The following is a 67,252-nucleotide window of genomic DNA, read 5'->3' as shown; positions in this document are numbered from 1 at the left end:
CTGCAAAGAAAATCATAAACTATATTGTATAATAATGCAATATGTAGTTCTTCATAGCCGCTTCATTTTCTCTCAAAGTGCACGAAATTGATGCATTTTACAATAAAATGTAAAAAAAAAAAAAAAAAAATTCTCCCAGGGGGCATGCCCCCAGACCCCCCTAGAGGGTCTGTGTTTCCCTTCGTACAGCGATTCTTGTGAGCTGGGCTGAGTCAAAGTCCAGGGCTGCTTTTTGGTCCCAGTCCGCCCCTGAGTGCAGCTGTCACTTCCCTGTCTTCAGTTGTATTGCTACTATCCAGTTGTATTGCACCAGTGCATGTAACACCTTGTCCAATGTGAATTGTGCAAGATAGACAACCGGTCTGGGAGAGAGGCGATCATTAGTCAGAAGAGTGCGAGACCGACACGTTAACCACTGGCAGTCCAGTAGGAATGTCAATGAGGGAAGCCTTAGCAACCAGCTATGGGAGTGAAATTTCGTGTGCTCAATTCTTTTAGTAAGTGGAATACAATGAAGGGGTGTGCGAGTTCGAATATATATATGTAACGCTGTATTCTGGCCATCAACTTCTCCATTCCTGATTCAAAACCTGACCACATCTTTCGCACTGCCTCTCAGATGCAAAAGAATCTCCTCAGCTTGGTTTTCTATTTGAACATTACTTTTTCGGACATAGTCCTTCATTCCTTCCTCCCATTCATCAATTGACAAAGTGTCCGAATCTTCCACCCGAAAAACAGGTGTGTCTTTGACAGCTCTCTGAGTGACCAGCTGGACGTGGGACAAGTCCAGGGTGTGGCTGGGAGAATTGACTTTCTTCTCGTGCATGACTTCCTGCTTGGAAGGAACAGCAGCTGCCGGGGTTGACGCACTAATTTGTGACAAAATTCTATCAGCTATCTGTCGCCCCAACTGTTGAATAATTGTGCTCATCTGACTAACCAATTCAGCATCACCAGTAGCTGACACTGGGACGGATATGTCAGCAATATTAGGTGAGTGGTGTTCATCTACAAGGGGGCTACAGGTACAACTACATCATCACAGCCCACATGACTTTGAATGTTTTCATTATCACATACATCGTTACAATGCACACTCATTAAAAATGGGACCGGTGTACTGTGCAAACCTCTACCTCGACCAATTGGTGTCACATTAAAGGTCCCAAATTTGTCAAAACTCATTGTGCAAATAAATCCCACACAATATATGAAAGAGGAAAGAAAACAATTAAAGGCAGAGTAGCAAGCAATCAATTGGCCCAACTGTCGGCGTCACAGAAGAACATCAGCAGCTCCTCGACGCATTGGAGACATCCACCCGGTCCGGCGTAGTCATGATCCGGGTCACGGCACGAATGTAACGCTGTATTCTGGGATGCCTTCACGAAGGAACCGAGGAGACTTATAGGCTTTATTGGCTCCATGGAAAAAGTGCTTAGAAAATGGATTTCGTTCCACTGAAATGGATCTACATGACCGCTGCTTTATAATATACATATGTTGCTAATTAGTACCAAAAAAAAAAGTTCTATTCACGGTTTCCAGTCATTTTTTAGTAATTAGCGTTTTCGTGTCGGTCTTTTTTCCCCCCCGTGGCACAGTGATATTGAGACGGCGGAGTCGTTTCGTCAGTGTGTGAAGCCATTTTAGGTCACGTGCACCAATAGAAAACAAGGATTGTTGCTATGGGTTTCGAAAACAAACAACATGGCGGCGACCGTGTCAAGCTACGACACGAGCAAAGATGAACAAAAGATAAGAAAACCGCATTCGAAATTTAGTCAAAAGTCATCGAAACGATGCTATATGCATCTCTCATCTGTCCAAGGGCGAAAAAGGGCAGGAATTTGGCCGAAACGGCGGGCAACTTGCTAAGCCTTCGTGGCTACGTCAGACAATGGCTTTCTCTCCAGGCTCCGCCGAAGGATCTTGCTGAAAATGTGTCGACTGGGATTTTTAATGACATTGACTACAGGTAAGCCACACACACGCCTTTTGTTGTGAATAACTATGGGAGTTGGGGGGCTTCTGGTCAGATCACATATGAAGTTAAGTCTTGCAATGTGAGTTCTGGGCTGTAGCAGTCATTATTATGATGTTAGATTGTTAACTTTGAGCAAAAAGTTTAAATACTATGTTATTTATCTATCTAGTTTTTTTAACTGTAGTTCCAAAAACCTATTTGATAATTTTATTCAGGAAAAAATGGCAGAATAGACAAGCCTAGATAATTTGGATTGGAAGATTATGTAAATATGATATGGATGAAACAGTTCACACATGGTTTATGTGTGTGTGCGCGTGTATTTCAGAACTGAAACACCCTTCACTGACACCTACAACTTCTTCTGTGAGACCGTCATCCATTAAAAGATTAGAGTTGACCAGGAAATGCTGCATATGGACAAGCTTGTGGAAATATGGCTTTATTGGGACCATGGAAAAAGTGCTTAGAAAATGGATTTCATTCCACTACGCTGGATCTATGCGTTCAACGCATTTTTTCCAAAGCCAATACCCTCCTAACTTAAGTCACCGGCCAGAAATGTATCGATGTGAATACACAAAAATACAGATCTAGTGTTGCTGTTTTTGCTTGTTTAAGTGTTATATTAATTCTGGAAACACAAAATCTTTATCAAATGTCATAAACACATCCACCAAACATTTGAAACAAGTATTGGTGCCTTAGTATACACATAGGTGAATTCAGAATGAGAAATGTAGCTAATTTCTTGAAGGAAACACTTTAACATTAATGATTTGCACCCAGCACAATGAAATATATATTGAATTAGGCTAAAGGCTTATGTGTCATATATTAAAAAAATCACAACCTACTATGCAATGAAATATATAAAATAAAAAATGCACACCATGATCATAAATGGCTGAAAATCAACCGAATTTCTACCACACACCCTCCTAAATGTGAATCATGGCAAAAATGGAATAAGACAAAAAATTACAGGGTGATCAAAAAATGTGAATGTGAAGAATGTGCCAAAATCATAAGGTGATACTTAAAAAAATGAAAGACATCACAAAAGAAGTGATGGACACGTGTTGAAGGTAACTTCCAAGTTTTATTTCATGTTTCACAAGTGCTCAAATGTGAGCACACCCAGCAGCACGGACAAAATCAAGCCACGATGAAAATTCCTCTCGAACGTGTGCATGCCGCAGTTATTGTCTTGATTGCAACTGTTGTTCGATATTTCACATCATCAGTACTTGCTGGACATGTTGGTATGTTAAAGAAAGTTCATTATCCATCTTTATGGCACATAACGTATGTTATACACTAAGTGTATGTTCCACCACTTCCAGCAAATATTGATGACATGAAAGATCAAACAACAGACGCAATCAACGCGGGAGGGAGGAATTCTCATGTCAACTTGATGTTATCCATGCTGCTGGTGATAGCCATATTTGAATACTATGAAAACATGAAATTGAACTTAGTTACTTCCTACGTCTGTCCAAGGTAGTTTTTTTTTTTTTTTTTTTAATGTTTTTCGTTTTTAACATGGCATTATGATTTTGGCACAGCCTTTTTTAATCACACTGTATATACACAAAAGGTTGGAATCATTCAAGTATGTTACTGTTGGTACACAACATTTATTTATTAAACATGAAAGTGTCTCATACTATAAAAAATACACATTATTACACATACAAATATTGAAAAACGAATTAAAAAAAATATATATATATAGAAATAAAAAATAGTTAAACTGTACATGACAACATTACTCCTCAAAATCGCTTTCATCAAAGTCATCATCCCATCCAAGTGTCTTCTGTTTCTTTGGAAACATTCTCACATGCTTGGCACCGATATAAATCAGTACAAGAAAGTTTTGCAGACATACAGGAACATCTTCCCGTGTCTCAATTGGTTGCCTTTCAACTACGGTTGACTACTTGCAAAACAATATCATGGGCAGGATTTTTAGTCATCCACGTCACTGCCAACTGCCCATCCTCAATGTCCCACCCATTCACAATGGGTGAAGGGGCACACATTTTACCTGTCAGACAACGTTTAATAATTGCTGCTTGATAGTTTGCTGTCCTGCAATGTTGGTACAGAGCATCAGTTTTTGAGGGAATAGAATGTTCTGGCAAGACTGACGAGGCCATACAGAAAGATCTGCATTTGGCATCATTTTTGGCATATGACTGGCCAAACAGGTGGCACACGTATTTACACAACGTGTTAAATGTTTGTAGGTCAAGTTTAAAACTGCTGCCCAGCTTTGCAAACCCAGTCAGGTATTCTTTTTTATAACGTGCAAAAAAAAAAAAAAAAATGTTTTTTTGCCTTTGCAATGAAAGGCACAAGCAGAGTCACAACCTGTGAATGTATGGATGCCAATGAGTGCTGAACACACACTAGTGCCAGGAGCTGCAGAGACCTTAGAGACGTCAGTCCTCGTTCTGTTGCCTCCTCCTGTGAAAAAATGCAATTTACACAGTAAATCTATCTGCAGACTTACAGCAATCACTGCCACATCAGTATAAGGGCGTTTATTGACTACAGCTTGATGTTCTTGAGCCAAAAGGTTTATTTAACCATTGTCACCCATAACAGGTATGCAATAAAAAGTTCTACTGGATTCACTTTCTATACACAAAGTGGATATCTGGGCTAAAAAATGGTATCTTTACAACACTAGTTTAAATAAGAATTTTGTGAGCATAAGTTAATAACAATTAACATTGTAGTAAAGGCGTGCATGTGGTTTACCTGTAGTGAATGTCGTTAAAAATCCCAGTCGACGCATTTTCAGCAAGATCCTTCGACGGAGCCTGGGGTGAAAGCCATTGTCTGACGCAACCATGCGGGCCCTGCACGTTTTTTTTCCAAATTCCTGCCCTTTTTCGCCCTTGGACAGTTGAGAGATGAATATAGCATCGTTTCGATGCCTTTTGACTAAATGTCGAATGCGGTGTACTTATCTTTTGTTCATCTTCGCTCGTGTCGTAGCTTGACACGGTCGCCGCCACGTTGTTTTCAAAACCCATGGCAACAATCCTCGTCTCCTATTGGTGCACGTGACTTAAAATGGCTTCACACACTGACGATACGACTCCGCCATATCAATATCACTGCGCCACGGGGGAAAAAAAACTGACACGAAAACGCTAATTACTAAAAAATGACTGGAAACCGTGAGTAAAACTTTTTTTTGGTACTAATTAGCAACGTATGTAAATTACAATGCAGAGGTCATGTAGATCCACTTTAGTGGAACGAACCAACACAATTTTCGCTCAGCCAATACAGCCTATTAGTGACTTGTGTTGACAGCTTTTTTTTATTGTTGACCATTTCTATGCATTTGCAGCAAGGGGGAAAAGAAAAAGGCAACGTCACGTGGGCGACAGAACCATCTTGAGAACGAATCCCCGACGACTAACTTTCAATATTGTGATCGTATAGTGGTACATTTCTTTTATAATAAACAAAAATACACTGTAGTTTCCAACACATAAAGCCACAATTTTTTTCATATTACACTAAGCAATTGCAAATTGAATAAAAAATAATGTTTTCACAAAAATCTGCAACCTACCTATGCATTTGCAGCAAGGGGGAAAAGAAAAAGGCAACGTCACGTGGGCGACAGAACCATCTAGAAAAATAGCATTGCGTTAACATTTAGCAACTCAATACTTGTGAATGGCTTTGCTCATTGAGTGGATAAAATAAGCAAAATACACAAAAAACAATGAACACTGATATCACTTAGAAACTCACATACTCTAACTAAACGAAACCAGCCACTTAAATTTATTTATTTCTCAATTTAATTATGAAACTTTGCCCACTGACTTCAGCAACAGGTTACCTTGAGAACGAATCCACGACGACTGACGTGGATATGTTCCCACAACCACTTGCAGCAAGTGGACCTGCAATTACGCGGTTCCACCACAAAATGACGCATTTCTCAATTTAACTGGACTTTATAAAACTCTTTTAAATTATATATATATATATATATGTATATATATATATATATATATATATATATATGTATATATATATATATCACCCTGATCGTAAAAAAGAAATAACAAGACAGCCACTACACTGGCTTCTTCACTAAACAAAACGGGTTGAACGAAAACAGCAGTTTATATTGACTGCTGCGGTGCTCTTTATTTACAGTGGTGAACAAAAACAATCCAATAAAGAATGAACACAAAATACCTCACCGAAAAAGCGGGAGTGTAACAAAATAGCGATCAAATGCACAGGTGAATTAATGGCGAGCAAACAGCTACCCGGCACGTATGCTGTCAAATGCGACGTTGCGAACTCTTGAGTGTTGACTGTAAAATGACGAGCGGTCAGATGACTTGTTAACGCTGCCTTTATTTGGTTAACAAGACTCAAGCACAATACAACACAACGCGGGTATGCAAGCTCAAACAACGGCCTAATAGTATTACCCAGAGCCGTATTACCGTGTATCGGATGCCGTAAAGCAAGTGTCGTTATTGCCGCAAATGTAAACAAAGTGCTGCATTAAAAAAAAAAAAAAGGTGTTATACTTATGTAGGCTAGTGATTTAAATGCGCCACCAGATGTCATTGGCGAGTTTTTGATTAACTGGGAGATAAAGACAATTTGTGCATTTTGACCCTTCACTGACGCCGTAGCTTCCTCTGCCTTCCAGTGCTGGCGTCATTGGGCCTTATGCCCCATTGTATTTCATGAAGGTAAGACGTTTGTTAATGGCTCCCAGCATCAAAGTTGGTATATAGTGACGAAATATTGCCATCCAGTCTTTTTGTTAAGCTAAACGGGCTGCTAACATGTTTACAAAGAGTTCGAGCAAAGTTTAATTGAGTTTAATGTGCATTTTGAATGTTTATTTTGACTGTGAATTTGTGAATGCCAGTTTACTTTTCATGGTTGTTCAGCTGTGAATATATTGTCTTCTATTATGCAGACTGAAGCACTTTTCTTTTCCTAACATTATTTTTCGAACATGTGAATATTATTTTTGTTTTATTTGCAATACTGTATATGACAATGATGCCCCATTGTATTTCATGAAGGTTGGTGAAGAAGAAGTTGCCGAGTTTCTTGTGCCAATAAACGGCGTGGTCCAATCTGCAAATCAGAACGCCCGTGCCCACTCGTCCTTTCTGCCATACACCCCGTCATCACCGATCCAATAAAAATACACAACGCAGAGCATCGTCGTGGTGTAAAGAGAGGGGTCGCACGGGTCGGGTTACACTTATATAGCACTTCTCCACCTTTCAAGGTGCTCAAAGCGCTTTACACTATCTCTTCATTCACCTACTGGTGACACAGCACCAGGAGCAACGTGGGGTTCAGTATCTTGTTCAAGGATACTTAGACGAGTTCATCAGGGCGAAGAATCGAACCCACAACCTTTGGGTTGGGGGACAACTACTCTACCACTGAGCCACGCCACCCCACAGATACGGATACATGTCAGACAGCGGCTAGTTCGGGTTAGTGTTGTATCGGTCGCGAACGATTCGTTCTTTTTGAACGAATTGTTTGGGTGAACGAGACCGAACTAATCATCATCTGCACTGATTCGTTCTATAAAGTTGGTGCTTGTTCACTGCGTGGGAGGGCGTTGAGCAAGCGGCAGCGTCTTCTGACATCGCACACGACCAATCAGACGCCAGCCTCATCGCGGGCAGGGGCGGGACCGGAAACAGAATCAGGGCGTATGTCACTCACTTCCACGTGTGGCCAATAAGCAGCCAAAGTGCAGGCAAGGGGGCAAGACTGAGTTTTGTCACTTCCCGTTCAGTGACTCGGTCCTCCGGTTCCTGACCTAGCTTGCCGCTAACGTGACTTTCCAGTAATGACTATGCGGTGAACGAATCAAAAAATGAAAGGAAAGGACTTTGTCACATATTTGTTAACGTGGAGCCTATCAAATGCAGCACAAAAAGACAAAAACACCACACAAATCTAGCGAGCATGGTTTAGTGTACTACTTTTCTCAACAGACTCGGGACTACCTATTACGACATACTATCAAATTTACAGTAATTTAAAACACGGGTAGCTACGAGGCAAGCAAAAGCTGAGCTGCGGTCGCGTGACAGCAATGAAGGGGGCAAAGAACTGTCACTATATGGAGGCTTCATGGCAGCGATATTTACCTCATATGTGCACAGAAAAAAAGAATAGTATGATCACCATAATACTGATTTGCAATGAAACGGTATATACATGTCCATTTTTTCCAAGTGTTTTATTTTTTTTTTCCGTGTCAGGTGTTGGTCGGTTTGACAAATTATGTCAATCCGTCCATCATGTGCTACTCAAGCGCCCCACAACAACGCACGTGGACACGGGAGATGTCGCAATATGTCTACATTTTTCTTAACAGACGAATGAGAGTAGAAAGGCGATATCGTAAAGAGCAAACAATTATTTCTCGTCAGCATTTGACGATCTGAGATGCGGGGACGACAGGGGAGCTGACCGGATTATTTTATTTATTAATACCAGTGCAAAACGTCAATACGATCACCATAATACTGATTTGCAATGAAACTGTATATACATGTCAATTTTTTCCGAGTGTTTTATTTTTTTTTCCGTATCAGGTGTTGGTTGGTTTGACAAATTATGTCAATCCGTCCATCATGCGCTACTCAAGCGCCCCAAAACAACGCACGCGGACACGGGAGATGTCGCAATATGTCTACATTTTTCTTAACAGACTAATGAGGGTAGAAAGGCGACAACGTAAAGAGCAAACAATCATTTCTCGTCAGCATTTGACGATCTGAGATGCGGGGACGACAGGGGAGCTGACCGGATGATTTTATTTATTAATACCAGTGCAAAAATTCAATACGATCATCTTAATACTGATTTGCAATTAAACTGTCAAATATAAAAATGCAGTATTGTCTTCATTTCAGAGCAGCACATTCGACAACTAGCTATTTACACTTATAGTTTTAACAATAGTGACTAAAAATAATAGTGATGAGCATAAAAACAAAAATACAACAGAGCGAGAGGTAAATATGATGTGTTGGTCGTTCCATATTTAGAAATTAAACTTTCGATTTATTTTTATTTTCGTGACAGCAAGCATGCTGCGTTGGCTGGTAGCAGGCTAGCAGCAGCATTGTATATGTGATCGAGAACATGCTAAAGAAAGTCCGTGCGCCCCCGACCCCAAACCCCCACTCCTCCCACAAAAGGAAAATGTTTAACCGTGTCCTAAATCGAAATGCAAGCACGAGCCATCATTTTGAGCCCATAGAACTAGGGCAGACGACGCGGAAGTTCTCCCTCGCTTTTGCAGCAGCGGGAGGGAGGGAGACGAGGCTGTCTGTGAAAGCAGAATGATATTGCCTGTCACTCATTACTGAAACTACGACGAGCGGTCAATGAGGAGCCTGTCTGCAAGCGAGAGGGAGGGACCAAGAATGTCACTTCCCGTTCAGTTATACTACGAAGCGGTCTTTGGTGATTCGTTCGGCAACGTCACTTCCCGTTCAGTAACCGAACGATTCATTTGGGCGGGGAGGGAGATGAGGGGGGCGAACGATTCGTTGAACGATTCGTTTGAACGAATCTTTTTACTGAACGATCCGGAATGGATTCGTTTACTCAAGTGAACGACAGATCCTGTCACTAGTTCGGGTGGCCCGTCAGCGGCAGTGACGTCGTCTGCCCGTCCGGCGTCAATCAAAGTACGCCACGTTGAGAGGGGAGGCAGCCAGCTGGCGGACGCGGCGACCAGATGACTGGCAGTCTCAAAAAAGATAGCAATTAAACGGCCAGGGCCGTCGCACCACTCAGAAGTGCAGTGAGCAGCATGGGTAACGGTTAAATGTTAACATGGAAGACGGTTGGCCCTCTGGGTGGGGAATTCAAATTAAAAAAATATGGAACAACTCTTCACTTCAGTGTTGCAGCTGTTCAATTTTGCACATCAGATATTTATTTTAAAGAAAAAGCCAAAGTTATTTTTATTTTGTTTTTCAAAATATCTACATTTCAGAATATAACACTTTACTAGGACCTTCACAATGCATTTCAGACTAGCTAGCAGCAGCCAAGTAGCAGCATTATATTAGAGCTGGGATCTAACTTTTAAACACAAAACAAAAAAGGTAAAACATGCGCAGAGACCGACTGTGAAAAAAATGTAGACTGCTAGCAATGTTACAGGGGAAACACGGACTAGATTTTCAAAGATGTGAGCATTCTCTATATCAGGGGTCAGCAACCTTTTTGGTGTGGCGTGCCACTTTCAAATTTTCTTGTCAATCAGTGTGTCACACCAAGATTAATGACGAACATCCGAATTTTTATATCCAACAGAGCTGTAATTTTACTCCAAAGAAAACAACATGAACATACGTTGAAATCTTACAACTACCATTCTTCTTTATCAAATAACTAAAAAATAAAAGTATATTGTACAAAATATCAAAACTTGAGCATCATCTTATATAAACATATCACACACACACAACCCAGCAAGAAAAGGGGAACAAGCGTGATTCTCAGTGCAGGTCTCTCACAGTACAGAGCGGCCTGTTTTAACCTTCAAAGTCAGAACAGGCGACTACTTTGTCTTTTTCACTAACAGTGAATTCTATGCACAATTTTAGATTTTATATGACAAATACAAAAGATGCCTACCTTAATGTGATCCCTGGCCCTGTTTTCCATGAATTTCATGTTTTGTCTCGTAGTGGCGTTTGACACTTGTTGTGCGACACACACACAACGCTCTCGAGGCATAATGCACAGAGCAAGCGGAAGTAACCAGCCAACCAGTTGTTACCGGCACCCCCAAGGTTTACTAGTTAAGCGTAAGAAAAAGAGAGGCAAGGAGTAAGGAGTTGAGAGAGAGTTGTGCGAAGAGCGCCATGAAAAGTGGCTGTGTCCCATGCTGGTTTTAGTTTTGTTAATAAAAGTCTCCAGCAAAATACCATCCAACGTGTCACTGTGTTTTTATACACATCACCACCTCTCTGAAGTAAGCACCGGGCGAATCAACGACAACAAGCCACGTTAATCGCCTGTCCACTACACACTACGGTGCAGAGTTGCAATTATCAAAAAGTGCAATTGGTAACACAGTGTACTTCCGCCAGCTTTCTGATTGGTCGGCTTCGTGACATGTTAGTAGCGTGGGCTGAATTAAACGCGCAGAGAAAAAAATCCGACAAGCGCAAGAGTCGAGAAATTGGGGAAGAGCTGGAGGTGTGCTCAAAATCCATTATTGCTCGCATTAGGGCTGGGCGATATGGCCTTAAACATGTACACGATAAATTGAGCAGATTTATCTCGATAACGATAAATGACGATAAATTCGCCCAAGCGGACTGTTATATAATTTGAAAATCTGAATCAATGCATGAAATACAGATTAACTATTTCTTGTTGATTTATTTAACAGCATTCAATTTGATATACTGTATTTAACAATTGTACATGCAGTCTAAACATTAAGTTTATAAAAATGTATTGTAAGCAATAAGAATTCAAGTATGAACATTTATAACAGCGTGTATGACTTGAACAATGTACATTGTCAAAATCAATATGCCTGTGCAAACATGTAATTGTAACATAAATGACTTGCAGCTTGAACAGTACACTTCAAAAAGACAACTTATTGTTAATGGCTGCTGTGACATAATTATTAAATACAAGTGTTTTATGGTTTAAGGGTTTTTTTCGCCCCAGTGCATTTTTTTATAAATGCACGTACAATAAAAATAGCTGGGGCCATTTCTCGGTCATTATAAGTTTCGCCATTGGATTGTACTTTATGCTGAATGCTTTACCATCACAAAAGCTATCAGAGGAATCACACACAGACAGATACAAAATAACGCCACATAGTAATTGCTAGACGCAGTCCGTGCCCAATCCACTCATTATGTTCAGCCGTTTCAACAAGGTAAGAGCCGCTATCCGACTCCATAACGTTCATTTGTAGCATTAGCCGCTAGCTAGCGTTAGCTTGGCTACCAGTAGAAAGCACTGAAAGCACCATCTCCGGAAATCGTGAGAACAAAGGAGGACAGCGGGTGAAAGCCCGTCTGGATGCCACCAAGAGTCTACTAAATGTCGGTTGAAAGTAGGCATGTGCCGGTATGAGATTTTAACGGTACGATAACCGTGAGCAAAACTACCGCGGTTTCACGGTATCACGGTATTGCAATTATAGCTCCAAAATTTTGAGACGTATGGGTTAAAAAAATAATAATAAAAATAATCCATTGAACAGGATTTTTTCAAAACATATTTGCAAATTGGAACATGAATATAATGTGAAAATAAATAAATTAACAAAAAATAACATATTATATAAAATTAAAATAAATAGAACCTAGACTATACCCACAGCCACAGCTCAAGTTGCTCAATATTAGAGTAATAACAAAATAATTGCTATAAAAAGTAAAAACACTTCTAAATAAAATTAAAAATATATACTGTATGACTTTTTTTTTAGGGGGGGAAGCTCAAGTGAAGTTTCGCCATTTTCAGCCACTGTGTCAACTCTAGTCTACATGATGCCATGCCTTTGTGTTAAAAAGAACAAAGAATTCATAAGTTAATAAGTTAATTAAAAATGTATAAGTTAGTTTTATAAATTAGTTAAAATGAAAATATTGTTGAGGAAAGGTTGCATCTTAAAAAAAAAAAAAACATTCGTCTTTGTAAGTTTTGGTTAGTTTGTATATTGAATTTGAAAGGAAAATGTGTGTTTTGTTTTTGGCGAACTTTTTAATGGAGCTACTCCTATCCTGTTGAACCTAATCACACGTGGAAAAATACAATTGTACAGCGTTTTAAATGTATTTATTTGTATATTTCACCACGATTTGAGAGCTCAATAAATTGAAGAAAAGTACGCCTTGTGTTTGGAGGATTTGTTTTTGGGTTTGCTGGCTGTTTAGTGACACTCACGGCAACAAACGGGAAGGGGTGAGCGGTGCCGCACCAAGCCACTTCGGCTGCATTTTGGCACGTGAAAAATAGCGAATACCGTATTAAGGTATGACGGAACATTTTAGTGGTTTTGAAACCGCAACGTTTTCACACCACGGTAAACCGTGAAACCGGTAACCGGCACATGTCTAGTTGAAAGTTTGGTGAACCTCCCTTAAGCCACACTCCATCACGTGACTCCCTACGTAAGCACATTCACTGCTTTCTTAAAGGGGAATGAACATAGACTAACAACACTGAATCAAAGCGGGATGAAAAGACTTATTTTCTTGTTTTATTAATTTACCGAATTTACCGACATGGTCAAAATTACGTCGGTCATCGTTAAGAATTTCGGTGACGGTAAATTTTCGGTTTACCGCCCTGCTCTAGCTCGCATATAACGCCACAGGCAGAGTGGGTGAGAGGGGCGGTCCCGTAAAGCCTCTAAATAACAGGGCACACAACTGAAAATGCCTTAATTTCCGGTAAAAAGGTGCATTGTAAATGGGCTCGCTTCCGCTATCCAAACAGCTAAACATGAAAAGGTTCACACTCCGGATGTTTTCAGTAATCCTTTATGTGTCTCTTTTCTTTTTTATGAAACTAAATGAAAAAATACATGCAATCAGCAACAATGCTGCAAATAACAAAAATGCCATCCATATATTCAAACACAATTAGCCTGTATTCAGTAGTTCTTAATTAGAAATATCAAACACATTTCCCCTCAAACATGCAACCTAAAGACAATATAAAGAGTGTAATTCTCAATTTGACCACAAAATACTCACAGACGTTGCTCTAAAGAACACAAATGCCACTCAAGTTGTGAGAGTGGAGCTGCCATGATGTAACACTAGTGTTGTATCGGTCGCGAACGATTCGTTCTTTTTGAACGAATTGTTTTGGTGAACGAGACCGAACTAATCATCATCTGCACTGATTCGTTCTATGAAGGTGGTGCTTGTTCGCTGCGTGGGAGGGCGTTGAGCAAGCGGCAGCGTCTTCTGACATCGCACACGACCAATCAGACGCCAGCCTCATCGCGGGCAGGGGAGGGACCGGAAACAGAATCAGGGCGTTTGTCACTCACGTCCACGTGTGGCCAATAAGCAGCCAGCGTGCAGGCAGGGGGGCAAGACTGAGTTTTGTCACTTCCCGTTCAGTGACTCGGTCCTCCGGTTCCTGACCTAGCTTGCTGCTAACTTGATTTTCCAGTAATGACTATGCGGTGAATGAATCAGAAAATGAAAGGAAATGACTTTGTCACATATTTGTTAACGTGGAGCCTATGAAATGCTGCTCAAACAGACAAAAACACCACACAAATCTAGCGAGCACTGTTTAGAGTAGTACTTTTCTCAACAAACTCGTGACTGCCTATGACGACATACTATCAAATTTACAGTAATTTAAAACACGGGTAGCTACGAGGCAAGCAAAAGCTGAGCTGCGGTCGCGTGACGGCAGTGAAGCGGGCAGAGAACTGTCACTATATGGAGGCTTCATGGCAGCGATATTTACCTCATATGTGCACAGAAAAAAATATTTAGTATGATCACCATAATACTGATTTGCAATGAAACTGTATATACATGTCAATTTTTTCCCGAGTATTTTATTTTTTTTTTCGTGTCAGCGTGTCGGGTGTTGGTTGGTTTGACAAATTATGTCAATCCGTCCATCATGTGCTACTCAAGCGCCCAAAACAACGCACGCAGACACGGGAGATGTCGCAATATGTCTACATTTTTCTTAACAGACTAATGAGAGTAGAAAGGCGACATCGTAAAGAGCTGACAATTATTTCTCGTCAGCATTTGACGATCTGAGATGCGGGGACGACAGGGGAGCTGACCGGATTATTTTATTTATTAATACCAGTGCAAAAAAACAATATGATCACCATAATACTGATTTGCAATGAAACTGTATATACATGTAATTTTTTTCCGAGTGTTTTTTTTCTTTTCTTCGTGTCAGGTGTTGGTTGGTTTGACAAATTATGTCAATCCGTCCATCATGTGCTACTGAAGCGCCCAAAAAACAAAGCACGCGGACACGGGAGATGTCGCAATATGTCTACATTTTTCTTAACAGACTAATGAGAGTAGAAAGGCGACATCGTAAAGAGCAAACAATTATTTCTCGTCAGCATTTGACGATCTGAGATGCGGGGACGACAGGGGAGCTGACCGGATTATTTTATTTATTAATACCAGTGCAAAAATTCAACACGATCATCTTAATACTAAAAAACAAAAATACAACAGAGCGAGATGTAAATATGATGTGTTGGTCGTTCCATATTCAGAAATTAAACTTTCGATGTATTTTTATTTTCGTGACAGCAAACATGCTGTATATGTGATTGTATGTGTGATCAAGAACCTGCTAAAGAAAGTCCGTGCGCCCCCGCCCCCTACTCCCCTCACAAAAGGAAAATGTTAAACCGTGTCCTAAATCGAAATGCCAGCACGAGCCATGACTTTGAGCCCATAGAACTAGGACAGACGACGCGGAAGTTCTCCCTCGCTTTTGCAGCAGCAGGAGGGAGACGAGGCTGTCTGTGAAAGCAGAATGATACCGCCTGTCACTCATTTCTGAAACTACGACGAGTGGTCAATGTGGAAGAGAGGGAGGGACCAAGCAATGTCACTTCCCGTTCAGTTATACTGCGAAGCGGTCTTTGGTGATTCGTTCGGCAACGTCACTTCCCGTTCAGTAACCGAACGATTCGTTTGGGCGGGGAGGGAGATGAGGGGGGCGAACGATTCGTTGAACGATTTGTTTGAACGAATCTTTTTACTGAACGAACCGGAATGGATTCGTTTGCTCAAGTGAACGACAAATCTCGTCACTATGTAACACACTGAATCCCATTTGAAGAACTTCCTATTTGCATTTTTCTTCTGTTTTAGAACCAATAAATAAAACGGCCACAAGATGGGGCGCTTCAGCAACTGATAAAGATACAACCGACAATAAACTTAACACGCATTTTTTTTTTTTTTTTTTTTTGCCATGCCCTTGCGTGTCACTGGTTAACCCTTCGCGTGCCAGTGCTGACACGCGTGTCATAGGTTGCCGACCCCTGCTCTATATGAACAAGTGGAATGGATTGGATCGCGACACACTGAAGGGGCTCTCTACCTTACTCTATGAAGTATTCATGATCATATTTAAAGAGCATTTGACACGAGAAAAAAAAGTCTTAAATGGCATTATTATGTGAATTAAAATCATATTTTGAGACGATTCGACTATATACAACAATTTAGCAAAGCACAGATGACGAGAAATTAGTTTTTTAATCTGCCGGTGAGCCACGCCTACCATTATAGGGCTTTAGCGTCCCCAACAGGTGGATGACGTCAGCGGTAGACTGGGCTCATCGGTTTTACTATTCAGCCCTTTGAGGGGGAATTATTCAGAACAAGGAAAACGCGACGAAGAGAGCTGCAAAATGTCATTGTTTCAGTCTCTCTACTCCAATATTTTTACAGGATATTCTTTTTATCCAAGTATTTTTCCCCAATAGCTATATAAATGGCTTGAGAAGAACCAGTCAGCCCGTCAAGGGGGAACTATTCACAACGAGGAAAACGCAACGAAGAGAGCGGCAAAATGTCAGTGTTTCTGTCTCTTTACTACAATATTTTTACAGGATATTCTTCTTATCCAAGTATTTTCCCCAATTGCTAAATAAATGGCATGGTCATGACAAATAACAGTCTTGTGCTGAATGGAATATAAAATAATAAAAATGCATTTATTCAGGACAATGTGGCAAAATTACTCCATAATGGTCAAAACTGTCGACTTCACCTTTACTGTCGCACCTCCCGAATGATATTTTATGACACCTAAATCGGACATATGTCATTTCCCTTCCCCGGCTTCGGAGAATGTAAACAAACCAGAAGGCGTGACAGCTAGCCGACATGCTAACCCGGACCGAGTGATGTTTCAAAGTCTTCGAAGCGGAAAATCACACATAACTAGCCTGGATTATTTGACATGACGACCTGGTTGTCGATTGTCTTCGTGGATCGGCAAACCGCCCGGCGGAGAGCAATTTACAGTTCGTTCCTGGAGGAGGGTGGCTAGAGTTGTTGTGCAGCTAACGTGCTGCTGCTAATGAGCATTAGGAGAGCTTTTTACATGCCTATCAATGATCAAACGTAAGTAGTCTTTTATTTAAAGGAAGTTTGTAGTGTTTACTTTGTAATCGCTGTATTCGTATTTGACATAATACAAAACAAGATGTTTACTCACTTCCTTGTAAGTCCAATGGTCCCACAGTAGCAGGGCTTGGCCAATATCCACGGTGAATGGGAACCTTTTGAAACTCCAAAAAGGCGCATACGCCTCTCCCTCATACAGAATGATTTTTCTGCAGCCGTTTGGCTGGCGTGATGCGAAAAATAAACGTATTAATCCGCAAAATCAGCTGATCCTTCGTCCTCATACACAACAGTACACTGTAGCGTGAAGAGGACGTCTTCTACCGTACACGTCACAGCGCCCTCCTCCTCAATGCAAGACCGAAGCCGGAAGTCACTCATTTTCATGGCGCGGGGTTCAAAAAACTAAATAAAAATAGCGATCGCTTCCAAACACATCCAAGCGGTCCATATCATTCAGGGGCATAAAATATCGCGTGTATTATGAAATAAACATGCTTTTTCGTGTCACAGGCACTTTAAGTTAATAATGACAGGTTATATGAATATTCCAAGGGCGTAGGTTTGCATTAGGACGGTAGGGGCAAAACACTACCAACTTTTCAGGAGTCTCAAATTGTCCTCACTAACTTTCAAACAACCTTATTTGCATTAGATGTGTTCAGTTATATAGGTCATTTAGATGGTCTTCCCATTTGCTGTAACGTTAGAATTGACCCTACCAATATCAAGTGAATCATTTTCATTATTTTCACTTAGATTTACCCCTTTTTCACTTGCTAAATGTGCCATTCCGTGTTTTTTTCCCCTCAAACGCACGTTTGATTTTACTTGATACCCCCCCCCCCCCTTTTCCCCCCTCCACACATACACACGAAAAACATCACTGCTCTAGAGGATGCATGGAGGAATGGGCCAAAATACCAGCAAGAGTGTGTGAAAAGTTACAGAAAATGTTTGGCCTCCGTTATTGCCACCAAAGGGTACATAACAAAGTATTGAGATTGGTATTGACCAAATACTTATTTTCCACCATGATTTGCAAATAAGATTCTTTAAAAATCAAACAATGTGATTTTCTGTTTTTTTTCCACATTCTGTCTCTCATGGTTGATGTTGAACCATGTTGACAATTACAGGCCTCTGTAATATTTTCAAGTGGGAGAACTTGCACAATTAGTGGTTGACTAGTTATTTGCCCCACTGTATTTACTAAACGTGAGTGGAAGACTGACGCAGTAATATATTAACTAGCCTTTACAACTCAAAACAAGATGAAAATTAATACTAGATTCAAGAAAAATTAACAGATTGACGTTATACTGTAAATTTGCAATGTGAAAGTTAGTAGGTCAATGCAGATTTATTTTGCATCAGTCATCAAGCTGATCAAATAATTGGGTTCTTATTGGAGAGAAATGTAGCCCTGACCGCCATTCACCCAATCTAATTGGTTTTATTAATGTCCTGTCCCCAGCAAAGTGTGTACACGCAGGTTATGATTAAGGTTATATTGTCCCTACCAACTTTGAGACCAAACCTATGCCGTTGGATTATTCATTTATACAAATATTGTGGCCACTTCAGAGTGAATATGTCAGATTTATTTTTTTTAATTTAAACAACACCAAATTGTTATCCAAATTAACTGCGGCCCTGGCAAGCAGTCCCGCCGGACACAGGGCAATGTTAGCGAGCGTCCAGCGGGAGTGCTTGTCGCGGAGGACACAGCAGGGGAATAAATGCCGAAAATCACCTTGTATGCAATCATTTTCTGGGAGAAATTAAGCATTATCTGACAGAACTGCCGGGGTGCCAATACTTTTGGCTAGCACTGTACAATCGTCCTGCGTGCACAATCTGATAAAACAAGCATAGATGACAGGCATACAATCAGTGGTCACTGATTCCCACACCAACACACAAGTGTCTCTTAATCCAATCCTTCCGAGTGAATCCTTGACCACAAACTGAGCAGTAAAAAGGTTTGTCTTCAGTGTGGGTTCGTGTGTGTTTTGTTACGCTTCCTTTCTCAGTAAACCTTTGGCCACACACTGAGCAGGAAAATGGTTTTTCTCCTGTGTGTGTTCTTGCGTGTATTTTCAAACGTTCCTTTCGAGCATATCTTAGACCACAAACGGAGCAGGAAAAAGGTTTTTCTCCCGTGTGTGTTATTACATGTATTCTTAAGGTTTGCTTTTGTGCGAATCCTTGACCACAAACTGAGCAGGAAAAAGGTTTGTCTCCAGTGTGGATTCGTGTGTGTTGCGTTAAGCTTCCCTTCTCAGTGAACATTTGGCCACAAACGAAGCAGGAAAAAGGTTTTTCTCCCGTGTGGGTTCTTGTGTGTATTTCCAAGTATTGCTTTCGAGCGAATCTTTTACCACAAACCGAGCAGGAAAAAGGTTTTTCTCCCGTGTGGGTTCTTTCGTGTCTTTGTAAGTCGCTCTTGCGACTGAATCTTTGACCACAAACTGTACAGGAAAAAGGTTTTTCTCCCGTGTGGGTCCTTTCGTGTATTTGTAAGACGCTCTTGAGACTGAATCTTTGATGACAAAAAGAGCAGGAAAAAGGTTTCTCACCAGTGTGCCTCCTCATATGCCTCCGACAAGTATATTTATGAGCAAAGGTTTTCCCACATTGAGAGCATTTGAAGAGTTTGTCGTCATGGTGAGATTCCTTATGTACATCATCATTGTAAGGTGAGTGGGACGTGGCACTGTTTGATGGAGCGATGAAAATGTCTGCTTGCAATCCTTCTGTTGAGCTGCTGCTGCTGCCGCTTGGAGGCTCCGCACCTTTGTTGGCCTCACTCGGATCTTCTTCACCCTTCAAGGGCTCAACAGTCGAGCTGGTGATACCTTCCTGCTCTTTAACATATGGCAGCTCGTCCTCTTCCTTTCTGATTGGAAGTTGCTCTTCTCTCTCCTTCTGTTGACAGGGCTCTGGCTCCTCCTCCTCTTTGATTTGGGGGAGCTCAACATCCTCTTTAACGCCAGGAGATTCTGGCTCCTGACGCTCAGAAACAAGATATTTTCGGAAACCTGCAAGACACAAGAAAACCATTGAAATATTTTATGGACCAACACCGTATCATCGGCCAGTCTGTCGTTTGGGCAAAACTTGGAGAAGATGAGTACAGTGATCCCTCGCGACTTCGCGGTTCACATTGTGCCGATTCAGTGCATCGCACAGTTTTAAAAAGTATTCATCAAAAAAATTGTGTTTATAAAATATGCGATTTCAATTTGAGGCGCAAGAGGCATTATGCAGAGATAGAAAGATGCTCGGATAGCCGTCAGTAAACGGCTTGCCAGACAAGCACATAAATCTAGAGTCTACAAGGACATCATCATTTTCATGATGATAATACACACTCAGCAGGAAAACAGCACATTATTTGCAATAAATTAAACTAACCTGCCCACAAAGAACTATATGTATTTTCCAATAATTTAAGTAAGCCTGTCTCGATATGCAGTAATTCTATTTATCGCACGGTAAATGAAAATGAAGGCGGTAATTTTCCCGCTGCGATTTATCACCTCATGTGAGTTTGTGTGTGCGCGCGCGCACGTTTGCGTGACCATCATTCAATGGAGGGAGGCGGGGCCGAGTGCACTGTCGGCATACAGCAATGAGCAAGCAGAAAATGGACGGAAAATCCTGAATTCCAAGCCAAACGCCCCTGGTGTGGGAATTTATTTTATTTTATTTTAAACCAAATGAAAATTGGGAGGCAACCAAAAAGGATGAACCAGTCTGCAAAATGTGTTTGGAGGTTGTTTCAACGAAGAGGGCCAACACAACAAATCTACATGCTCATTTGAAAAACTATCACCCTCTTTAGTTTTCACTGCTTGGTAAGAAAACTGCATCGCAACAAGCAGAGCCTCCCTCGTCAAAGTCAGTCGACAATTACAGAGGTAACCGCTTGATTTGAGAAATACGAACGACATCCCATAAAATGGTGTTCCCTCACGGAAAGTGTAGTCCGCTACATTGCTGAAGAAATGAGACAGTTTTACTTCTGTTTAATGTTTTTTGACTCTTTGTAGGTTCATACTGCAGGTCTTAATGCACGAATCCGATTTTTTCGTGTTTTTTCGACTCAAGTGAAGCATTAACTTGACGGTCTGAGCGTGACAAGTCGCATAGAAGTGGACCATTTCAAATCTGATCTGGGTCACTTTCGTATGTGGTCTAAATCCAATAAGGGCCACAATTTTCCAGCTGGTGGTCTGAACTTCCAAGTCCCCCGAATCGGAATTCATGCAGCAATGACGTCAGCAAAGCAAAAGCGGTAGGCGGGGCGGGAGTGATGTAGCTCTGCATTAGCTTCTAGCTTGAACTCTGCTTTTACGCAGAAGCGGGCTTGACCAGTCATAAAAAAATAAATGAAGAAAAGGATAAGCCTGACAATTTTCGATTTGCATTCTGTCAGTGAAATTCAACTTTGAACTCCAAGACAAGTGTCAACTCGATAGCCCGATGAGAAATGAATCAGACTCAGCCAAGGATTGTCTTGCTTCGAAGGCTTTATGAACAAGAGCTCTCAGGTACCGACGCGGAGCCACGCACAAACCGTCCTCTCCGCATGTGGACAGAAGAGAAATGCAGGGCATGCCTCTATTTATGGGTTGACATCATAGAAACAAAACCAAAACTTACTATAGCATATCCTGGTAAAAACATCTCAAGTTAGAGAAAAACATCTCTAGAAGAGGAAAAACACTTCAAGTTATGACCTTGAACACCGGCTCTGGCTAGAAAGATGATGAGCTCAGTCTGATAAACCACAGTCGCCCATTGTATTCATTCAGGACATCATGGAAAACACAGGAAAATAACAGTCCATATTTGGGCATATTGTGATACAGTCTACAATAGTCAAGGCTATGGGAAGGCACACTCAAAGAGGTTAATATAACTATGATGCTCTATGCTAAAATGTTCTCATACAAGCATAACAAAAGCATACCAAATAGGATGTATAATGGTTGTGTTTTAAGCATGAAAAAAATTTTCAAACACATGTTATGCTTTAAATGAGCAATATTTCAGTATTGCTTACATGGCTGAGACGGGGCAAATAGACACACCCACGTCATGTCACGCACACAAGTCAAGGCTTATGTGCGTGCGTGTATGCGTTCTATCAGTCCATATAAACTTTGAATAAAAGACTAAACGGGCATTATTGATGTCTGTTATTTGTGTCCTCTTTTTGGAAATCAAAATCTGATCACCCTGGAATGACATACAGCTAGCATGTGCGATTTGTTTTGATGCTTCTGTGCATGCGGGTCACTTTGCTGACTCTTGGACTGCGAATTAGTGCGAATGCGTGATACTTGAACGGGCTCCCTGGACAAAGGCAGTCCGAACATGGACGCCAAAAAAACAGACATTACATAAAATTGGATTTGTGCATTAAAAGACCGTCAGTATGAACCTAGCCTTAGTGAAGCCAAATTTTTGTTATTGCTACTTAATGTATTTTTCTCTTGTTGTTGAAGTGCAATTATTTGTGTCACTACAACTTTATACCTCTGTGCCGAAATGCTTAAGTTATTGAAGTGCAATTTTATTTTTTTCTTGAAAAAGAAATTGTATTTATTCTGTGTTTCTGTGCGGTATTGATATTGAGTAAACATTTATTGGTTTAAATGGGTGTACTTAATATTACTCAGTATTATTAATATATACTGTATTCTTACTGTGTTATTGTAAATTGGTTTTTAAAAAAATGGGGGGGGGGGGTGCAATAATCTTGCATATTGCAATAATTTATGAGAGAATTTATCTCCCACTAAAATTTGTTATCGCGACAGGTCAATATTAGACTGAAAGAAATTTCCGTACTTATGAGAAGGCACCACAATTGATTTCTGCCTCATCTAAAGAGAATAACAATGCTTGGGATGACCTTGAATGTGAACGAAGTCTGTCTTCTCCTTGATGTATGGCGACTCTTCCTCCTCCCCCTTGACGCATGCAGAATCCTGGTGCTCAAGACAATAGGCTTGGCTGACATATAGATCTGCAAGACCACAAACAAATCTTATTTCTTCATTTGCAAACTTGTGTCCCCAAAGTTGTTTTCTGTTGGAAAAAATTCCTCCTTGCCCATTTTTTTGTTTATACATGTTTTGTTTTCATTTAATCCAACACAAATAAATTCAAAGTGCTTGACGTTACATTAAAATCAGGAAGACATCAACAAATACAGTCTCATAAAACACATTAAAAAGGAATAAAAGCATAAAAGCGCCCAAGAGCCATATATTGCCTATGTGCGTAGGGCAGCAAATGTATGGCTTTTACGTTCTGAAATGAATGCCTAAAACACTGCAAAAGTAGGGACTCGACACCGTTTCCATTTTGAAAGTAATCCACGAAAAGTGCAAATAAATCTGAACAGGGTTCTCAACTCTAACCCACAGAGCCCAAGGCTTCAACAACTAACTGATGAATAAATCTGTTGCGGGTTTCTTGCACTATTTTAAAAGTCAAATTGAATGCTTTTTAAGACCTTCAAAATATAATTTAAGACATGTCGCAACAATTTGTAATGAAGAAAACAATTATTTTAATGTAAACACAGAGATGCTGGCGTTTTTTCTATCATGTGCAACCTAACGGCTTTGTATGGTGGCACAGATGTGCAAAAATTAAATACATGATTAAATGTGTCATTAAATGCTTCTATTTCAACATTTAGTTTTTAATTTCAATATTTATGTATTTTAATTTTTATTTATATAATTCACGTTTTATTTATCAGCACCTCCAAGTCTGAGGCCATGGTTCTCAGCCGGTAAAGGGTGGATTGCTCGCTCCAGGTCGGGGGTGAGTTCCTGCCCCAGGTGGAGGAGTTTAAGTATCTCCGGATCTTGTTCACGAGTGAGGGTAGGTCGGAACGTGAGATTGACAGGCGAATTGGGGCAGCGTCAGCAGTGTTGCGGGCACTTAACCAGTCTGTCATGGTGAAGAGGGCGCTGAGCCGGAAGTCGAAGCTCTCGATTTACCGGTCAATCTATGTTCCTACCCTCACCTATGGCCATGAACTTTGGGTAATGACCGAAAGAACAAGATTGCGGATACAAGCGGCTGAAATGAGTTTCCTTTGGAGAGTGGCCGGCTCAGCCTTCGAGATCGGTCATCCAGGAGGGACTCGGAGTAGAGCCGCTGCTCCTTCATGTCGAGAGGAGCCAGTTGAGGTGGTTTGGACATCTGGTTAGGATTTATTTATTTATAAACATTTATTTATTTATTTCACTTTCTATTTATTTCATTCTTGCACTCTTGTTCCCCTGCATGAAATCATTTTATCTTTTATTTTACCTTCACTACATGGCAGCTTTGCTGAGGTTCTGCACGAGCTCTCTCAGGATTTATTAGATTTAGCAGAATATGTTGACGTAGAAAAAACGGACCCTAAACATGTGGCTTACAAAACAGGGATTTAGTTTATTACTGCGATCAGGCCAGCCTCCACAATGCCAGCCATGTCGGGAAGGAAGGAGAAATAGCTTCACTCGATCAACTCAAACCTCGTCCATCGAGTTTAATGAGCCAATGACAGATGAAATTATTTCATGTAGTTACAAGGGGAACGAGAGTGCAAGAATGAAATTAAAAAAATGTTGAAATCGATGAAAAAATATTGAATACAATTTGAAATAAATGAATAAATGTTGAAACAAATTACTAACCCGACTAGCGATTTGTGTATGTCGCCCTCTAGTGGTTGGCCGCCATTACAGGGGTGTTTGCAAGTGCTTAATTAGTAAATTATAAGGGGCCGGAAAGCAAAGTACATATGACAGCGCAGGGATGACGTGACGGGCACAGGTCCCGGAACATATGCAGAAAATGGTGCTGAAACAACATGCAAATGCCCACTTGCCATGCTGTGGGACTTACAAGCCTAAATTTCAGATAATATCCGTGGTATCAATGTTATGACAACAATTTACAATTATTTAGGCTATACTCTGCTCAGCACTGGCAATTGCCCACATAACCACAGGTGGGACTTACAGTACACAGTCAGCAATTACATTCTCAACAGGTCTAACTTGAAAAACATATAAGAAAAAAAAATCTGAGATTACAATGAATAACACAAATCTCCCATTATTATTATAATAACGGGTGGGTTTGAGGAAGCTCTCTGATTGGTCAGTTGCTGTGTATTAATCACGATAGAACATGGCTAGGGCCTTAGGGCCTCATCACCAAATTTATCACTACGCCGTTATATTCGTGCCTTGAGTGTGGTTTTCAAACATATTTATCCTATCATATTTATGACCACATTTTATGCTGATTTAAATGTGGTGGTCCGTTATATAATCCCAATAGTACACTTGATGCTGTTGTTTAACGTCATTGGTGGAACTCGAGTACAGCGTACGCATCACTCTCGTACCACTAATGACGTTAAACAACAGCATCAAGTGTGCTATTGCTTAAAAGATTGGCACGGTGGCCTATTAAGTATGCTTACTATATTTACGTTCCAAAACATTCCACACCGCAAGCATGTCCGGATTCTGCCCCCCCTCTCTGTTTCGGATTTTACTGCGTGTGTCAGTGGAAGTTCTGTGTCCTTTGGCCACCCACGACCCCACGTACAGGACTGGATTCAATTTAGCCAGTGGAGGTCCAACAAGATTTAGGAAGACTAAATATCATCTGGTGGATTTGAGCAGAGACGCACAGTTGGTAGTGCAAATCAAGTTTATTTCAGAAAATCCGTGCTCAATTCAGCACTTGCAATGGGAATATTGTTAACAGCCACATGTAACCCCATCAGTTCATCAAGCGCGTCGTTTCCATCTGAAGCTCTGTACTTTCTGTTGGCCACAATGACTCAACCGCCGTCTCTCAATACAATGCATCTGCATCCTCGGGCCAGTACTGTGCGTAAAGCACCTTCAACTCCTCAATAAAATTGTTATGTCGTTTTATCTGGCAACCGACCTCCTTGGAATAATACGTGATTTGTTGGTCCAGTTTTTCAGTGCACAAACAAATCTCTGACTCTTTCAAATGGCGTTAAATTTATATAAACAACATGCAATTCTTGGGATTTGTTCTCTAAATGAATTTAAGCATATTATTACTTTATTTTATACTGTAATGTCCGTAACTATTGTTGCAAGTGCTGCTTTGGAACCGACAGGCTCTGCGTGCGCATGCGCTGACGGGGAAAGAAGGAAGCAAGCGCTGTAATGAGTGTGTGTGGGGCAACGTTCGAGGCAGCCGGACGTGTTTGTGTGCTCGGAAATAAACGCCACAAGTTAAAAAGTGATCCTGAGCACATGTCACACAAGGGAGGTAACACTATGCACGGTCCCTTTAAGAGACGTGAGGACTGGAGAGCTGTGAGGTAGTCTGAAGCGAGGGGGAGACGAGCGAGAAGCAAAAGTTAGCGGTGGAATGTGGCGGCAGTCCGCTGTTACTTTGTTTATTGTTTCCCTTTTGTTGCCACAATAAAGTGTAGAAAGCCATCAACGACTTCTTTCTTTCTTTCCCCCCATTCGGGGCTATTAAAATACATTTTTAAAAAACGTTTTGATATTATTATTTTCTATACACAAGAGGTGCCAGATCTGCCAAAATAAGTCCCTGAACACAGGGAGGCCAAAATCAAGAGGTGCTATAACTTCCGGCATGTTCCGGCTCAAATTAACCACTGGTGTTTACACACCGATCCCAGCCCAGCGTCAGTAAATAAAGGGTGTGGCGCACCGCCACACCATAATAAAAGCCACCACGTCTTGCAAATGAGATGGTTGTTTTTCATAGATTTATAAGATACATTCTAATTGATCAGTTTTAATTGTATAATTTACCATGACGTCTATATGAAAATATTTAGCTCATTCTTTACGCACTATTTGCCAGACGTTGTCTGAAATAGCACATCAAATACGAATTGTTCTTTAACACTCTTTATTTGGAAAATCACATCGGTTTTCTTTTGCAAGCTTTAAGCTTGACTACGCCGTCGCAGAGTTGGAAATCAGGAGAAAGCGCCACAAAAGATTATTTCAAGTTAATGAATGTAATTCTGTTTGAAGACTGTGAAAACGACCTTAATATTGACATTGAGGTAACGTTTAAGTTCTTTATGGCGTGTCTTTGACCCGAATCGTCGCATGCTAGCAAAGCAAAACAGTTTTATTATTATCTCTATATTGTGGTTATCTCTACTGAATATTGTGATTTTCTTTCCTGTTGGATGAGGGTCCGAGCAAAACAACCGGAAATACCCCGTCTGCCATTGCTGCTGTTTTCCGCCAGCACCAGGCAGCTAGAGTTACTGTTTACATTGACTGACGATGGGTTGAGGTGTGTAAACACCCCAAAAATGGCGGCTACCACTAGAGGGCGATGTCCACATATGGCTACTCGGACTAGTCAATAGGGTAGGCAGGCAGAATGGTGAGCCAAAAGGCAGAGCCTAGAATACAGTCGTTAATACCGGTAAATTATTATTTCTGTGCGGCCCGGTAACATATGTGCCACGGACCGGTACCGGTCCCCGGCCCGTTGGTTGAGGAGCACTGTTCACACACAAGATGCTTTCGACTTTTTATTCTCGTAGTATTAGTTCGACATTTATTCTCGTAGTAATAGTTCGAGTTTTTTCTCGTACTATTACTATGAGACTAAAAAAATCGCAATATCACGTAGGTCTAATGTTGCTGAATAAGCAGCTACGTACTTTAATGAATAAGCAGCTACGTACTTTATGTAGCGCGTTGCCGCCTCCGTTAAAATCAACAATATTGAAGGTATCTTGTGTTTTCGAATCAGTTTGACAAATAAGGAAATGCTTTATATTTTGACTTTGACTATAGACCCCAATCACGTGACGTCACAACACCCGCCCCCTGACTTGTGTTTACATATTACCGCTACATACCTTCCTTCTATTACTGCGTGTTTTTCTGCTTGTCTAAGTAATCACCGCCTAGTAAACGAACCCAAAAGCTGTCCTGACAATCGTTAACATTGATTCATCAAAATGGTGAAGGTGTGTGGCGGTTGGTTGCAGTAACAGAGGAGATAAACAGTCATTTTAGTAGTTACTGTGTGCACATTGTTAAAAGGGCAAATCTCTAAAACAGCATGGTTTATTTATCTCGGTCCATGATGCGTTTCTCTCGACACCTGTCAGACAGCGGGGAAAACATCAATAGTTGTGATGCCAACAGGATGCCAGACATCATCAGTCGGAGACTACGAAGCTCGTCGCCACTGTCGCGCAGCAAGAAGGTGAGCGCAACAACAGGCGTTGTGCCGAAAAATAGCCGCCCCGCGTGAAATGTCCCCCCCAACGGGAGCGCCCACACGGAAACGACTTTCTTGTACCGTGAATATGTATTATTTTACTCTGTTAGAACTAATAAATGTCATACCTTTGTGATTGTCATTGGGATATGGTTGTGAAAACCTGTAGACTACTGTAATTTCCCGAATATAACAAATAACACGCACTTTTTTTCCCCAAAATCAACTTGTAAAATCATGGTGCGCATTATAAACGGGTACAGGGATGGAGAGAAAAAAAAAATATATATATATATATATATATAAAAAGACCGATTTTTCTTTTTATTGACATGGCCATGTTGTGTTGAAGAAACGTATGCGGCGATCTGTTGCCGACCATTACGGTACGTTACGTCGCCATTTTGTTTCAGTTGTGGCGAGCTAGGGAAGGAGTCGGAGGCGGAGTATCAAACAACGGAGCTAATCCGCATTGCTTTATTGACATTTAGGCTGCAACAAAATACAGGACCAATGTCTGTCGCACATGCAACCCATGGAATATAACTATCTTTCTGGCTGTTCCCTCAACAAAATACCTCCCCCCGGGAACTATACAACATGCCAACATAAGTTCCGCCGGTGAATTCTGTTATAGCTCGTTACACGGTAATACTTCACTCTGATTGGTTGAATGATTTTGTCTGTGTTAAATTCTGCTTTTTTCACTCTTCATAAAGCACAGAATTTAGTTTCTTGAACTCATTTCAGTCAACATTTATTGCAGCTCCGCAACTCGGACCGTAACAAATGTAACACAACACAGACTTTCTGTGTCAACTATATCTGTCCCTCGGGAAAGTCAAACCCAAATAACAGCGATGTGTGCTTTCGGTTTTCCGACTTCTAGCCTCACTTTTATTTTACCGTATCCATCCATGGAAGAGACATTTATTCATCATGATGAAAAGAGCAAGTTATACAGCAGCCTTTAAAAGAAAGCCACATCAGGTTTTTTTCTCTCCTGGATTCTGGTAAGTTGGCGAAGTTGTCAAATCATATTATTATCGTACATATTGTCAGTTTACGGTAATGTTTTGAACTACCAATGTGCTGTGCTTGTGCTGCATTTCACCAGTCAGTATAATGACATTTCTGTATCTGTAAACGAGGTCTGTTTTCTTGTATTCTTCTATTTATTGGTGCTAAAATTAGGGTGCGCGTTATACACGGGTACAATAATTTCCCCTAGATTTTACAAGTAAATTTGGGGTGCACGTTATACACGGGTGCGCCTTATATTCAGGAGATTACGTTAATACATTTCTGTCCAAAGATGGTTATGTGGCCCAGTCCACAATTTGTTACTAAAATACAGTACTAATATTGTATAATAGTAATAATAATTGGAATATATTGTGTAATTTAATTATTTAAAACTGATTTCAGTCGTAAATCCATTACTGTAATGCGTCCATGAAAACATTTGATGTTTGCACTTCAATAAAGCGTTATAAATAATAAAAAATGTTCGCATTTCTAAATCAGGTACTGTATTGTATTTGTGATGTTATAGAATTGTCCGCTCTTATAAATTACTTGTTTTAACTTATAACTCTTCCACACACATCCACTCACAATTTGAAATGTATAAGGACTGTTGAGACAAATGTTTTGTATTAATGGCTGTGTCCTCAGTTGATGTGGAAATAATGTTCCTATTGCTTGTTATTATTGACATATTATCTTTTCGCCACAAGATGGCAGGATGGGACTTAATTGTCTAAAACGCTACTTATAGTGTGTCATTTTTCTTTGACTTTGATTACTTTTATTTGTCGGATTGCCTGTGAAGACCGCATGAGAGATGGATGTATCTGTTGTGAAATGTTTGGTTAAAATGCATAATTGAATTCATCGTGAATAATAGTTCATTGTAAAACAAGCTAAAAGAAATAGTTACATTATAAAACGTTTCTATTTACATTATTTACATTGAAAAGTGATAAATACACAGCTAAAATTATTCTGATTATTATTTCCTAAACAGTTAATATACTGCTAGAGATTTGACAGGAAGTGCTTTTATTTTGAATTGCGACAGAGGGAGCTGTTGTATTTGTGTTACCTGAAGAAGAAGAGAATAAGAAAAAGCAAGCTATGCTGAATGAGCCCTTGTTATGGCACAATGCCTTTGTTTCATGTTAAACTGCAGCATTTTAAGCAGTAAATGTTCAAGTTCAAAAGCGAGCGTCTTGGTCATTGAGAAGCTTCCACTACCCTTACATTTTGGTGCCGAAACCCGGGATTTAAAGACTTTGAGGGACTTTAGCTGGCGAAGTTGGGAGCTAACGGTGGCTAATGCTAACCGCTAAGATGGCTGAGCGTTTTGAACGTATGAGAAAGAAACGGGCAACAATTTGTGCCTCCACGACAAAGCTTTTGACTCGGATTGAAGTGGAGGTGAGCAAAGAGGAGCCTGATTGTGATAAACTCCGTGAAATGCTGTCAGTTTTGAAGACAAAAGAGGAATGCTTGATTGACTTGGATAAAGGCATTGAAGATGAAACTCCGACCGAAGCATTGGAAGCGGAGATTGCGGGTACACAGGATTACCAGGATCGGATCACAACGTGTACAGCTCGCTCAAAGAGACTAATTCAGAAGACAGAAACATCTGTGAACGTGCGAGTGAGTAATGGAAGTGATGCTTCATTCAGATCACTAAATTCACAGACTGTTAAACTGCCTAAGCTCATTATTGAAAAATACAGTGGAGAAGTGAGCCAATGGCAGGAATTCTGGTCTCAGTATGAAACCGCCATCCATAACAATGATGCTCTATGTAAAAGGGAGAAGTTCACCTATTTGAAGTCCTATCTAACTGGAGCAGCAGCCAGAGCTGTTACAGGACTAATTATGACAGATGACAATTATGATACGGCAGTAAAATTACTCCAGAGCCGTTTTGGAAGAAAAGATATTGTCATCAGTGCGCATATGTCCAAGCTGTTGAACTTGACTCCCGTAAGAAGATCATCAGATGTTACTGCTCTGCGGCACCTGTACGACGAATGTGAAATACAGATTCGCAGTTTGGAATCACTAGGAGTCTCCAGTGATACATATGGATGCTTGCTATGCCCAGTGTTGTTACAGATTCTACCAGAGGACATGGCACTGACCTACACACGCAAATCAGACTCCGACGGTGAATGGAAGCTGGACGAGCTCATCCAATTCCTGCAAAATGAGGTTCAGAGCAGAGAAAGGGCGCTTCAACTTTGCAGACCTGGCAACATACAACGGGACATCACATCGAACTACAAGACCTGTGGTAAATCAGCACACCATGGTGAAAAGTCCAAAAAATGGAATGTGCCATCAGCGACAGCGCTACACACAGCAAGTAACGTTCCCCAGACCTGTGTGTATTGTGATGGTCATGATCACAAACCAGAACATTGTACAGAAAATACTGTGTCTGCTCGAAAAGAGAAACTTCGAAAGCTGGGAAGATGCTATGTGTGCCTTGGTCCAAAACACATTGCAAAATACTGCAAGATTAAAGGTGTTTCCTGTGCATTGTGTGGTCGCAGACATCATCAATCAGTTTGTGAACAAGAAGAACCCAAAGCAGATGCAGAACAAGTTGGCACGGAAGCTGTTGTTTCCTCTGTGTCCAGTATCGCAAAACCGAATGCTAACACGCATAACACAGTACTGCTGCAAACAGTGAAAGCACAGACAGTGGGTCCAGCAGGGAGAAAAGTAATACGTTGTCTGCTGGATGGTGGCAGCCAAAGAAGCTTTGTTCATGAAGCTGTTGTTAAGACTTTAAAGCTGCCTGTTTTGAGACAAGAAACATTGCGTCTACATGTCTTTGGATCCACCATTCCTGTAACAGCGCAGCGTAACATCGTGAAGGTGTCACTGGAGAACGTGTGGAATAACCGACAAAGAATAGACATCGAAGCAGTGGAGACGCCTCAAGTTTGCAGTGCTGTGATAAAAGTTCCCAGTGAACCTCTCCAAGAACAGTTAAAGAAAGAAGGACTGCAACTTTCGGACTTCCCACAAGAGGGAGCTGTTGATCCAGAGTTGGCAGTGTTAATTGGAGCTGATTATTATTGGGAAGTGGTGACTGGTAAGGTCCAGAGACTTACAGAATCACTAGTTGCCATTGAAAGCATCTTTGGTTGGGCTCTACAAGGACGTGTATCAACATCCAGTATTACAGACGCCACTTGCATGCATATTAGTCTGGAAGATGGTGCTCAGATCTCAAAACAGCTTCATGCATTTTGGGAAGTTGAATCTTTGGGCGTTGTTAATGAGAAAATCCAGAGCCCAGATGAAGCCAAGGTTCTTCAGAAATTTGCAGAGACTTTGAAGTACCAAGATGGCCGTTACCAAATTGAGTTACCATGGCGACCGGACAAACCAGATCTCCCAGACAATTTTAGAGTGGCAAAGAGACGACTGGAAGGCCTTAAAAGGAAACTGCAGAATGATACCACGCTCTACATGAGGTACAATGATGTGATACAGGATTATCTGCAACAAGGTATCTGTGAGGACGTGTCAGAAAACCCTACAGCAACGAAGCAACACAAGGCTGTGGAATACTACATGCCACATCATGCTGTTCTCAGAGAAGACAAGGTGACAACTAAATTGAGAATAGTATTTGATGCATCATCACACGAGGAGGGTTCTGCTTCACTGAATGACTGTTTGCTGATTGGACCAAACCTCAACCCGAACCTGTTGGATGTGCTAATCAAGTTCAGACTCCACCAGGTAGCCTTCACTGCGGATATTACAAAGGCTTTTCTGCAGATAGCGGTAGCAGAAAAGGATAAAGATGCTGTGAGGTTCTTGTGGCTTCATGGACCTCCAACTAAAGATTCAAAAAATGAACTGCGAGTTTTGAGAATGAATAGAGTGGTGTTTGGAGTTTCTCCTAGCCCATTCTTGTTAGCTGCAACAATAAGAGAACACATAAAGCAGTATGAAAATGAACACCCGACGACAGTGAAAGCTTTGAGAGAATCACTTTATGTGGATGATTTTATCTTCAGTTCGTGTAATGTGGATGAAGCTCTCTCAGTCACCACAACAGCGAAGAACATCCTGTCTCATGCCAGCATGGATTTGTGCAAGTGGGTGACAAACTCACCAGAACTGAGAGCAAAATGGACAGAATGCGGATTGGAACACACAACAGAAACTCACGCCTGTGGAAATGTGCTGAAGGTGTTGGGTTTAGTATGGAAACCAGAAAGTGATGACTTTGTGTTTGATTTAAATGGACTTTTGGACATTTTGAAAGAAAGAAGGAACACAAAGAGAAGTGTATTGCAGACATCAGCACGTATCTTTGACCCAATTGGTTTCCTCACTCCATTTACCATACGGGTAAAATGCTTGTTTCAAGAACTGTGGGAAAGAGGGATTGGTTGGGATGAGGATTTGCCTCCAGATTTGACAGAAAAATGGGATCAATGGTGTGAAGAGCTTCCTCAGCTCCACCTGCTGTCCATTCCGAGGTGGTACCAAGTACAACAAAACCCACAGACAAGCAAACTGCACATCTTCTGTGATGCAAGTGAAAAGGCATATGGTGCTGTTGCTTATCTGCAAGGAAAGAACAAAGAAGGAGAAGTTGTGACTAGATTTGTGGTCTCCAAATCCAAGGTAGCCCCTTTGAAGAAATTGACGCTACCTCGTCTGGAACTCATGGGAGCATTGATTGGAGCAAGACTAGGAAATAATCTTCTCAAGCCACTGAACATGGAAAAAACTCAGCTCAAGATGTGGACAGATTCCATGATAGCGTTTCATTGGATACGCAGCACAGCACAAAGATGGAAGCCATTTGTGGCCAACAGAGTGACTGAGATACAAAGTCTCACGGATCCCGAACTTTGGTCACACTGCAGCGGCAAGAACAATCCTGCTGACCTACCTTCCAGAGGCCAGAGTGTCAAGAACATCATCCATAATCAGCTGTGGTGGAAGGGGCCCACTTCAATGTCAGCAGGTAATGAAGCGGAGACTAAAAATGGAGATTATGTGGCAGATGAAGTCAATGCTGAGCTCAGGTCTAATTTTCAAGCAGTAGTGCAGCTGACTAGAACAGAACCAGCAGAACCACTGTTAGATCTCGAGGAGCACAGCAGATTAAAAACAGTGCTGAGAATTACTGCATGGGTGAAAAGATTCATAGATAATGCACGCTCAAGTGAAAGGGTGCATGGTGAACTGACAACCGAAGAACTCAATACAGCAGAAATATATTGGGTTAAAGTGACTCAAGAGCAGAGTTTCAGTCAAGAAATCTGTCAGCTAAAATCTGGACAGAATATTAAGAATGACTCCAAAATCAAAGACTTGAAGCCTTTCTTAGATGAAGAGCACATCATTTGTGTAGGAGGCAGGCTACAACACTCTGATTTCAGTTTCAGGGAACAGCACCCCTGGATTTTACCGACAAACCACCGGTATTCAGAACTACTGGTTAAGTCCTGCCATGAGAGAGTAATGCATTCTGGGGTCAGAGACACTCTAGTTCAATTGAGAGAGAACTTCTGGGTTCTAAGAGGGAGACAACTTGTCAAACGGGTCGTGTCACAGTGTTACATTTGCCGAAAGCTGAAAGTGAAACCAGCTCAACAAATTATGGCTCCGTTACCGAGAGACAGAGTTACTGAGTCCCCACCCTTTGAAGTAACTGGAGTAGATTTTGCAGGGCCATTGTATGTCAGATCCAACACTCAGCCCAAAAAGGCATACATTGCTCTTTTCACATGTGCTGTTACACGGGCAGTACATTTGGAGCTGGTCTCAGATCAGTCAACGGAACACTTTCTCTTAGCCTTAAAGAGATTCATTGCAAGGCGAGGACTGTGTAAAGTTATCTATTCAGACAATGCAAAGACATTCAAAAGAGCTGACCAAGATCTCAAGAACTTATGGCGTTCATTCAACGGAGCAGAGCTCAGAGAGTTCTTCACGGACAAAGGAGTCACCTGGAAATTTATAGCCGAGCGAGCTGCTTGGTGGGGCGGCTTTTGGGAACGTCTAGTGAGATCTGTCAAAACATGCTTGAAGAGGATCCTGGGGAAGACTTCACTGAACTTCGAGGAGCTGACAACCACGCTTGCAGAAGTGGAAGCCGTACTGAACTCCAGGCCCCTCTCATATGTGAGTAGTGACGCATCAGAGCCACAGCCACTCACACCTTCTCATTTCCTAGTTGGGAAAAGACTGACGTCTCTACCACCAAAGACTTTGCTAACACGGTCTCAAGTCACCACTGCGACAAGAGAAGAAATAGGTTGAAGATGGAGGTATCGACAGAGACTGTTATCCGGGTTTTGGAGCAGATGGAGAAAGGACTACCTGATGGACTTGAAGTCAGCCCACAAGTGTCAGCTGCCGACACCCACTACGTTGAAGGTGGGAGATGTTGTTCTGATTGGCGATGACAACGTTCCAAGGCAAACGTGGAAGATGGGCAGGATAACTGAACTGTTTCCTGGAAGAGATGGACTCATACGTTCCGGTACTGTTCGTACTTCTACGGGAAGTGTGTTGAGAAGACCTATTCAGTTAATGTATCCTTTGGAGATTTGTTGACTTATTGTTTGCTTGTGATGAACAATTGTCCATCGGGGGGGAGAATGTTGTGAAATGTTTGGTTAAAATGCATAATTGAATTCATCGTGAATAATAGTTCATTGTAAAACAAGCTAAAAGAAATAGTTACATTATAAAACGTTTCTATTTACATTATTTACATTGAAAAGTGATAAATACACAGCTAAAATTATTCTGATTATTATTTCCTAAACAGTTAATATACTGCTAGAGATTTGACAGGAAGTGCTTTTATTTTGAATTGCGACAGAGGGAGCTGTTGTATTTGTGTTACCTGAAGAAGAAGAGAATAAGAAAAAGCAAGCTATGCTGAATGAGCCCTTGTTATGGCACAATGCCTTTGTTTCATGTTAAACTGCAGCATTTTAAGCAGTAAATGTTCAAGTTCAAAAGCGAGCGTCTTGGTCATCATTGAGAAGCTTCCACTACCCTTACAGTATCCGCATGTTGGTGGAAATTAAACAGGCAGAGTTTTGGTTAAAAGAAAACTTATTTTCCGTTAATTATTCCTACACATGCAACGTGAAGCTGCAACAACCTCAACAAGGACAATCATATAAATATATGCTTTAGTCAGTCATTGATCTCGCTGTATTTTCCTTATGCTACTGCCCAGCCCGTCAAAGACAAATCCTTACTCATCTGACATTCTTTTACTGTCATCTGAATACATTAGGGCTGTCAAAATTATCGCGTTAACGGGCGGCAATTTTTAAAATGAATCACATTAAAATATTTGACGCAATTATCGCACATGCCCCGCTCAAACAGATTAAAATGACAGCACAGTGCAATGCCAACTTGTTACTTGTGTTTTTTTGGAGTTTTGTCGCCCTCTGCTGGCGCTTGGGTGCGACTGATTTTATGGGCTTAAGCACCCATCAGCATTGTGTAATTATTGACATCAACAATGGCGGGCTACTAGTTTATTTTTTTGATTGAAAATTTTACAAATTTTATTAAAACCAAAACATTAAGAGGTTTTAATATAAAATTTCTATAACTTGTACTAACATTTATCTTTTAAGAACTACAAGTCTTTCTATCCATGGATCGCTTTAACAGAATGTTAATAATGTTCATGCCATCTTGTTGATTTATTGCAAATACAGTACTTATGTACCATATGTTGAATGTGTATATCCATCTTGTGTCTTACCTTTCCATTCCAACAATAATTTACAGAAAAATATGGCATATTTATACATAATTTGAATTGCGATTAATTACAATTAATTTTTAAGCTGTAATTAACTCGATTAAAAAATTTAATCGTTTGACAGCCCTAGAATACATATTTCCTCAAAACGATCTCCAGAAACTATATTTTATTGTCACATTTTCTGTTAGGTGCAGACGTGGCTGTCAGAAATTGTGATCATCCTCTATTTGTGATCATCCTCTATTGTGTCTAAAATCAATCAAGTCACCCCTAAGGCTCTTTGCTGATTTTCTAACCCCCCCCCCCCCCTTTCCACGCCATACTACATCTCCTCTCAATTGGACCCCCAGAGTCTGTACATTTTGTCATCACTAGACATAACTATCATTAGATCAGCAAAGAGCCTTAAGGGTGACTTGACTGATTTCAGACACAAAACAGGAAGATCACAATTTCTGACAGGTGCAGATGTGGCTGAAAGCGGCTATCGCAAAAAGTGCAAGGGTCAATGTTACAGCGCCACCTACATTTGGGGAGGATCACAATTTCTGACAGCCGCATTTGCACCAATCAGAAAATGTCATGATAAAATGTACAGACTCTGGGGGTCAATTTGAGACGAGATGTGGTGGGGGGGAGTAGGGATAGTGTCAGGGGATCAGGAAAGAGCTTTAAGAGTGACTTATGAGAAAACGTGACACTAAAAATAGAGTATCTGGAGGTCGTTTTGAGGAAATATGTGTTGAAATGACAGTAAGAGGATGTCAAATAAGTAAGGAATTGCCTTCGATTTGCTGGGAAATAGCATTAGGAAAATATAGTGAAATCACACACTAACTACGGCATTTACATTTATATCATTGTCCTTATACATTGAAATTTGTGTATGCGTGAGTGTGTAAAGAAGAGTAATAAGTTCATAGAATGAAAGTCATTTATAAGTGCGGATAATTTCATAATCTAAAAATAACGTAATTCATTAGAGCACACATTTTTACAATGTCAAAAGTCATACAATAAATGTAATTCATTAAATGGGATATTTACACAATCGAAATGTCAACAATTCATAATATATGTGATTTTTGGAAGCAGACATTTTCTTAATGAAAGCGTCATGATTAAATATCATGACGTTTATTCGGTGAAAGGGGAAATAAGCCTCGGCAACTTGAAGCGAGCGTATAGCCTCATTTACGTAGAAAACGGCAGTTTACGCAGTTAGCGTTAGTGGCCTCCTTCAATTCCTCATCGTCGTTGCTGTTGGCAACATCGCCCTCCTTCCTCACAGATTCTGACGGATCGCAGATTTCGGTACATCACCGGTCCAGGAAAATAAGGCCCACATCATACTGGTCCGTAACGCAAAAAGCTTGAGGAACACTGGTATACTGTATGCGTATCATCGAAAGTGAACCAACCTTCGAGTCTGCGAAGAACAACCTTTGCGTGCATTATTTTGCACACAGTCGAGTCTTGGTGACGTGGGGCCTCCTCTTTAACGCCACAAAGTTCCCTTACTGCAGCAGTTGTCGTTTTTGCGGACATTTTCCTCACTTGATTTGAGAACGCTTGACGACGTGCTTTGCTGCTTTGTTAGTGGTTTGCCAGCTAAGCTAGGCTAAAGTAGGCGAAAAAACTTCAACGATGTCGAGACTTGAAGACTGATGTCCGTAACGTAGGTAATTCTGGACACGTCGTCGAAACTTCGATTTAGTTAAGTGATTGAAACCTAGGAAAAACAATACGTGCACGAAGAAAATACTGCTCCAACATGCCCAGTCGTTTCATTTCCGACCAGCATTGCATGATGGGAAAACAGTCTCCAGCCCAATCATACCCGCCCATTTGAATGACTAAAAACAAAAACAGCCCAAATAACAAATTCCCTTTCAAGATAAAAATGTTTTTTATTAAAACACTCAATCTTTATTTTGACATGATAGGGGAAAAAAATCAACAGTGGGATCGTAGCGTTATCGTTTCTCGGATAAGGACCAAAGCTGCCAAAATTCAAAATAAAAAAAATAAATCAATCAATAAAAAGCAAAATAAAAACGAAAATAAATACAAAAATAAGAAATATGATACAAAAATTAAATATAAATACAAAAATAACTTTGAAAATAAGTAGGTAATTAAATAAAAGTAGAAATAAAAATGAATATATATACAAAAATAAGAAATTACATTAAAAATGTCAGAATAAATACAAAAATAAATGTGGAAATAAATACAAAAATAAATATATTGATTGAAATAAATGTCAATCAATAAATAAAAACGCTTTGCCATATATTTACTTATTTCATTGTCAGTGCCAACGTTCAAGTGGAAATGTTATTCAAATGAGGGGGCGGTACTACATGTGTTGAACTATTCCCCCATTGGTCGATCGACATGCCAGTTCAGTGATCCTCTCGATCGACGAAGTAAGAGATTTGCCGTTTTAACAATGGGCACACAGTAACTACTAAAATGACCGTTTATCTTCTCTGTTACTGTAACACACCTCCACACATGCCTTCACCATTTTGATTAATCAATGTTAACGATTGTCAGGAAGGTTTTTGGGTTCGTTTACTAGGCGGTAATTCCTAATGTCATTGTTTCAGTCTCTCTACTCCAATATTTTCACAGGATATTCATTTTATCCAAGTATTTTTCCCCAGTAGCTAAATAAATGGCATGGTGATGACAAATAACAGTCTTGTGCTAAATGGAATATGATATAACAAAAATGGATTTTTTTGAGTTCGACATGGCAAAATTACTCCATAATGGTCAAAACTGTCGACTTCACATTTACTCTCGCACCTCCCGAACGATATTTTATGCCACTGTAGTTAGTCGGGCTTTTGTCATTTCCCTGCCCCGGCTTTGGAGAATGTAAACAAACCAAGAGGTGTGACAGCTAGCCGACATGCTAATCCGAACCGAGTGATGTTTCAAAGTCTTCGAAGAAGAAAATCGCACATAACTAGCCCGGAACATTTTACTCGGAGGTGGGGTTGTCGATTGTCCTCGCTGATCAGCAATCCGCCCGCGGCGAGCAAGTTAGAGCTCGTCTTTCCCCCGCTGAGGGCAGAGGGCTCGTTTGCGGGGAAGCAGCTGGACAATGACCGCCGGACAAACCGGCCGACGTCGGAGGAGAGCGTAGCTGCCACATGGTCAACACGAATATGGCAAAATAATCCTTTATTACACGGCAAAGACGTAAACAGCGATCAAGTCATAGGAGAGCGGCTGCAGTAGTTGTGAAGCGAACATGACAGAATGTATTTGAGGAGAACTTTTTTACATGCCCATCCATGATGAAACGTATGTAAACAGTCTTTTATTTAAAGAAACTTAGTAGTGTTTACTTTGTACAGTGGGGTAAATATGTATTTAGTCAACCACTAATTGTGCAAGTTCTCCCATTTGAAAATATTAGAGAGGCCTGTAATTGTCAACATGGGTAAACCTCAACCATGAGAGACAGAATGTGGAAAAAAAAAAAACAGAAAATCACAATGTTTGATTTTTAAATAATTTATTTGCAAATCATGGTGGAAAATAAGTATTTGGTCAATACCAAAAGTTCATCTTAACACTTTGTTATGTACCCTTTGTTGGCAATAACGGAGGCCAAACATTTTCTGTAACTCTTCACAAGCTTGTCACACACTGTTGCTGGTATTTTGGCCCATTCCTCCATGCAGATCTCCTCTAGAGCAGTGATGTTTTGGGGCTGTCGTTGGGCAACACGGACTTTCAACTCCACAGATTTTCTATGGGGTTGAGGTCTGGAGACTGGCTAGGCCACTCCAGGATCTTGAAATGCTTCTTACAAAGCCACTTCCTTGCTGCCCTGGCTGTGTGTTTGGGATCATTGTCATGCTGAAAGACCCAGCCACATCTCATCTTCAATGCCCTTGGTGATGGAAGGAGATTTTCACTCAAAATCTCTCGATACATGGCCCCATTTATTCTTTCCTTTACACAAATCAGTAGTCTGGGTCCCTTTGCAGAAAAACGGCCCCAAAGCATGATGTTTCCACCCCCATGCTTCACAGTAGGTATGGTGCAATTCAGTATTCTTTCTCCTCCAAACAGGAGAAGCTGTGTTTCTACCAAAAAGTTCTATTTTGGTTTCATCTGACCATAACACATTCTCCCAGTCCTCTTCTGGATTATCCAAATGCTGTCTAGTGAACCGCAGACGGGCCTGGACGTGTGCTTTCTTCAGCAGGGGGACATGTCTGGCAGTGCAAGATTTGAGTCCCTGGCGGCGCATTGTGTTACTGATAGTAGCCTTTGTTACTGTGGTCCCAGCTCTCTGTAGGTCATCTAGTAGGTCTCCCCGTGTAGTTGTGGGATTTTTGATCACCGTTCTTGTTATCATTTTGACGCCACGGGGTGAGGAGGGAGTTGAAAGTCCGTGTTTCCCAACGACAGTCCCAAAACATCACTGCTCTAGAGGAGATCTGCATGGAGGAATGGGCCAAAATACCAGCAACAGTGTGTAAAAAAGTTTGTGAAGAGTTACAAAAAATGTTTGGCCTCCGTTATTGCCAACAAAGGGTACAAAGTATTGAGATGAACTATTGGTATTGACCAAATACTTATTTTCCACCATGATTTGCAAATAAATTCTTTAAAAATCAAACAATGTGATTTTCTTTTTTTTTTTAACCACATTCTGTCACTCATGGTTGAGGTTTACCCATGTTGACAATTACAGGCCTCTCTAATATATTCAAGTGGGAGAACTTGCACAATTAGTGGTTGACTAAATACTTATTTGCCCCACTGTAATTGCTGTATTCGCGGCAATTTTTAACACAAAGTTGCAATTTCTGATCGGGTGGAAATTTTGACAGAACACCAGGCACATGAAGAGGGCAATAAGCAGAGTATTGTGCTCTCCCGGAGGAGGGATGTGCGACAAGCCGCCGGTCGTTAGCCGAGTGGACAAGGAGCATTTCAGCCACAAAATGCAAGCCACATACGTATTAAAATGATCCCAGTATTTGACAAAATACAAAACACGATGTTTACTCACTTCCTCGTAAGTCCAATGGTCCCACAGTACTAGGGCTTGTTTTGGCCAATTTGCACTGATGAATGGGAACCTTTTGAAACCACAAAAAGGCTCACACACCTCTCCCTGGTGCAGCAACATTTTTCTGCAGCCGTTTGGTTGGCGTGATGCGAAAAATAAACGTATTAAGTCCGCAGTCCATCTGCATGTTATAAAGCAATGTTGTATTGTGAGACGCTGACCCGGGTGACGTCAGATTCGCATTCGTCCTAAACCTGAGACTGGAGCCAGAAGTTACTCATTTTCATGGCGTTGGATTCAAAAATTGAATTTATAAAACGATCACTTCCACATACATCCAAGCGTTCCATTTCATTCAGGAGCATAAAACACCGCGTGAAATATGAAATAAACATGCTCCAGGGTGGGTTGTCATATGCCTACGGCAACTATAGTTATTAGCAAGGGTTTTCCCACACTGAGAGCATTTGCAGAGTTTGTCATCACTGTGAGATTTCTTCTGACCAAAAACATTGTGAGTTTAACGTGGCGTTATTTCTGTCTGACGGATCGAGGAAAATGTCTGCTTGCAATCCTTCTGCTGAGCTGCTGCCGCTTGAAGACACCGGCCCTCTGCTGGCCTCACTCAGACCATCTTCACTCTTCAAGGGCTCACCAGTCGACCTGGTTATACCTTCGTCCTCCTTAATGTATGGCAGCTCTTCTTTCTCCTTTTTGATTGGAAGCTGCTTCTGTTGACAGGGCACTGGCTGCTCCTCTTTGATTTGGGGGAGCTCAACATCCTCACCAGGCGATTCTAGATATTTTCCAAAACCTGCAAGAGACAAGAAAACCATTGAAATGTTTTGTGGACCACCAACGAGTCTTTCCTTTGTGCAAAACCTAAAGAATAGAATAAAATAAAATAGAATCGATTGGTCTTTACTGTCATTGTCAACAATGGCACGCCAGTACAAATATATAGAATGTTTAAAAAAATAAATAAATAAACTAGAAACTGCAATTTTAGGAGAAATTACTAGGGAGCTTTGATATGTGGAGATACAGATCTTATCCCCGTCCAGGTTGATTTAGGGATATTTCGAGGACAATATCTGGTCACTTCCTGTTGATTTGGGGACATTTGGGGGACATGTCCTGGTCATATCAGGTCATTTGGGGACATGTCCTGGTCATATTCAAGCCTGGTCATATTCAATATTTCAAGCCTATTTGAAAGTCATACTGGGGAAAATTCAGACTTAAACCCTACTTCATAATATATGATTATGATGTCTATGCTTAAACCTATTAAAGATTATTTAAAAAAAAAAAAAAAAAGACGTTAACCCTGTTAAAGATGCTACCTACAGTGACAGTAGTATTTAAAGGATGGTAGTCTGTTACGGATATAAACAATATATTTTTTCAAAGACTTGGAGCAACAGAGCTTAAGACCTGCCACATGAATTTTATTACCTTTTAAATACCTTTTTATTGTGACAGACCTAATAAGGGATCAGTGATGGCAGGAGAGGATAAAGCACGGCAGCAGATCCTCAGATCTGTTCTTTCGATGCCTCTGAAAGTAAATAGTGACATTGAGAGCAATCAGGAGTTTAATTATGTGAGGTGAGGACACCGATGAAGTTTCAGACATTTTTTTTATTTAAACAGACATCTCAGACTCCCAGACTGTAGAAGGGCACAGGCTACATCTCCTCGAGCTTTCAGAACTTCGGGAAGGTGGGTCTGGGTGTGCCTGAGATCGCCATTGGCCATATACTCTTCCGCAAACTGTGAAATGGCATTTTAGGCATTCTGTCACAGATCAGTGCTAAACAACAACAGCAGCAAAGTTTATTGCAGAGACTCCTAGATCTTAAAATCATTACCTTTAATGCCAAAACCCCACAGGTACTGTTGTCCTGTTGCTTGTTATGGGGCACAGTTTTGGTAGTCCAAGTTTCTATTTGGAACTCATGGCCTGCCAACTTCAAGAAGTTCCTAATTATTGTTTTATAAGCAAAACAACGAACATTCCATATTAACATAAGACTAAGAATTTAAAACTTTCTGAAGTGGTTACCTCCAATCCCGCAAGATTTTGCTCTCATATTTATCCTCGTTAACCAAGGGATCGATGATCACCAGTGTCCTCTCATAAATGTTGACCATCTATAAAAGGTTAGTGCCTTTGTGTAATTCTGCGCAATGACAGATTTATGTAGTTAACTTACTAATGAAATTTCATTCTGTATAGTATCAGCTCAATTAATAGCTATATATAATACATTCCAGAATCGGTAGGTCTTAAGAAAATATAAGAAACCCACTAACCACTAAAATCCAATGAGCGCATATGTTGACAGAACAAATCCACTTTTTTTCAACAGGGAATTTCCTCTGAAGAACATACAATACCAAATTATTGTTATTTTGGGTTACTGGCGATAAAGTAATATTGTATATTAATTATTATTAAATATTGGCAAGAAAGAGATTACCTTTCAAACAGGCTGAAATTTTCCCCAAAACAGACTCCCAGCTACCACAGCAGAGAGTTGGTGAATGGGCTCCTGTTAAAAAAAAAGGGGAACAACATTACAACTGTACTCAGGCAAAAATTAAATGCATTGAGAAAAATAACTATATCCAGCACTTGTCTGCTGCCTTTCAATGATGATATGCATGTATGCATCAATTACCTGCATAGCAAAATTAAAAATTGGCAAAAGGCAAGAATCTTTGTTATTTGCTACTTATTGCTCCCACTGACTTCATCAGACAGCCAGCCGTTGCCTTTTAGTGTATGAAAAGATGTGCCATATAATTTATACGGTCCAGCGACAGCCTCCACCTTGCCTTGGTCCTCTGCAGCCCACAGTAATTTAACTGAAAACACAACATTGTTAAATCAAAAAATAATTATTTACATCATTACCACCAGGTCAGAATTATCTACTGATTAGGCCAAACCACCAAACAAATCTTGACGGTCGTTCACCAATTTTGTAAGCGCTCTACGAAGTAGAAGGGTACAATTAGATATAGACCCCAATCACGTGACGTCACAACTCCGCCCCCCTGACTGGTGCTGCCATATTGTCCATCAGCTCATCGTGTTTACATATTACCGTTACGTACATTCCTCCTATTACTGCGTGTTTTTCTGCTTGTCTAAGGAATCACCGCCTAGTAAACGAACCCAAAAACCTTCCTGACAATCGTTAACATTGATTAATTAAAATGGTGAAGGCATGTGTGACGGTTGGTTGCAGTAACAGAGAAGATAAACGGTCATTTTAGTAGTTGCTGTGTGCCCATGGTTAAAAGGGCAAACCTCTAAAGCAGCACGGTTTGTTTATCTCGGTCCATGATGCGTTTGTGCCAACAAACACATCATGTGCGAAAACATCAATATGATGCCAACACGATCGCAGACATCATCAGACGGAGACTACGAAGCTCATCGCCACGGTTGCGCAGCAAGTAGGTGAGCGCAACAACAGGTGTTGTGCCGAAAAATAGCCGGCCTGCGTGAAATGTCCCCCCTGACGGGAGCGCCCACACGGAAATGACTTTCTTGTACCGTGAATATGTATTATTTTATTCTGCTTTGAACTAATAAATGTCATACCTGTGTGATTGTCATTGGGATATGGTCATGAAAACCTGTAGACCAGACATGTCCCGGGGGCCAAATGCGGCCCATGGTCAAATTTCATCCGGCCCCCAGCCTCTGTCATAAAATCAATAACGTCTGGCACGCAAACAGATTTAATAAATTGGTCAGCAGTACTGCTACTAGCATATGACGTAGCTTGCACACTAAATGCTGCTCCTCATTTACCCACTAAAAGGCAGCAGCACTCTAAGCAACATTACCCTGTGTGACCCTTTACTTCCAATTTTCTAAAATTGCGACAATCAACAAAAAAAAAGTTCACTGCGACAGCCGACGCTTCAAGGACAGGTGGAAATTGGACTATTTCTTCACTAAAATACGCAACAACTGTGTCCGGTGGGGGGATGATGGCTCCCTACGGCGTAGGGTTGGTCGCCAACGGGCTTAACCTCACAAGGGATTCACACGATTACGGGGTTCTAGTTCACAGAGCTGATTTGTGTACACTCTACCCCTTTCAATCCTTTAGCTTATAGACTCCCCCACCCTCGTCCCCCTCTTTCCCTGGTCAACAGGCCCCCCACATGGTGTCAACCAGAACTACATCTAGCTGACGATAGCACCAACATATTAGTAATTGGTCTAGATGTTCAATGTATTTCTTGTTGTAGTTTGTGTTTTTCTTTCTTCTCTTGTGATTCTTTTCTTCTGTTCCCCCATAACCCCTTCCTGTTCGCTGCTTTATCAGAATAAATGAGGTATGTATTGTTGAATGATCACAATGGGAGCATGTCAGACTCTCAATGTGAAACATTAAAACTGTTCAGACTATCCGGGCACTTAGACTTCCATTCTCCGTGTCAAACAGCTGAACAGGATAGGTTAAAAAAAAAAAACAGATTTGACAAAAACATCGGAATTGTCTGTTAAGATCCGCAGTATGAACCTAGCCCTATTATGTCTACATTAGTGACGGGATATGTCGTTCACTTGAGGAAACGAATCCATTCCAGTTCGTTTAATAAAAAGACTCATTCAAACAAATCGTTCACCGAATCGTTCGCCCACCTCAGCCCCCCACCCCCACCCACCCAAATGAATCGTTCGGTTAGTGAACGGGAAGTGACGTTTAATTGCCAAACGAATCTTCAAAGACCGCTTAGCAATATAACTGAACGGGAAGTGCTTGTTTGGTTCCTCCCCCTCTTGCACACAGGCTCCTCATTGGCCGCTCGTCGTAGATTCAGAAGTGAGTGACAGACTATAGACCCTACTCACCAATGTCACACAATGACGTGTCGCTGTATCCGGCCGCCATATTGTCCGTCATTGTTTACCCATATTCTCAATGGTTTCAATTTGTCGTGCAATTTATAGTGCAATTCATGGAAGCCTCGGTGCTTTCAGACGCTGTAAACTCATTGGATGCGTTGCATAAAAGGCGTTATGTGGAAAAGCTTCAGTCTATCCATTCGCCACATCCATATTTGATGCCTAAATCGATATTTTTCGACCCGCTGCCTTCACCATCTCTGCCTGACATCTGCTACCCTGATATCTACAACTATCTGGTCCACAGAAACTCAGCCTATTCTCACGAAACTTTGAAAAACTATAAGAGCAGCACTCTAAGCAACATTACCCCGTGTGACCCTTTACTTTCAATTTTCTAAAATGGCGACATTCAATAAAAAAAAAGTTGACTGCGATGGCCACGCTTCAACTATGGGTGGAAATTGGACTATTTCTTGAATACAATACGCAATAACTGTGTCTGCTTCATTTGCAAAGAGACAGTCGCTGTTTTTAAAGAGTTCAATGTGAGGAAATATTACCCAACAAGACACGCTGACATGTACGACAAGATTACAGGGAAGATACGCAGCGAGAAATTGAAGCAACTTGAAGCTAGTTTAATTTAACAGCAGCAGTATTTCGCAAGAGCCCAAGAGTCGAAAGAACGCCACAAAGGCAAGTTGCAAGATTGTTGAAATTATTAATTTAAAAAAATAATAAAGCAAATGTGACGCACAGAATGGCTTGCTAAAATTTTCTTAAATATATTGTTCTACGTAAAGGATGTCAGCCAAGGTCGGCCCCCCACATTTTTACCACACCAAATCTGGCCCCCTTTGCAAAAAGTTTGGACACCCCTGCTGTAGACTAATACATTTCTGTTCAAAGATGGTTATGTGGCCTAGTCCACAATTTGTTACTAAAATACAGTACTAATATTTTGTGTAATGTAATTATTTAATACTGATCTTACAGTCGTAAATCCATTACTGTAATGCGTCCATGAAAACATTTCATGCTTTCACGTCAATAAAGCGTTATAAATAAGCGCTCCCATCAGGGGGGACATTTCACGCGGGGCAGCTATTTTTTGGCACACACCGGCTCGTTGTCGATCAAGTTTCATTTTACAATCGTGACAACAGTGATGCTCAGCTGACCAAATGTCGGTTTATATTCAGGCCGGTGCCGATTTTGGGTACCCGACTCCTCATCGTGTCATAAACTGGAGTATGATTGGAAATTTTGTGGTCTCAGGATGAGCTCTGACGCACGGGACGGGACCGGACGGAAGGAAACATCGATTTGGGCATCAAATATGGATCTGGCGACTGGATCGACCGAAGCGTTTCCAAATAACGGCTTTTATGCAACTCATCTAATGAGGGGACTGCCATAATTTGCAAGTGAATCCCCCCTTTAGAAACTACGAGCATTGACAATACGGACACTCAATGACGGACAATATGGCGGCATAATACAGCGATCACGTGATTGTGTGACCTTGGTGATTGGGGTCTATACATTTTAGAACACCAAAAAAAAAAAAAAAACCTTGCCGTTTTATGTTGCTATTTGTCCTCTCATCCAGCCCATTCGTCTGAGGATGATATGCAGCTGTAACACTCCTTTCAATGCCCAGGAGGGCACAAAGGTTATCGTTGAACTGAAAAATTGATACAACTTTGTAAATAAATCCAATTTAAAAAAATTTTTAAAAAAGGGAAAACAACAATGCCAAAATCCCACTGTGAAAATAATTTAATGCATTCAAATACCTCATTGACAAATTCTCTTCCTTGGTTGGACAGGATTCTTTGGGGGCATCCATGTCTATAAACAATTGAGCAGATGCATTATGCCACTTCTGATGCTGTTTTGGTTTTTAAAGGAAAGGCCTCAACCCACTTGGAAAAATAATCGGTGGCAGTCAGAATGTACTGAAAGCCATCCTTGGTTTTTGGGAGAGTCCCAGTCAGGTCTATCCCAACCAACTCCCAAACAGCAGAGAACTGTGAAAGGCAAATCCAATATTTAACATATCTCTTACAGCTATTCCTACACAATCTAAAGAGCACCATGTTTTAACTTTGAAGTTTTTAACTTAATTTCGGTAGATGGCTCCCACCTTGATATGAAGAAAACACATAAAAACCTAAATTTCACGCATGTCCAAATACTAAAAACATGTATGAAGTTAGACAAAGCTGTTTCCAATTTTGTAATAAATGTAATAAAAACCAGAAATACATTTCTTTATTTGATTACACACTGTTACTAGAAAAATATACCTTAATGCTTTGTAATGGCTGTGTCACAGCCAAAGAGTCACCAGTCCTCTGACATCGGTCGCATTCAGAGACCTTAAAACAAATCGTCATGAGAAACGGGTCAGGTTAATAAGATCTGAAATAGCTGACTTAAATTACTTAGTGACAAAATGCAGAAATAAACCATCACATACCCATCTGTCAATGTCCACTGTCATGCCATGCCATGCCAATAATTTCTGGAGTACATTGAGGGTCTGGTTTTAACAGTGCCTGTGAGTGCACCAATTGAATCCGAGTGTACTTCATTGAACAGTGATCGTGCTTCTGTTCGGGACTGGATCACCCTTCTAAAGAAGAGTCGTCCTTCTACAATTAGCATTGATTGATCACTTATAAACACAAATACACATAAATAACAATTATATAACTGTATATATATTAGGCCTGAACGATATTGGAAAAAACTATATGCTATATTTTTTCTGTAAATTATTGTTGGAATGGAAAGATAAGACACAAGACGGTTATATGCATTCAACATACGGTACATAAGTACTGTATTTGTTATAACAATAAATCAACAAGATGGCATTAACATTATTAACATTCTCTTAAAGTGATCCAAGGATAGAAAGACTTGTAGTTCTTAAAAGATAAATGTTAGCACAAGTTATAGAAATTATATATTAAAACCCCTCTTAATGTTTTCATTTTATTACAATTTGTAACTTTTCAATCAAAAAATAAACTATTAGCTCGCCATTGTTGATGTTAATAATTACACCATCCTCACACATGGTACTAACCCATAAAATCAGTTGGACCCAAGCGCCAGCAGAGGGCGCCAAACACCAAAAATCAAGTAACAAGCTGGCATTACACTGTACTGTCATTTTAATCTGTTTGAGCGAGGCATGTGCGTTAATTGCGTCAAATATTTTAACGTGATTAATTTTTTTAATTACTGCCCGTTAACGCGAACATTTTGACAGCCCTAATATTTACCCTTTTAAACGTTTTTTATTTTTCTTTGTTTGGCTCGATTATTTATCATCTAACATATCGGGGAAAATGCGACAGTAACAAAAAAATACAATTTAGCGATAGTTATGAGGTATATATCCGTGACTTTTTTACAGACGCTAATTTGTTAATTTTTTTCATTGTGACGTAATTTGTCTAAAACGGGTCGGCAACCTATGACACGCGTGTCAGCACTGGCACGCGAAGGGTTAACCAGTGACACGCAAGGGCATGGCAAAAAAAAAAAAAAAAAAATGCGTGTTATGTTTATTGTCGGTTGTATCTTTATCAGTTGCTGAAGCGCCCCATCTTGTGGCCGTTTTATTTATTGGTTCTAAAACAGAAGAAAAATGCAAATAGGAAGTTCTTCAAATGGGATTCAGTGTGTTACATCATGGCAGCTCCACTCTCACAACTTGAGTGGCATTTGTGTTCTTTAGAGCAACGTCTGTGAGTATTTTGTTGTCAAATTGAGAATTACACTCTTTATATTGTCTTTAGGTTGCATGTTTGAGGGGAAATGTGTTTGATATTTCTAATTAAGAACTACTGAATACAGGCTAATTGTGTTTGCATATATGGATGGCATTTTTGTTATTTGCAGCATTGTTGCTGATTGCATGTATTTTTTCATTGTTTTAGTTTCATAAAAAAGAAAAGAGACACATAAAGGGTTACTGAAAACATCCGGAGTGTGAACCTTTTCATGTTTAGCTGTTTGGATAGCGGAAGCGAGCCCATTTACAATGCGCCTTTTTACCGGAAATTAAGGCATTTTCAGTTGCGCGCCCTGTTATTTAGGGGCTTTACGGGACCGCCCCTCTCACCCACTCTGCCTGTGGCGTTATATGCGAGCAATAATGGATTTTTAGCACACCTCCAGCTCTTCCCCAATTTCTCGACTCCTGCGCTTGTCGGATTTTCTCTGCGCGTTTAATTCAGGCCACGCTACTAACATGTCACGAAGCCGACCAATCAGAGAGCTGGCGGAAGTACACTGTGTTACCAATTGCACTTTTTGGTAATTGCAACTCTGCACCGTAGTGTGTAGTGGACAGGCGATTAACGTGGCTTGTTGTCGTCGATTCGCCCGGTGCTTACTTCAGAGAGGTGGTGATGTGTATAAAAACACAGTGACACGTTGGATGGTATTTTGCTGGAGACTTTTATTAACAAAACTAAAACCAGCATGGGACACAACCACTTTTCATGGCGCTCTTCGCACAACTCTCTCTCAACACCTTGCTCCCTGCCTCTCTTTTTCTTACGCTTAACTAGTAAGCTGGTCATACTGTAGGGGACAGCGGCCCCTTGGGGGTGCCGGTAACAACTGGTTGGCTGGTTACTTCCGCTTGCTCTGTGCATTATACCTCGAGAGCGTTGTGTGTGTGTGTCGCACAACAAGTGTCAAACGCCACTACGAGACAAAACATGAAATTCATTGAAAACAGGGCCAGGGATCACATTAAGGTAGGCATCTTTTGTATTTGTCATATAAAATCTAAAATTGTGCATAGAATTCACTGTTAGTGAAAAAGACAAAGTAGTCGCCTGTTCTGACTTTGAAGGTTAAAACAGCCCGCTCTGTACTGTGAGAGACCTGCACTGAGAATCACGCTTGTTCCCCTTTTCTTGCTGGGTTGTGTGTGTGTGATATGTTTATATAAGATGATGCTCAAGTTTTGATATTTTGTACAATATACTTTTATTTTTTAGTTATTTGATAAAGAAGAATGGTAGTTGTAAGATTTCAACGTATGTTCATGTTCTTATTCTTTGGAGTAAAATTACAGCTCTGTTGGATATAAAAATTCGGATGTTCGTCATTAATCTTGGTGTGAAACAGTGATTGACAAGAAAATTTGAAAGTGGCACGCCACACCAAAAAGGTTGCTGACCCCAGGTCTAAAAGTTTAAAATATTCGAGTGAATAGATTTTAAAAGTCTTTTTTTTTTTTTTTTAAACAAAATATTAGACATCAATTAATGATTTCAAGCTAAAAATGACAGGCATTTTGAAAAATATAATGACTTACCTTGTTTTCATGGCTGGGTTGAAACAAAAACAGTTGCGCGACGTCTGTAAACGGGTTTGCAGGGTAAAACGGGCAAGTTAAAAATAGTTCGGGGGCTTAATCCGCCATGAATCTGCTATGGCAGCATATAGACATATTGTTCTTTCAAACGCAACAGTTGTTTTTGCTTAAAATACAACAGTTTCTTTTAAAGAAGAGTGCAAGAGCAGAAACTGCTTTTTCAGTCTTGTCTGTGTTTTCCGCCATATATATATTGTAATAAATGCTTTTTAAGCCCTTCAAATGTAATAATTATGATCAGTTTTAAACATAACTGTCCCACCGAATCATTTTTAAACAAGAGTAAAGTACTGTAGTATAAAAATGCTTGGCTTTATTAAATGCTTCTGTTTAAGTAACATGGCTGTGACTCTTGGAGTGACATGTAGAAATTACAAACTCCTCATAATCACTTCTGGCGTTTATTTTATATGTCTTGAACGTCCCCCCCTCCCCCCACATTGATTCCAGCCCGCGCTTCCTTCCAGAAACTGTTTAACAAGTTAACGAAGATTGACTGATTGCTGCCCGTGTGAAGTCGGCTTCTTTGGCCAGATCAAAGCCATCGTTAACTTTAATAAGCAAGTGCCGCAGTGACTGAGAGCTGGGAGAGGGGGTGAGGGAGGCTGTGCTAGCGAATGAAGCAGAACAAAGGTTTGTGGATTGAAAAAACAAAAAAAAACCTATCGCACATCCTTGCGTGCGCACATCGCGATGGGGATCTTTAAACGATATATCGTTCAGGCTTTAAATATATATTTATATATATATATATATATATATATATATATATATATATATATATATTAGGCCAGAACGATATTGGAAAAAACTATTGTTGCGATTTTTGGGGGGTTTGCGATATATTGCGATAATATATTGCAATATTAAATTTTTTTTTTTTATATATATATATTTTTAAAGAAATTTTCACTTGATGACTTGAATAGCTGTTTGGAAAGACTTTGGATGACTCACCATGACCACAGTGTACAGTGTAACCTCGTTTTTCGTGGTTAATGGGGACCAGAACCCACCGCGATAAGTGAAAAACCGCGAAGTACCCCCCCACCCCCCCTTTTTTTTTTGTGTGTGTGTTTTTTGTGCTCAATGTATTTATTCCAGGGAACCCGCCGGATATTATAAGTATTAAAAAAGCATTGAATTTAGTTTTCCATTATTAAAGGTATTAAAAGTATTAAATTAGCTGTCGTAAGTCTGGAATTTTTTCACCGTGGTTTTAATTTTGAAGAACATCTCAGTGCAACCTAAATTATATCCGTGACGAAGTTTTTTTTTTTTTTTTTTAATCCATAACGAAGATGACGCGTAGAATTTTTACGATGCACTGCACTACAAATCATAATGCACCTCTGCGTGCGCGCTGTTAGCATCATTAGCATCAACATCACAACAGCAGGCAATGGCACAGTACTGTGTGCTAATGTAAGGAACTGCTCAGATGCCTTAGTTGTTATGTTCGACGAAAGCCTCAACAAGACAACAAAGTCCAAACAGTTGGACCAGCAGGTATTGTGAGGTATTGGATCGGCGACCAAGTCGCATCCAGACACTTTGGGTCGCAGTTTATGGGTCATGCGAAGGCAGTGGACCTGCTTAACATTTCAAAGTAAATTGCCAATTTCTCCAATTAAAATGTGTTAGATGCAGTAATGCATTTCTGCGCGGTTTGCCTTTCGAATGAATGTGAATTTCGTAGTTTTAACTCAAGAGTTAGCCATGTTCAATCGGGTATTGGCAGGTGCACTAGCCTTAGCATGGATAAACCGGAGTTGTAGATCCACCATCACCCTCAGATACACAACACGGTTGACACTATTATTGGAACGAGTGCGGGGTATTTTTGATCTGAATAACATGGCATTGTGAAAGGAAAAATATAATGTAGGTGATAGTAAAACACCTCCTGGTATATTTAAATGGTTTTCTTGATTGAATAAGATTAGGGATTTTCTCTATCTGATTAAAAGAAATGTCTTCAATAGCTAACAAAGGATTAACGTGTTTTGTATACTTCTTGTAATGTGATTAGAAAAAAACAGTTACCAAGGGAAATGGTCATGTGTAGCTTTTTTATTTTGTGGTAATTAATGGTAAACTACTGCCATTTAGTGGCTGTTTTTCAAACTTTCAATGCCAATTTAAGATTTTCCCAAGCACTTTACAGTTAAGGTGACCGACTTGACAATCACCAGTTAAGGTGGCCAACTTGACAATCACCATCCTACCACCTTGACCAGGTCCTCTTAAAAGGGAAACCTGTTATATTGCAAATGTAATTTCTGAAGTTGCTTTACAAAAATAGTGTAAAATCCATTTTATCCTGGGAAAAAAATCTGAAAGACCTTATATTTAAATGTGTTTTAACTGTATCTTCAGTAAATGTGCATTATTTTGTCAAACACACTTAGTAACTGAGGTTAAATTTGATGTTCAGTCCTTTATTTTTTTAATATGATTCAATATTATCTAAATAATGGGTGCGAGAAAAGTATTAATTTTCAGTTGAAATGGCATTGAAAAAGGTCTTAAAAGTCTTGAATTTAGATTTATCAATCCTGGGGGGACCCTGTTATTCAGATTTAGCATTGGAAAGAGATACATATAAGAGTGATTTAGTGATAAAGTGATTTAAAAAATGTATGTAAAATGGTTTTTAAGCACTTCAAATGTCAAAATTATGATCAGTTTTAAACATAACTATCCAACCAAATCATTTTTGAACAACAATAAAGTACTGTAGTAGATAAATGCTTGGCTTTATTAAATGCTTCTGTTTATCTACCTTAGCTGTGACTGTTGGAGTGACATGTAGAAATTTCAAACTCCTCATGATCACCTCTGGCATTTATATGTCTCCAACATCTCTAAACCCCCCCCCCCCACACACACACACACACTCATTCATTCCAGCGCGGCTTCCTTGCAGAAACTGTTTAACAAGTTAAACAATGATTGACAGATTGCTGCCCGGCTTCTTTGGCCAGATCAAAGCCATCGTTAACTTTAATAAACAAGTGCTGCAGTGACTGAGAGGAACAAAGGGCTGGGAGAGGGAGGGTGTGAGGCTGTGTGCAGAGTAGAAGGCAAGACGTATATGAATTAAAAAAAAAAAAAAAACTATCGCACGTGCTTGTGATGGGACTATTGCGCGCATTGCGATGCCGATGTTTAAACGATATAACGTTCAGGCTTAATATATATATATATATATGGTGTTATACTTATATAGCGCTTTTCCACCTTTCAAGGCGCTCAAAGCGCTTTACACTATCTCGCCATCCACCTACTGGTGACGCAGCACCAGGAGCAACGTGGGGTTCAGTATCTTGCTCAAGGACACTTAGACGAGTTCATCAGGGCGAAGAATCAAACCCACAACCTCTGGGTTGGGGGGCAACTACTCTACCACTGAGCTATGCCACCCCATATATATTATATATATATATATATATATATATATATATATATATATATATATATATATATATATGTATGTATGTATATATATATATATATATATATATATATATATATATACATACAGTATATATGTGTATATATATATATATATATATATATATATATATATATATATATATATACCTGTATATACACAGTATATAATGATAAATAACAACAACATTACAAATAATTTGCCTCCTCTGTTTGAACTTCTGAACATATCTTCTTAAAGCACATTTCTGAGATTTAGTACAAAAGTTAGGGAATTCACCCCTAGACATAAAATTGAAAATCTCCTGGAACCTCTTCTCCATATTGTTCACCAATTGTAAAGCAAATGCACAGAAAGACAACATTGAAAAATGACTTCCAAATACTTTTATACTTACACTCCCGAAAAGAATGATTAGCAGTTAAGCTTTTTTGAATTTTTTTTTTTTTTTTTAATATATAGGACTTAGCTTTCTCAAAATATAATGCCTTAATTGGGTCACTAGCCATTTGTAGATATGGTTAATTTCTGTATGATTTCAAGCACGAAACTCCATTAAAACCCAGGTGACCCAGATGTTTAATGCTTATATCATACAATGCTAACTTCCGTACGCTGTTAAGCCGCTATAATGTAAAAAATCTCTCTTGAACAGTAAAAGAATCGCCATTAAAACCTTGGCGACCCACCTGTTTACTGCTTATCTTTCGACGTTAAAGACCAAATGTGAAGAAATATCATAACATGCCAAAATGGGTCACAATTAAAGTAATTAAACATTGTACAAAAAATAAAGCATGAAAAAATAATTTATATGTTGCATATTTGACAAAATAATCGCATTTCCGAAGTTCGAGCCTGAAAGGGGACGAACCCGGAAGGGATACGTCACACCGAGAACAGCGATGGCAGTGCTCCACACGGCCGCCATACAAAGCCCTTCAAACAATGATTCAAACGTCACACCGAGAACAGTGATGGCAGTGCTCCACACGGCCGCCATACAAAGCCCTTCAAACAATGATTCAAACAGCGATATAAACGATAGATCGAGCGCAAGGGAGGAGATCCAAGTTTTTGAAGAGTTGGAGGAAGAAGAGGAGGTTGGAATTTTATGTTGGACCTAACATGCCTGAGCCAGACACTAATCAGGATGCAAACAATGTGCCTAGACTACCTGACATGGAATGGAGACAAGACCCATCGAAATTACAAGATTGGTAAAATATAGGTTGTTACTATTTTCATGATTTGAAGATGCAGGCATTTGCACATAATTTTATGTTTTTGTCTATCTGATGACATTGTTTAAAAAAAAAAAAAAATCCTCAGACTTCATGTTCATTTTGGCAGATCTGGCAGCTCTCGTGCATATAAAATAATAATATAAAAACGTTGGGGGGAAAGAAGGAGATGAGTCGTTGATGGCTTTCTCCACTTTATTGTAGCAACAATAAGAAAATGGTAAATGGTGTTATACTTATATAGCGCTTTTCCAAAATAATAGCGGACTGCCGCCACATTCGACAGCGAAGTTTTGCTTCTCGCTCATCTCCTTCTCACCTCCTACTACTCACAGCTCTCCAGTCCCAGCGTTTCTTAAACGGATCGTGCATAGTGTCTTGTTATGAGCTTTTTGTTGACAAAGGTATCGAACACACGACGTGCTGACAACTTTGTTTCTTAGTTAACACATGGAGCTAACGGTACGAACACAGCTTGGGGCTCTCGGCAGGCTGTGCGGAGCGATAGATAGAGCCTGTGCCTCTCTATCGCACTCCTGCGTCACGTGACCAAAACAAAAGTAACGTTGCGTGCACTTCAGGGTGCCTCGAAAAACATTATATCAGAATATTACACGGAGTTAGGACATTACAGTATAAAATAAAATAATAAATTAATAATAAATAATAATAATAATAACATAATTATAATAAATTCATTTACACAACAAATCCATGAATTGCATGTAGTTTATGAAAATGAACGTCATATGAATGAGTCGGAGATTTGTTGGTGCACTGAGAAACTGGACCAACAAATCACACTCCTGACATTTAAAAAAAAAAAAAAAAAACTGAAATTTGGGGCAACTTGGGAGCAAGCAGCCAGGATCAAACAGTATTTCAACATGCCAAAAAGACTGTTGCATTTACTGTCTTTTTTCAAAAAGAAGGAAGATGGTTCAAAACGAGTCAGAAAAGCACATAGAAAAAGAAAAAAAGGAAAGTCCCACAGCTCGGCAAGTGGGTATTTGCGTTTTGTTTTCAGCACCATTTTCTGCATAATGTAATGTCCGTACTGGGTGTGGGCCCGTGAAGGGGTCATCGGACAGCAGAGTGGTGACGTAGCGGGAAGTGAGGAGAAGAGGGCGGCGTGAGAGCGAAGTTGGCGGTCGTATGTTGCAGCAGTCCGCTGTTATTTTTGTTATTTAACTGTTGCCATAATAAAGTGAAGGATGCCATCATTCCCTCGTCTCCTTTCTATTTCCCTATTCGGGCTATTACAATATGTTCCGGGACCTGTGTGCTGTCATCCCTGCGCTGTCATGTGTACTTTGCGTTCCGGCACCTTATGATTTTCAAATTAAGCACTGTTCCACAACAATTGGCAGTTCTGCTTTGACAAAGTCATCAGTCATCTATCCAAAAATCACACTTACTTTTTTGCAAATCCTTGATCATAAGCAGACCGGTTGAGGAAGCAGGCATCTTCGAAGTCTTTGTAGCAGAGTACACGACTCGATGATATGTGTGATATTAGTGCGAACAAAAGATGTCCATTTACGTGCCCTGCTATCCTACAGCCATTCATACAACTTTTCTTTAGATTGAGAACAATACATCGCCACACACCGCCGTGGCATCTCACCGAGAAGCAATGCAACAATACTGTGTGTATGGCGGACTTCCCTCGCAGTTCTCGGTGTGACGTAATTTCCCAAGATTTCCGAAGATTGTCAAAGAAAAGCATTTTTGTTGTCAAGGGCGTTGCTATGGGTTAAATAAAAAATCTGGAAGGGTTGCGTCAAAAAAAAAAAAAAAAGAAAATATGCTTATAATTGTTTAGCCATTGATATTATTCAAAAACATGGTTGGCCAACCTTACTTCACATTTGGTCTTTAACTTCATTACGCTTTTGTCTTGCAATATCATCAATATTCATATTCAGTCTTTAGTTTATATGTATTTGCTTACAGAGGTTAGCGGACAAAAGGCACTATACAATGAATATACTTTAGAAATATTACCAGGCATCCAAATTGGTTAGGGGTGAAAAAGGTGACAAAGTAACATGGACACACGGCATGCGTGGAAAAGTGCATTTCATAGTGCAACCAGAGACATTCATTCATTCATGCATTCATTCATTTTCCATGCCGCTTTTCCTCACGAGGGTCGCGGAGGTGCTGGAGCCTATCCCAGCTAACTACGGGCAGTAGGCAGGGGACACCCTGAACTGGTTGCCAGCCAATCGCAGGGCACAAGGAGACATACAACCATTCACGCACACACTCACACCTATGGACAATTTAGAGTGTTCAATCAGCCTACCATGCATGTTTTGGGGATGTGGGAGGAAACCGGAGTTCCCGGAGGAAACCACGCAGGCACGGGGAGAACATGCAAACTCCACACAGGAAGGCCGAAGCCCGGGATGGGATTGAACCCTTGATCTCAGAACTGTGAGGCAGACGTGCTAACCACTCAGCCACCGTGCCGCCCGCAACCAGCGACATCTCCAATTAAACACAGTACATAATAATTTAACATATACAAGTCTAAATCTCTCATCCTGAAATCAGAACATATAAGAGGCATTAAGTAGCAAATTATACAAAATTTTAATTATAAAATATACAGTATGTCCCATTTGCATTAAACAGAACAGCTGTACAGCATAAAATATGAATTTACAGGTAACTATTATGTGATAGATAGATAGATAGATAGATAGATAGATAGATAGATAGATAGATAGATAGATAGATAGATAGATAGATAGATAGATAGATAGATAGATAGATTAAAAAAATTACAAGTCTTCAAAAGCATTAACTGTGGTGATCATAACTTTATTTACATTCAACCAAAGCAATTAGTCCCATGGTCCTTAACTTCGATTGATAGGGCATCATACTGCATAAACAGAAGTAGACCTGTAGGCTTTTTTATGAATGGGGGTGTGTACGAAGAGCGCAGGAATGGGGGTACTTTCAAATGCGAACTGTAGCGGAGGTCTCCGGTTTGATAAACTCTTGATGGCTAACCAAATGAAACGACCTCCACAACAAGGCAAAACTCTTCCTTTTCTGTAATTATCGGAGACTATAGAGGGGCCTTAAATAACTTGTTGTTAAGAATAACTGGTGACCATTCAGAATTTACTAACAAAGCCCTGAACATGACTTGTATGGAAGGCACTAGTTCATCACTCTCGTTACTCATGATTTATTTTATTTCATTTTTTATCGTAAACAAGCGCTTTACAAAGGGGGCTTAAATAACTCGTCACAACGCCAACTGGCGACAATTCAGATCACAACTGACGTTTGCTACCTTTACTAGCAAAGCCCTGTGTGAAAGGCGCTAGTTAGCCCCTCCGCAGTTAGCGCTACCTCGAGTAACTGCGTTCTACAAGGTGGTGAAATATCGAGGACTATCTGAAGTCAGTTATCAAGAAATTAAGGGAATACTTGTGTTATAGACACCATTACAAGCGCAGGAATTGATCGAACCACACGATTGAATGATTTATGAAGACTATTATAGGCCATCACTCAAACTTTTAGCTTTAAAGGGGAACTTTGAAGTAAGGTTGGCCAACCATGTTTTTGAATAATATCAATGGCTAAACAATTATAAGCATATTTTCATTATTTTTTTTAACGCAACCCTTCCAGATTATTTGTTTAACCCATAGCAACGCCCATAACAACGAAAATGCTTTTCTTCGACAATCTTCGGAAATCTTCGGAAATTACGTCACACCGGGAAGTGCGAGGGAAGTCCGCCATACACACAGTATTGTTTGTTGCATTGCTTCTCGGTAAGATGCCACGGCGGTGTGTGGCGATGTTTTGTTCTCACTCTAACGACAAGTTGTTTGAGTGGCCAAAGGATACCAGGGCACGTAAATGGACATCTTTCGTTCGCACGAAGCGAATGAATTTCACGCCATCATCGAGTAGTGTTATCTGCTACAAACACTTCGAAGATGCCTGCTTCCTTAACCGGACTGCTTATGATCAAGGATTTGCAAAAAAGTAAGTGTGATTTTTGGATGGATGACTGATTACTTTATCTAGCAGAGCTGCCAACTGTTGTGGAATGATTACTTTGTCAAAGCAGTGCAGGCGCCAATTGTTTGGAATGAACAGCATAAGGTAGCGACGTTAGCCGAAAGCTAACTCGAGGCAAAACCCCAATCGTGCTGTGCATTGTACAGTAGAAGCTAGCAACGTTGGCCGAAAGCTAACTCGAGGCAATCCCCGATTATAGTTGTATTGAGTTCATTTTGTCTACACTTTAAATTCGTCAACTTTTCTGTTATCACAGGCAACAGTAGGTATTTTATTTACATGTTTCGGCGAACACTTCCGCTTCGCCGAAACACTTATAAATTCGTCAAAACTTTTCGAGGGTGGAAGTGTTCGCCGAAACAAGTCAGGTAAATAAACCACCTACTTTTGCCTGGGATAAAAGAAACGTTTTGACGAATCCCTGATCATGTTTTGGAATGAACAGCATAAGGTAGCGACGTTAGCCGAAAGCTAACTCGAGGCAAAACTCCAATCGTGTTGTGCATTGTACAGTAGAAGCTAGCAACGTTGGCCGAAAGCTAACTCGAGGCAATCCCCGATTATAGTTGTATTGAGTTCATTTTGTCTACACTTTAAATTCGTCAACTTTTCTGTTATCACAGGCAACAGTAGGTATTTTATTTACATGTTTTGGCGAACACTTCCACTTCGCCGAAACACTTATAAATTCGTCAAAACTTTTCGAGGGTGGAAGTGTTCGCCGAAACAAGTCAGGTAAATAATCCACCTACTATTGCCTGGGATGAAAGAAACGTTTTGACGAATCCCTGATCATGTTTTGGAATGAACAGTAGAAGCTAGTGACGTTAGCTTTTGGCTCGAGGCAAGCCCCAATCGATGCTATTCATATCAACGATGAGTACTTAATGGCATGAGACAAATTGTTCTGGAAGTAAATTTCAGTAGGTTGGCAGCGCTGCTTTGTTGATGAATGAACATGACACATCCTCTTGGGAAAACTGCCAATCATTTGTCACTCCTACCGCATTTTATGATTTATTTAATAATCAAATATTTAGTAAGACATAGGGTTAGATAAGATGTGATAGTATTTTTTTAATAGGTTCTATAGGTTTCATGAGCAAAGCATATTTTTAGTGTCATCTCATGTTTATTCTGCAGGTTATTACTCAATGCAACTGCTGTCCCAACAATTCACCTGCCTCCACAAGACCAGCAAGATCAAAATCCACCTGTCCAGCGCACAGCAGCAGCTACCCGAGAAAGGAAGCGAACCTTAGCTGAGGCTATCAGCTCTGCAGCTGCCGCCGAACAAGAGATGGCTGAGTGTGGGGGTACGTTATTGCTGGATGAATCCTGTTCAAACAGCCATCAAGATGATGAAATGACACCAACACATAGGGTGGATAAAAGTAAGTGATGATGATGATGATGATGGCCATTAGTGATAAACATATACATACAGTACATTGATTATAAACATATTTATCTTTTCAATTTGTTCAGTGGTGCAGACATTGAAGTATTGTCCTCCATGCGAGAAATGCAAGACAAGGGCAAATTACCGGTCCATTGGTATACAATGCAACTTGGGCCAACCAGAACCCAAAAGGAAGAAAGTTTGTATGCCACTGGTTGACACAGACAGTGAAGAGGAGAGTGACGTGGAAATGGACAGTCAACACCTCCCAGACCAAGATGTGGAATACAGTGCTGCTCGAAAGTTTGTGAACCCCACAGCGATGGTCAGATTTTTTGTAAAAAAAAACTAAAATAACCTTATTAAATGTTAAGTTATACCCAAATCCACAATACTGACATTCCAAATAATGGACTGAAACAAAAGAAATAGTTATATTGTCATTCTTTATTTAACAAAAGTGGTTGATTTAAGAAAAACTCAGATATCATGTGTGCAAAAGTATGTGAACCCCTTCAGTTAATAGGATATTGCGCCTCCTTTTGCAGAGATTACCTCAACCAAACGGTTTCTGTAGTGACTAATCAGCCTCTCACATCTACTTTGGGGGATTTTTGCCCATTCTTCCTTGCAGAACGCAGTCAGTTGAGAGAGGTTTGATGGGCGTCTGGCATGAACTGCTCGCTTCAGGTCCCGCCACAGCATTTCAATGGGATTTAGGTCAGGACTTTGACTGGGCCAGTCCAGAACACGAATCTTCTTCTTTTTCAGCCATTCCTTGGTTGTATTGCTGGAATGCTTTGGATCATTATCATGTTGCATGATCCACCTTCTGCCAAGCTTTAACTTCAAAACAGATGGCGTCAGGTTATGTTCTAGGATTTGACAATATTCCTCAGAATTCATGATTCCCTGGACTATGTGGAGTTGTCCAGGTCCTGAGGATGAAAAGCAAGCCCAGATCTTGACATTCCCACCTCCATGCTTCACTGTTGGGAGAAGGTTCTTTTGGTGGTATGCAGTGTTGACTTTTCGCCAGACATGGCGGTTTTGGTTGTGACCAAACAGCTCAATTTTGCACCTACATCAGTTGATGAAAACTCTTTTTAATTTAGTCTCGACAACACAACTGTTAAAAAAACTACTGAATTGATTGATTAGGAAATCAGGTTGAAATAATAGAAAATTCCAAAATGTTGAGGGGGTTCACAAACTTTTGAGCAGCACTGTATATTGCAGGGGAGGACAACGATGAAGATGAACCAAGTTCATCAGATGATGAAGTGACACATGACAGCTTTGAAGAAATCCGGTAAGATTATCATCATTATTTTCATTGTAAATTAGATTTACACAAATCAACATTTATAACCACAAAACTGAAATTGGCCAAATTGACAGGAGCATATTTCATTTTCATTGCACTTTTCAAGCTCAATTGATTCACATTCGTAATTGTGCATTGTTGAAATATATTTGCAGGAGCAATGAAAGTGAAGACCTTCACAAGCAGCGGAAGTATTTGGTGTTCGAGTCCTCCCTGATCGCCCTCTTGGCCGTTTGTGTCCTTTGTAAAGGCAGAAGCACTTGCTACCGCTATGTCAAAGGGACGCTGGTGAAGATCCAAGCTGTTTGCACTGTTTGTAGGAACAAGCATCAGTGGTGTAATCAGCCCTTTGTTAGAAACCTGCCTGTACTAAACGTCCTTCTCAGCTCAGCGATCCTGTTTACTGGAAGTTTGCCAAGCAAGGCTTTAAGAATATTCAGGTAAACATCAGGTTGAATTGTTATGATGGCCAAATGGAGCAAATTAAATGTATTTGTGAACTATGTATATAATGTTACACTTTTTGCTCTGACACGCGGGCTGTGAATTGAAAAATCAACATGTATTGTTTATGTTTTCAGATTCCTGAATATTCAGTGCCACAATAAGTGGGCATACTTCCACCACCAGGCCACGTATATCCATGAAGCACTGACAACCACATGGACAAAGAAGCAGTGTGCTCTTTTGGGGTCCATTAAGGAGAAGGAACTGGTCCTTGGAGGAGATGGAAGATGTGACTCCATGGGTCACTGTGCCAAGTACGGGAGTTATAATTTGATGGAACTGGATCTCAACAAGGTGCTAACTGTTCATCTGGTGCAGGTAGGTGTAACCTTGTGCGACTAGCCCACAGCCAGTGAACTGCTTTGTAAATTATATGCGGCTTAATAAAATGACAATTGTTTGTCTTAAGACACGTATTACACTTATCCTTTAGAGTAACGAGACTGGGGGAAGCTATGGAATGGAACTGGAGCGCCTGAAAAGATGCCGTCAGGAGTTGGAAGGCTTCAATGTAAAAGTTGTCATCACTGACAGGCATCGCCAGGTGGCGAAATGGATCAGGGAGAATTGGACTCAAGTCATCCATTATTATTATTGTTGGCACATTGTTAAAGGTTAGTTTATTTCAATGTTTATAAATATGAGAGTTTTGGGATTATGTCTTATATGTCATGCACGTCACTTCATGAGTTTTCATATATTAAATATACAGGTATGTGCAAGAAACTGGACTCCTTGGCCAAAAAGAAGAGCATGTCGATTCTGAAGGATTGGGTACAAAGTTTGAAGTGCCATTTGTACTGGTGTGCACTTTCCTCCCAGACACCGGAAGAAAAGAAGCAGAAGTGGCTGGCATGTGTGGACCACCTGCAGAACGTGCACGATAGTTGTTTACATCCTCCAATTACTACAAACAAAGCGTGGCTATTACCAGGTATTTTTTTTGTTTGTTAGATGTTGCCTGCTAGTTTACCCTGAAAAATAAAATATTTTCATACCTTCTAAATTCATTTAAAGGTACTGAAGTTAACGTCGCAGTGGTGGAACTCCTGACAAAGACCATGTTTGTCAACGATGTCATGAAGATGTCTCACCTCGGACAGACCAGTGGCGTTGAAACTTTTCACAGTGTGGTGAATCACTTTGCTCCAAAGATGTACCACTTCTCGTACAAAGGAATGAAAAGCAGGTGTGTTTAAGAAAACTTTGACATGGATGAAATGTAAAACCTTGAGATATAAATATATATAAAGATATGCTATTTCATCACAATTTGAACATTTTTTAATAAGGCATTTTTTGTTCATTTCCAGAATCATTCTCGCTGCTATGCATTATAACGAAAATGCTGGGAGACCACAGAAAGTGACGAAGGAAGGAATACACTCCTACTGTATCGTTTATCCCAAATATAAGAGTGGTGGATATTCTCTGAGAAAGATATTGGTGGATGCAATTTATGGTAGGTTATGAAACAAAAATAATTCCAGGCAGATGCATTACATACTGAGTATAACCCATATTTTGTCCTAATATTTATCATCCCGATGTTTTTTTTTTTTTTTTTTGTAGACTATGTGAATGACTGCCTGTCAGAGGTGATGAAACTGATTGACATTCCAAAGAAGCGCAGAACTGGTGATGTGTTAGTCGACCCACAATTTCTTACAGCAGCAGTGAACAGACCGGACAAGTCAATTGTTATTGCCGAGCACCATACTAGATTCCTCAGGAAATAAAGAATCACATTCCCTGTATTCAATTGTCCTCATTTGTTTATTTTTATTACAGTATTTTGTAATGATAATTTCCACATTAACCACTATAAAACCAGTATAAATCACAGTTCTGGAACATTTCTCTGTCAAACACGAAACCCTTTGAATACAGCTGACTCCTCTTCTCCCGGTGGTGGAAAATGTGCCCTGATACAAGACACTGCACATGCTGGGAGCACAACACGGTTTTCCTGACCAAGATAATTCCAGCACCAGCGCACCAGTTGTCTGGAGGCAATATGCCTATACTTGGCATCCTGTGGTCCATTGAATGCCTTGCCTTTGTACTGCTGCTTGTAGGTTATCCATGCCACCTGTAATCCATATGGGTCCAGGCACACCGCATTGAGTCCAGGATGGTTGGTGATGCAGGCCAGCACTTGATTGAAGTGTTCCTCTCCTTGTTGACGTACAGTCACGACTTCTTCAATTTCATGGCAGCAAACACATTCAACTGCTGTAGGCATTTGCTGGCAATTACCACAAGTACACCTGAAATATAAAAAAAAAAAAAAAATACTGAGCGATGACACCATGAGCAGAAATTTTATTGAACAAGTGTATTGCTATACCAATAATTCTGTTTATGAAAACATTTGATTCAAAATATACAAGTATATGGATGGAATACTGTACAAAAGTTATTAAAAAAAAAAAAAAAGTCAAAAAAAATCTCAGGTACATGTGTAACCCTTATTTTTTGGGGCTTTGAGGCTGTGCGTGGATTGGGTTACACAGTTTAATTGTTGTGGTGCATTTACTCCGTCTTCTCTACTATGATGACCGACACGGCAGGACAGTATAACTCTGCGTCTTTATTTCTATCG

The 67,252-nt window shown here is 40.3% G+C and overlaps 4 protein-coding genes and 1 long non-coding RNA gene across 6 annotated transcripts; 4 read left to right on the top strand and 1 right to left on the bottom strand.

The window, feature by feature from the left end:
- Positions 1 to 18,074: 18,074 nt before the first annotated feature.
- Positions 18,075 to 39,095, bottom strand: LOC130929106 (oocyte zinc finger protein XlCOF6.1-like). 2 transcript variants are annotated; one of them, XM_057856052.1, is made up of 3 exons: positions 38,731 to 39,095; positions 23,123 to 23,236; positions 18,075 to 20,237 (listed from the first exon to the last, which is right to left on the bottom strand). In XM_057856052.1, the coding sequence occupies exons 1-3, from the start codon at positions 38,855 to 38,857 to the stop codon at positions 19,087 to 19,089; spliced, it is 1,392 nt and encodes a 463-aa protein (XP_057712035.1). In that variant the 5' UTR covers positions 38,858 to 39,095; the 3' UTR covers positions 18,075 to 19,086. The 2 variants fall into 2 exon arrangements, with proteins under 2 accessions (XP_057712035.1, XP_057712036.1); XM_057856053.1 differs by lacking the exon at positions 23,123 to 23,236.
- Positions 32,966 to 36,577, top strand: LOC130929085 (uncharacterized). Its single transcript, XM_057856009.1, has one exon. It carries the CDS (start codon positions 33,010 to 33,012, stop codon positions 35,827 to 35,829), a length of 2,820 nt encoding a protein of 939 aa, XP_057711992.1. The 5' UTR covers positions 32,966 to 33,009; the 3' UTR covers positions 35,830 to 36,577.
- Positions 39,096 to 61,234: 22,139 nt separating the features above from the next.
- LOC130929110 (uncharacterized) lies at positions 61,235 to 64,039 on the top strand. The gene is made up of 3 exons (XM_057856061.1): positions 61,235 to 61,375; positions 62,555 to 62,805; positions 62,900 to 64,039. Exons 1-3 carry the CDS (start codon positions 61,275 to 61,277, stop codon positions 63,163 to 63,165), a joined length of 618 nt encoding a protein of 205 aa, XP_057712044.1. The 5' UTR covers positions 61,235 to 61,274; the 3' UTR covers positions 63,166 to 64,039.
- A 25-nt stretch (positions 64,040 to 64,064) lies between these two features.
- On the top strand, positions 64,065 to 65,266 carry LOC130928658 (uncharacterized). Its single transcript, XM_057855380.1, has 4 exons — positions 64,065 to 64,096; positions 64,296 to 64,580; positions 64,722 to 64,965; positions 65,081 to 65,266. The coding sequence occupies exons 1-4, from the start codon at positions 64,065 to 64,067 to the stop codon at positions 65,264 to 65,266; spliced, it is 747 nt and encodes a 248-aa protein (XP_057711363.1).
- Positions 65,267 to 65,403: 137 nt separating this feature from the next.
- Positions 65,404 to 66,101, top strand: LOC130929119 (uncharacterized). Its single transcript, XR_009066816.1, has 3 exons — positions 65,404 to 65,581; positions 65,665 to 65,836; positions 65,961 to 66,101. It is a non-coding gene; the product is annotated as an uncharacterized LOC130929119 (long non-coding RNA).
- Positions 66,102 to 67,252: the final 1,151 nt, after the last annotated feature.

This window comes from Corythoichthys intestinalis, chromosome 13 (genome assembly GCF_030265065.1).
Source record: "Corythoichthys intestinalis isolate RoL2023-P3 chromosome 13, ASM3026506v1, whole genome shotgun sequence".
NCBI lineage: Eukaryota > Metazoa > Chordata > Actinopteri > Syngnathiformes > Syngnathidae > Corythoichthys > Corythoichthys intestinalis.
This window is presented reverse-complemented; position numbering and strand designations above follow the sequence as displayed.

Bases quoted from the DNA above. Each gene is read 5' to 3' on its own strand.
- LOC130929085 (XM_057856009.1), top strand. From the start codon at position 33,010: ATGAGGTACAATGATGTGATACAGGATTATCTGCAACAAGGTATCTGT.
- LOC130928658 (XM_057855380.1), top strand. From the start codon at position 64,065: ATGAAGATGAACCAAGTTCATCAGATGATGAA. The intron at 64,097-64,295 runs GTGACACATGAC...ATATATTTGCAG, and splicing joins CAAGTTCATCAGATGATGAA to GAGCAATGAAAGTGAAGACC. The intron at 64,966-65,080 runs GTAGGTGTAACC...CTTATCCTTTAG, and splicing joins TAACTGTTCATCTGGTGCAG to AGTAACGAGACTGGGGGAAG.
- LOC130929106 (XM_057856052.1), bottom strand. From the start codon at position 38,857: ATGTCCGCAAAAACGACAACTGCTGCAGTAAGGGAACTTTGTGGCGTT. The intron at 23,237-38,730 runs GTTGGTTCACTT...GTGGTCTTGCAG, and splicing joins TGTTCTTCGCAGACTCGAAG to ATCTATATGTCAGCCAAGCC. The intron at 20,238-23,122 runs GTCATCCCAAGC...TGTGTCTTGCAG, and splicing joins AGACTTCGTTCACATTCAAG to GTTTCCGAAAATATCTTGTT.
- LOC130929110 (XM_057856061.1), top strand. From the start codon at position 61,275: ATGAATTTCACGCCATCATCGAGTAGTGTTATCTGCTACAAACACTTC. The intron at 61,376-62,554 runs GTAAGTGTGATT...TTTATTCTGCAG, and splicing joins GATCAAGGATTTGCAAAAAA to GTTATTACTCAATGCAACTG. The intron at 62,806-62,899 runs GTAAGTGATGAT...CAATTTGTTCAG, and splicing joins AACACATAGGGTGGATAAAA to TGGTGCAGACATTGAAGTAT.